At 40.6% G+C, this 72,089-nt stretch overlaps 1 long non-coding RNA gene across 1 annotated transcript; it reads right to left on the bottom strand.

The window, feature by feature from the left end:
* Positions 1-32,601: 32,601 nt before the first annotated feature.
* On the bottom strand, positions 32,602-69,356 carry LOC112948635. The gene is made up of 3 exons (XR_003249673.1): positions 69,205-69,356; positions 45,094-45,219; positions 32,602-32,841 (listed from the first exon to the last, which is right to left on the bottom strand). It is a non-coding gene; the product is annotated as an uncharacterized LOC112948635 (long non-coding RNA).
* Between the last annotated feature and the right edge of the window lie 2,733 nt (positions 69,357-72,089).

Below are 72,089 nucleotides of genomic sequence, written 5' to 3'. Positions count from 1 at the left end.
GAGGGAAACTCCGCAGCGGCTCCGGCAGTAGGGAGAGCCCCACGTGCAAAATTCATATTCCCGTGGGACATAAATGTATCCATGGGGAGCATCTGCCATCATGGGGCTCTGCTAAAGTGTCATTTTAAAAAGTCAAGTTTGGGAGTTTTGGTTGGTTGGTTTTGTTCTTTTCTGGACATCTCTGGATAAAGGTGCTAGAAGACATAATTTTAAGTATAACTTCCCATACTAAAAATGAATCCCTTTTTCAACTCACTTGCATTTGGGGGAAGCATAAAGCTAGAGGGCAGAGGGCAATGAGCAGAAGGGGAAGTCAGAAAAAGAAGAGAACTGTATTAGCTAGCAAACCAAAATACCTCTGATTTGAACAAACTGGAGAATGAAAAGTCTATATTCTGAATTTTTTACCTAATAATTGCGTAAAATTATAATGAGGAACAACAAACGAGACTGAGATCACATCTCCTGATTCACTTAGTCATTTCTCTTGGAAAGCGACAAAAAATCCAGAAAAAAATATAATAAAAATAAGAGCTTGGTGGCAGCTCCACGTGCTGCCATTTACCCTCCAAGGGAACATTAAACACTGCAAAAGAAAGTAGAGAGGAAACTTAGCCAATAATTAGTGGGGTTTATGAGCTCCCTTAGAATGTTATTCCGTAAGTTGATGGAAAAAAACTGTGATTTCTTTCATAAGCAGTTGACATTTGTGAACAACAAGGCACCAGACCATCAGGTGGCTAATTTAAGCATTAACAGCCCTTGGCAGGAAAGGCGGGCAGGCTGCATGCAGGCATTCATGACAGCACTTCTAAATGTAGGTTTTAGTCTGTAATCCTATAAATGAACATTCTTTTGTGCAATATTTTGACAAATCAAGGGAAAAATTGCCAGGAAAAATCCAGCAGATAGTATGAGTCACACCTTTCCTAAGCCATTTTAGGCATCTGTTACTATGGGACCAGATGGATAAAACAGAAGATGCAGGTACCTTTTCCAGTCATAAATAGCTTAAAGATATGCATATGGGTTGAATTTTTTTTTAATATTTCATTTTCTGTTACACATGCTTTTCTCTTACAGTTATTTGGTATTTGCTGTTGCTCTTCACACTATGGCATCAAAGTGTGATCAAAATCAAAAGTCTCGAGTGACACATGATTTCATTTTTTAAGACTTTGGGATGATTTCTCTTTTACTCTGCACCTCATTTCATCCATAATTCAGAACCTTCAGTGYCAACACTTTGGAAAAACAGCTTCTTTCTTGGGCGTTTCAATTATTAACATTTAAAAACTCGATCCTGGGGATAATTTTATTTGTTCAGTAACAGCCAAAGACGAGACCCATCAGCTCTATTTCTGAAGGGCTTGATTCTTGATGAACAGGCTCAACAGAACAGGCTGGAATTGCAGGTAGTTTCCAGATGGAGAAGGTCGCTTAAAGATGAATGTGAAAATAATTCTGACCTATGTGAYAGGATAGAATCCCTAATGGATTCTTAAAGACATTTTCATAAAATAGGCTTGTGATCATCATCGTTCTCTCCTTTGATACCCCAAGGATTCAAGAAATATCACCATTAAGAAAGGAATCAACTCATCATATGTTAAGTGCTATAAATAATAATTGCTTATTCTCATGTATTTCTAAATCTGGGTACAAGGATGCTGGCAGACCAATAAAGAATGAAAACCTTGGAGGCTGAATAGCCCCTGCTGCTGCTACATATGTCCAAAATGCACTTTGCAGAGAGGGGCCACAGCTAAAATAAAACTTTTGAAGACAAATATGTGAATTGAGGCACAAATGTGACAGTTTTGCTCATCTCCCACTTGTGGTTCATAAAGCTAAATGAATCTCTGTGGCTAATGACAATGTATGAACCACTTTACATGATGATTCTTGCATTTAAATCACAATATGATATGGGAGGTTATGTTGCTACTTGTACCTGCCAATTTTACTACCTTTTCCCATTTTAGGAAAGCATTTCAGGAACATACTGGCAGGAATTTTTCAAGCTGTTTTCAAGGTTTGAATGAACTTGAGCAACTTCCAAAACCAAGAGAATAATAATAAAAAAAACCCATACACATGCCATTTGCAGACACCTCAGGAGCTAGAAAAAATGGGAAGCAAAGGCTAAAATGATATGCCTTTTAAAATGAAAAATGACATACAATGCACATAATTCTGTATGACAGAGTTTCACGTTAGCTGGATTAAATTCACTGCAAAAGCTTATATACACAGTAACATTAAAGGATTTTGCCACGGGATTTTTGAGGAATGTCCTAAGCTGATAATTTACTATTTACCTTTTTTTTCCCTGATTTTTTTTTTTTTTTTTAAATCAGGTCTACAATTTTAAAAATTGTTACTTTATTTTGCTTTGAGATGGGCTCCAGGTCTTTCCGTTGCATGTATGTTTTTGACCTTGAGGCTTCCCTGGTGGCCTGAAATTCCCTGGAAACATCATCAGATCTTTCCCATACTTCATTCCTCCCTCTCAGGTTTGGAGATGGAGTATTCCCTCTGCAGCTTCCCTATCAGCAAAGCACGTGCAGTGTCCACCAGGAAAGCTCTATCACCCCCTTAGCTCTCCCCATGACAGGTTTGAGAGAAATGAGCTTCAAATCCATTATGGCATCGATCAGCCTCTGTGCACTTGGAATTCAGCAGGACTGTGTCTTGAAAACAGCTGCTGGAAAGAGGGGCTGAAAAACAGTCACTGACGTCTGTCTTCTTTCCCCTCCGTGTAATGTTTTCCTACCATAACCATAAGCAATGACACTTGAAATAAATTGTTTGAATCTGAATCTTGGTGTTTTGATATATTAAAAAAGAAAAAATTAAAATGTTGCCTGTTTCATGCTAGGTGCTTCTTCCCAAGGAAGCAACTGAAAGTGCAAACCTGCAGAAAACACAAGCAGAAAAAACATCATTGCTCTCCGTGCAGATCTCTTCCTGCCTTGCACTGAAGGTTACCTGATGGTTACTCTGGAATTGTTGAAAAACAAGAAAGGAAGATGCAATAGTTTGATGTAGTTGTAAGCACAGCACAGGGCTCATTATCTTTCACAAGACCATGTGAAGTTCTCTCTGAATTGCTTTTATTCCGTCCTTCACTGAGAATATCTTGTAGGTAGTCAAAAGTACGGAAAAATGTAGATATACTTGAAAATAAATGTTCAGACAGAACATTTCTGACAGAAAAACTGTCAGAAATCTCAATATATGTATGCAGGACTATTTTAAGCTTCATTAAAAGTGGATCTAGACATTTGCAGTTATCAATTAAAATAGGCTTTCTTTTGCTCAAAACAAATAAAAGAGATTATGGATTATGCCTTCTGTTTCCTCATCAAGTCCAATTTTTGAAGCTAAAGGATATTATATCAATAAGGTTTTACTACCTATGAGAAGATAAGTTTATTCCCAAATGTCAGTAAGAGCTATTAAATTACTAGAACATTAATTAGAATAAGAGATATACCTCTAAATAGAGAGATAAGATGCATTACGAGAAAGGACTGCAGGCTGTCTGCTCGTGCAGGATATCAAAAGAGGCTTCAATATTTCACAGAAATAAGCATATATGCCTAAATAAAGTAAATATATATAAATATATATTGCCTCCCAGGAGTGGACAGGGAGAGGCTGTGCCCTCGGGCAGCGCCCAGCTGCACCTGGGGACTTTCCTTCCAGGCTAAAATCAAAGGCAATTCAATACATCACCGGAGAGCAGCAGTTTTCATATTCTATGATCATTTCAATAATCTGATGATGTTGATCATTAGATCAACATAAAACTTAAGATTTAGTTATTTTGTGTTAGAGGTCCACTCTATCAGAGGATAGAGGTCCACTCTATCAGAAGCCCACTCCTATGGCAGTTAGAAACCCCTCAAAAAATAATAGTATGAAATGCGAATGCATTTGAGCTTTAGACCAAATCAGGATGCTGTTCAAAGCCTCCTCAGCTCTTCATTTTACCCACTTCCATCTTCCTGGCTCTTGCTGGGACAATTTTCAGGTATCAAAACATACAGACCAAAAGCCTATTGCCTTGGCACTGTTTCTCCCCTGAGAAGCATTACATCTTCCTGTATTCTTTGGGATAATTTTGGCTTCCAAGAACATTTTGGAGATGGAGATAATTTGAGCAAAACTATGACAAGGATAAATAAATTAAAAAGATATCTTGATCGGCATGTGAATTTAGAATTGAGTTTCACTGAGCTTATTTGATCTACAGTAGTGATGGTGCATAAATCTCAACAAACATTTCAATACTGTTTACAAAGAAAGATAAGCCTCCTACTAACAGTAATATCTTGTCCATATTAATTTTCCAATTTCTGGGATACAGCAGACAAATATTTACTTTTCCTGTTAATGCCTGTTAAGTGATGGCTCGTGTCGGATTTCACTACCAAGTTTCTTGGAAGAAGGAAACCACTGGTTCTTCCTGGAATATGTATTTTATTCAAGCTTATACTTATTTTTCCCTACTTTACAAAGAAACCAGCTTTAACTGTGAGGATTTTGTTCACCTGACAGTATTTCTTGTCAAGATTTTCCACCTTATTTTATTTCYGTGTAAATACATTTTACCTTGCGGTACACGTTCCATATAGGTTATCAGAGGTGGAGGTCAGTGTACTGCAATAAGCAAAAAGCTGTAAATCTTTTACTGATTTATAAGATATTAAAATACCATATAAAGGGTCTGTACCCTTGAGGAAGACCCCATTCACCATTCATTATCCCAGCAATCTTTCCTTCATAATAAGCAATATATTGAGTGATGTAGACTATGCAGGGCCAGCTCAACGCAGCACGAGCCATTGACCCCCAGCTGGCGAAATTCCCACCCAGGAAAATTCACACTCGGGAATTTCTGCCTCAACCTGAGAACTCACACACATTTGGATAATCTGGGCCTCATGTGGCCATGAGCTTTGCTCCAAAGCAAGGTGATTGCCTGCAAAATCCTTAAATCATTTTCCCGCTTGTGAAGCTTTCTTCCTGTTCGGTGTCACAAACCTCTCTCGCAGGAGTTAATAGTTTTGTTCTATTCAAAGCTATTAAAATAAACTCCAGAGACAAGGCAATGCACAGGTGAAAGGAAAGTGTATGAAACATTCTGCACTGATGGCGAATTTGGCATTTTGCCCTTCTCTCTGCAGCGCACACAGGCTCGGGAAGCTGGTTAAACACCTCGTTTCAGTCGCTCAGCTCTGCAAAACCTGAAGCGAAACAGATACGTAACCTGCACCGCACACTGTGCTCCATGCGTGGGGGAGAGSTAATTAGTCTGGATTAGAAAAATAGATTTGCTGCTTTCCACCAAAGACACGGACATTGATGTGATGTTATCCTATTAGTCTGAGTTCGCCCGGGAAGTACCACCCTTGAGAGAAAATACACAGAAGAGAAGGAAAGAGCTGTAAGATCTGGCTTGCAGCTTGGAGCGATACCCCMTATATACAGGAATGTCCTGGTGAAACGCTTCTCAGAACTCCTTATTTTCRTTTTGGGGTCTTTATGTCATTTCCCAGGAGGAAAAGAATCAGAAAATGCTTGTACAGACACAAGAAATCAGACYGTTAGGCCTAAAGTTCATAAATTTGCAAATGCTGCAGTAATTCTGAGTACATTTATCAGACCTGCTCTCCCATTCCTAACTGACCTTTCTATGCTTTTTTTCTTAATAAACCAACAGATCTTAAAAATGAAAAAAGTCAAAGGACTTTGCACTGAGACTATTTATCAGTAGATCACAAAACATGAATAAAATCAACTTCAAGCACAGAACCTCCTAAAGCCACTTGTGCAAAGACAAAGCTGAAATGAGAATCTGAGGTTACTGAAAGCTGGGGATCTGAGGGTGCTGAAAGCTCTAGGGAATTACACATTTGCAAATCCAGGCAGCATTTGAATGCAATTTCATGAGAGTTGGTTTCTGAGAAGCAGTTGTCACCTACAGGGTCTCTGGTACTATCGTCTCAATGGAGTGTTTTGAATCAGAAGCAAGAACATGGTTACAGCACTTTGATCTTATGTATAATAGCCATGTAAGGGCCACAGGGGTGAAGAGTTGCTATTCTCCAGTGAAATTATGTTTTGTATATAGGCAGCAATGTCACAGGAGCTGCAGATTAATCTTTCTCTTTGGTTGCGACAAAAKGGCACGGGTAGGATAGATGAGTTCTTAAAAATGACAACCTGCCTTGATGAGTTGAAGGCTGTTACTATACATATATATAAAATTGGATATATATTAGATATGAGATTGTTATTAAAAAAATACTGCACTGCCACATGTTCATAAACTGGGGATGAGAAATGAGCTAACAACAGCTTGACAATTTGAGCTGCTTTCTGGCCAAACTCTTTGGGTAGGTCCCATCATCACCCTGCACCGAGCAGAGCTCCAACATCAATGTGCAGAACCACCTGCAGGGCCTGGAGATGCTCCGAAGGCCAAGGAGGAGGAGGACGTCAACAGGGTGGCTGATCTTTGAACTGTCAACTAAGAGAAAAACAACCCAGGTTCCTAAAAATAACTGGAAAAGACTAAAAGGAATCTCTAAATWTCTTCTGAGAAAGGTGATGTTAAAGAGAATGAAAAAAAAAGGTGCTGTTCTTGGAACAGCTCATACCCTAAAGCTAACTCGCTTCTATTTCATGCCAAATAAAAGCTGTATGAATCATGTAATAAAATGTTATGGCTGCTAGCACAATTAATTAGAAATGGAGGAGAGCACAACTTTCACCTCAAGAAGAAGTGCCATACTAACAGAGGAAAAGCTGCTAAAATATTGTGAACATTTATAATAAATTCTCCTAAGAAATTAAGAGATTCTCAGAAAATATTAATTTACAGGAATTAAAAGGATTATGTACTACATATTTCCACTRCATGGCAGGGCCTCTAAGACACCTCTTCTAGAGATCACACAGTGATGTGGGTCAGTCAGCACTTACTTTGATGGCAGAGATCTTAAACTCTCTATWGCTAGTTAAGGCAACAAGAGAGCAAGGACTGGTTAAGTTCCCATATACTTTTGGGGAAAGCTCAACAATTTGAACCAATGACAATAAATGTAGCAGGTTTCAAAGAGCACCTGCCTTTCAAGCCACATGCTCCCTATTAAGGGCTAATGCACATGCACAATCCCATTTAATTTGACAGTTACTGCAGTGACTCCTTCACCTGAACAAGCAATTTGCAGTCACTGTGATAAGTTGTCGTAACTTAGGAAAAAGAGAATTGCTTCTCTGAAGTCACGTGGATGGCCAAGCTGGGAGAAACCGAAGAACAACAGTGCTCAGAGAGTCACAGAAGATCAGAAGAAGTTCAAAACGTTATGCTCTGGTCAGTGTGGTCACCATGACTATGACCCATCATTCCTAACAGAAGAGACATTAGTTTTTTGCAAAGCAGGCTGCTAGTAAGTGTGACTCCTCGATTTATATTTGGAGATTATGGTTTATTAAGCCAGAGTTTAATGCTCCACCAACTCGATGCAAATTACAGCACCTGGACAGACCTCGTGCTGCACTTGTGCTTGTTAGCAGCGATGACTGACAAGGAGCCCTGTGATGCCAAATAAAAGATGCCTSTATTTTACTCCATCATGTTTATCCACAGGGAAGGGGGAAAACGTGTATTCTGAGTTGGAATTCTTTCTCCTTGCATGTAAGAGGAACCACGTTTCCCCTAGGTGTGCAGGCTGCTCTGTWTATGAACAGATGTGGGAAGGAAGCGTAGTTTATGCTACACTAAGTCTAAATGGACTCATTTGTGATTTCATTAAAATACAGGATAAATTTGATATCCCTGGGCAATATTTCCACAGAATTCTCTAGGTTGAAATTTTCTATTTCTCTAAAAAGGAGAAGAGATTTCCTAAAGACTTGCTGATTTTATATTTCATTAAGATTGCTGCTGGAAGAGGAGAGGAGAAAGGAATAGATTTTGTTCCTCAGTGTTCTTCATTACTCCATAAAAYGGAACATATTTCATGTTCCCAAGAATCTTAATGAGAAAGTTAGAGACCTTCCACTCACTGAGCTTCTACGCAAAGCCCACATAAAGAAAATGCCTTTACATAAATTGCACTTCTGACTTACCCGCTTTTTTCTTCCTTTCCTATTAAATACATTTATTGGGGATTAGTTTCACCCAATTTGTATGCAACACAATTTTAAAGAGAGCTCTGGTGGTCTAAAGTTTTACAAAGCAAGAAAATAGAAAAGCTTCCTTCTTCTCAGGAGTTTTTAAGATACAAAAACAGAAAGCCTTGGAAATATGGAAAGGAGTGACAACCCATGAAGAGCTGATTTGCTCAAGAGAGTTGAAGTGTTGGACAGASTCACTGCCATGAAGCTCTCTATTTTACTTTGAAAATACTGAGCACCTATGTGGCAAGGAAGAAAAGCTTTCTGTGAAAGAACACATCTGTTTTCTTAAAGCTGAAGGATTTGTGTCTAAAATGGCAGTAAATAATAAAGCTCAAGGAGGCCAACTGCAGATCTTAAGAGATATTTGCAAACCTTTGCAGAAACTCTGATAAACAAAAAACAACCTCTCTATAGACAAGCATGCTATTTGCTATTAAAAATCTTAAAAAAACGCACTGATATACAAGAAAAAGCAATAATGAACTTCTGATCTAATATTCATTAGTCCTAGTTTTTTTATATATCTTTCACATAATTTTTATTTATGCTATTCAAGTGCATTAGTGACCCTACATATTATCCTCAAGGAATTTATGAACCAATGCTTAAATATTTGTCATGCAATGCATACATCTAATGAAAAACTATTTTAAAAGTTTATTTAGCTACAACTGACTCTACTGAGGACTTGCACAAGCTATAAAAGACAATGCCAGACTGATGGGATATTATAGCTTTTTCTTTAGTTGCAGCTATAGTAATTGAAATAGAAAGAGGCAGGCATGTACTCTTGATGGGAGAGTTAAGTCTTAGAGCAGGACAAACAATAAAGTATTTATTCTACTATATTTATGCTAAGATTAGCATAGAAATGTAGTGGTCAAATAAAACTGTGGAATAAGAGATAAGTCGCTTTAGTTTTTCCATCGTATTATCACTTTATAGGTCCATCATTACTACTATTACTCTGTAAACATACCCTGAAATACAGGTTYGAAATTTTAGTTGAAAGTTTTGGGGTTTTCAGGGAAGTCAGCTCAGATCTATTGCTTCAAATAATTCCATTGCTCCCTTAGTGGTTCTGCTGTTAGAATAAAAGGAGTCACATCAAAATGAAAAAAATGTAATAGACTTTCACTGAAAGTAAGCGATTTTAATGGAAATGTCACCTTCCTTGGTTTAACATAGTTCTATAAAAAATGAAAATTATGTAGCTTTTTTTTTGATAGAGTAGGATATTTATCTAAAAAAAAAAAARAAAGAAAATTGAAATTCCTGGCATTTGGATTGCTGCAAACAGTTTTTACTGTGAAGATAACAGTGGGGAAAGAAAAAGACCAAGGGAAAAGGAAGGTCAAGATGCTGAATCAAAGCTCACTCCCCAATTAAGCTGATCCCCTGGGAGTCTTGAACCTTTCTGAAAACCGAAATTCAGGAAGAAACACAGAGCTCAACTTAAAGGTCCACGACCGGCCTGATTTAGATGGCAAGAGCTGCAGGGACCACCAGCTCAATACCTCTTTCCTGTGCAATATAGGACAGGCAGTAAGGTGAAGTGAGGCAGCATTCCCCACACTGTCACRAGAAGGTAGAGCCACGTGCTTCAGCAAATGCTGGATAAGAAACGCTGGATGAGGTCTTCTTCCTTAGCCTTAAGGCTTCTAGAAATGCTGGGTAAGGACTTACTTCCAGAAAGGGATTTGTCCTTCAGAGAGAYGGACACTTCACTGCAAAGTCAGCTAGCGAGTTAAGTGCACTTAAGTGCACTGGGAACCAGAGGTCCTATTTACCACATTAATGGTTTTCTTTCATTTCTTTACTTTTTTATTTTAGTGCTRAAAACTGTACGGGAGAAAAGCCTTAATTTACCAACAGTCTAATGTTCTAACCGGGTAAAAATACGTGTTCTGGGTACTGTCCAAACAGGGCAAAATTGGACCAGAATTGTACAGAGATGTGCAGGGAAGGGGCTATCACTCCTTCAATGCTGGTTTCCAGTTTAAATGCATTTTCAGTATCTTTTCTTCATATGTTTTTGCCTGATAATAAACACAGATCGTGACTAGCTTGTTTACTTACTTTGACAAATGTATGTGAAGCCAGGTATTTCAATATTATGCAAGGTAGAATTTAGGTGAAATTTAGGTTCTGTTTAGGTTCTCTGGACCATTATCCAGAGATCCCCACAGATCCCACTTTCCCTCAGTGCTTACAGATATCCTAATTCTTGTGCAGTCTTTAACTTTTCATACCTTGTGCATTGCTGGCTGTCAAATCAAATGGGCTAATTAAACAACTGCTATTTTTGCTGGGTTCTGTCCCTGACTAGTTGCACCGAAAGGCAGTTACGAAAACCAGGTATCTATAAGCAGAAACCCTGACTAATGCATAGGAACTTGGATGAAGAATCCAGTTCTATGGGGTGACCTTTAATGGGATAAAAGATAAGACAAACCTCAGATTTCCCACTTTCTCTTGCCTGCATCGTATCTTGCATCTCTGCTGCTGAACCATGAAATAACTTCTCTCCCCATGGGCCAGATCACCAGGAAGGATTAAAAGGGACTAGTCTGAGTCAGGGAGACTGTGCTCAGCCGCAAGCAGCCTTGGCTGCTGTGCCCACACCTGCATTTGACAGGAGCAGTGAGAGGGCAAAAATTATTTGGAGAAAATACATTGGCTGTGCCATCATTTGCCTGGGTTTGTGTAACGTGCTCTGTGCAAGCAGCAAAAGGCCGTTACAGAAACTAGATGGCAAACTAACAAAATCTCTAGCAGGCAGATGGGAACTGTAATTAGACAGTTTCTACCTTGGCTAATCACAGATATGAAAATCAAGAAGATTCTGGTGTATTTGAGCGGCAGGGCAGGAATGTAGCAAGGAAACGCTCACCAGCATTTGCAAACTGCTGCTCCAACAACAAGGCTTGTGAATCACTTTGGGAGGAATGAGTGGCTAAAAGAATTTGGGAAGAACTGCTTTGTCTCAAAGCATTCAGCCTCTGGAGCACCACAGCAAAAGGCCGCAACAATTCCATTTTATACTCTGCTAAAATATATTTTCCCTTAATCTTTCTCTTTCTTAAATACTGGCTGTGCTCCCTGAACTGTAAATTCCCAGCATTTTGCTTAGGTCATAGAATTGATGTTGAAAGAGAGTTTGGCAGATGACAAACAACTGAGAACAGGGTTTGATATGGGGAAGTGCTAAACAACTTTAACTGTAATCACTGCTGCAAATGCTTCCAGTAACAGATATGAAGCAGAGTTGTTCCCATAAGTCTCCAGAGATGATATGGTCGATTCTTTTTAAGTCAAAGCAATGGAAGTAGGAGTCTACGACCAAATTATGAACCTCTCTGAATTTATCTTTTCATTTGCTCTATCTTAAAAGGTAGGCCAGGCATTTCTTCAAGAGAGCTCGCAGGAGCTGGGGCAGATAGATCTCTGCCATCTTCAATATTGGCTTAGAAGAATATCAAGAAAATTGGTCTGCCTGTAGAGTATTCATTCCAAAAAGCAATTTGCATAACAAAACAAATACATCATGAATGTGCTCTTAAAACAGAAAGGGCACTCGCAAACAAAGCATTCAGCAACATGTCTCTTTTAATCATAACTATATACRCAAACAGACTCCACAGGCATAGAAATGGGAGGTAATTCACTCTCATTCTCCATTCCTTGACCTAATTTCAGAGCATTAGATAAGATGTCAGGAAACTATCTTGAGAGATGGTGAGTATTTCCACTTCAGGACATATATAATATCACTTTTTTCAATATTTAATCTGCCTGTACTAAGCCTTCTTAGTTGGAATGTTCTTTATTAGCCTCCACATAATGAGACTGAATGCCAAAAATGCAAGCACTCTAAAGGCTCAGGATAGTTCTCTTTTTCAGATGGTAAGTATAATTGAATACCACTTGCCTGTGAAGATTAGAGTTGCAATACGTCTTATATATCCAAGTTGATTGGATAAAATACTTAATGGAACATACCTGAGAAGATGAACTCCTTATCTGGTTGTAACATACATCTCCTGGAAAGATAAGACACTTGCTTTTTTTTTTTTTTTTTTTTCCCCAACTGATAGTCCTTGATAACTGCCATGTTTGTTCATTTGCATGTATAAACTATGTTCTGCACAGTCACTCATCCAGAGGAAAATTGAGAGACAAGCAGCAAGCTCACGACATCTCTAAGCTCCCTCAGTGTCCTTCCTCAAGGTGTCTCCAGGGATAAAGTAGCAAATCGGCCAGCCTTCTGCACATCTCATGCTCAGAAAAAGGGAAAGAAGAACAGGCAAAAATGCACTGAAAAGTGGCAGGTAAGTGTGATTAGGTATCCTGGCGAGAAGTGAAGTGAAACCCCTTGAACCCTGTGATTAAGTACCATGGAAGAAAGAAAGGGAAAGAAAGAGAGGGAGAGAAAGAGAGAAACTATGCCTGTAATGTTTGTTAGCAAGACACTTCATACATATCTTCCAACTAATATTTCTCATTAACCATCACTCAAATTTAGAGTTCATGTTTACAAAAACTAGAAAGGAGACATTTTCCTAGCCTTGAGCTTGGGGTGATTTGGGGGGTGCAATGACATTTGAATTRTAGGTTCACTCATTCCTGCCACATAGCGCCTTAGTCACCAAATACCTATGCATTAGCCACCTAATAACTCTGTCCCTTACTGGATCTATCAGCTCCAAGGAATAACTGCTACTCAGCAGCTCATAACATATAACTTACCCAAAGCATCTGGATCTATACAGAAAGTCCTGTGATTCAATTGTGTTTGCTCTGCTTTGAGAAGTATCATACAGGTCCTAGGGCAATATTTTTATGTGACGTCTTCCAACATGAACAACACTGGAGTGTCACCATAAGCACTGTATTTTAGGACTATTCTTTTCAGCRAACCCACTTCATCAGTGAAGAGAGAGGAGAGCTCCTACACCAGGGAGGGCACAGGCAGCCTCGTCAGCAGCTGCTTTAAGCAATTAACTCTCACTGCTTCACCGAAAAGGCAGCACAAACTTGGCACTGGAAATAGTACAAAGTGGGAAAAGTCTTGGAAAAGCTTTCTTTGAAAAGGGGCTTATGGTCCCCAAGAATCAGAGCGGGCAGAGGCCAGCTGCTGCTGGAAGGGCTGTGGGGAAGCTGGGGTGAGAACAAGGCCTCTCTCCTGTTTTGCTCTGTGGGTCAGACAGGTGGCTACTCAGTAACATCCCAGATGGTAATGGCAGTGTTTGTGGTCAGGATATTGGTGGTGAGCACAGCTGTGGGCAGCTGAGATGGGAAGTTGCAGACACAATAAACGCCACCTTCGAGCCACTCGGCTGAGTCACAGCCAAGCCAGGAAACCAGCCAGATGAAAACAGCACATAAACATCCTCACAGGTGGCTTCTTAGAGGAAAGCAAGGAAAACCTCAAAGAACGTATAACAAAAAATGCTTACTACACCACCTAGATGCTCAGGACAGGCTTGGTAGTGCGAAGGGCAGCCGCGCAAAGCCCCGTGAGGAAAACTGCGGCCACCTGAGCTGAGGCRGGAGGGGAGGCCCCGCTCCGGCCTCCGCTCTCCGGGCCGCCAAGAGGCCTCTGCGCTCAGCACGGGCGGCTGCGGACGGCAGAAAGCTCCACGTGAAAACGCTGACAAGGGACGGGGAAAGAAATTATCATCTGGCAAACTCCTTTTTACTTGCATTACTGAGGAAAGGGAGCAGACCCTTTTTATTGCAAACAATCCTGCTTGCCAGTAGTATGCAGAGAAATGACTTAATAGATGAATCATTTCCTACATTCAGTTAACAATAATTATAAATATAGTTATGACAGCTAGAGCTTCATATTCTTGGTAGAATGTCCTAGGGCCACATGCGTTTTTTAATACCAGCTGGTCCCTCATTTGAGGGTCAGTCTTAAGAGCTCACCAAGCAACCATGGCTCATGGGCATCACACCACTTATGATATCTTCTGCCACTGATTACAGTCACAAAAAATTTAAAAAGGAAAACAGACTGAAAGAAAGGAAAGGTTGTATAAGTGTGTAATCTCACGGGAAATATCACTGTATTCACATCAGGTATGGCACAGGAATCTGACTTACATCTTCTGAAGATTTTCCCGTACTGAAGATGATCATATATGATCAGGGAACACACTCCTGCATCTTACAATATTCTCCTTTAAACATTTCAAATATTTCCTTGCCATTTGCTGCAAGCTATCAAGTACTGTGATCAAAGCAGTTGTGATAAACAATCTAGAAGGTCTAAAGCGTCGTATGCTTCTACTCATACTACACGTCAGGATAGAGCCTATGACAAAACTTTTTCCTTTGTTCTTTTCCTGAACCTCTGAATTGCTCTCCTTTCATTTTAACACTTTTTCATATATATATATATAGATATAGATATTTAAAAAGCATAGAATCTCAGACTAAAAATGCCTTTAACTAGAGTGCTCTCACAGGTGCAGTTACCAGAATGCAGATTTTATCTTCATCAGTGATAAGGAACAAACAAAGAATGGTGTAAAAAAAGAAAGAAAAAGACACTATTATGTGTTAAGACAAACAATTTTGGCACTAAAGCCATGATAATAAAACAGATAAAATTATGTGAGGGAGAGGAATATCTACACTAAAGCAACGTACCTCTTGTTTGGAGTATTCAAAGAATTATTTATTCCAGGAATTCTGAAAATGATTTGACTTTCTTTCCCTGAGAGGATGCTCTTAAAAACATGGAATACTTTACTTTCCTTTAAGCTGCCTGCTCAGAGGCAGCTTTTTCTGAGCTCAGAGGCTCAGAAAAAAGGACAAACAGATTCATAAGAATATTGTGGACTCACTGGAGTCCAGTAGCAAGTAATCAAAAGCTTAATATTAATTCCATTAGTRAACAGAAGATGAAAATGCTTGAAAACCAGTCACCTTGATACACAGAACAAGTAAACATAGCACCTTCAAAGGCCCCCACACACTAACCCATCCTAAAACCTATACTAAAACTCCCCTGGGTAAGTGTAGTCCCTCTCCTCCACCTCATTATAAAGCCTCATAGAAGCCTAACCTTTAAATAAAACATCTAGGTACCATGCTACATAATAAAATATAAATAAAGATGTTTAAAGTAATTTTGACCTGGGTATTTTTTTAAACATGGGATCAGCTGCATATGGAATACAAGAAAATACAGCAGCCAACACCAAGTGCAAAACCTGTGAATATTTTTGGTCCAGACATACATTCTGCCCTGAGAATAAACTACATACGTGATTTACATTTTCACTCCTTTGTTTTCCACAGCAATCCTCAAAAAGTCTTAAGGAGAAGCCTCAAGGTCCAGCTTCTCTTAAAATTACCTTGATCTTCCAAAACACTTAAAACATGAACTGGGATAAAGTGATTACCATGAATTCTGCTGTGCTTGAAGAACAGGCTGTTTCGTGGTATCCCAATTACGTCCGTTTGAATTTTCTTAGGCCGTGCTGTGGTACAAATACCCCATATGTTCTATCCACTTGTATTTTTATAAGAAGAAATACATCAAGTTGGGGGAAAATTTACTTTCAACATGCTTGGAAGGGTAAAACAACCAAAAAACCTTTCAAAATTTCTGCCGCTTTGACTATGAAGCATTTTGCCTGTTTTTCTTTAAGTCTCCCTGAGCTCACCACATACAGGAATATTATGTTTCAGTTCTGATCTTTGTGGGGAGGCAGGCAGACRTGTTACCTAAGCCAAACAGTCTTTGCAGCTGCAGTTTCTAGGTTTATGTTCTCCTTCCAGTTAAAAACAGTGAGCTCACRCAGCCGACAGAACTTTTCAAGTATATTAAACTATCTGGATGAGCTTACTTGATTAACAAAATGTTCAAGCTTCAAAATATCTTATTTTGATGGACAGAAATGATAACATGAAGCTGTGCAAGTGAAGAAGAAGAGCACGTTACTGAGCTGACAAGAAACTTTCCATTCCAGTTGTCTGGATAAACGCACTTGAGATTTAACCTCTGCTTTCCCTGTAGCTGTTTGTCTTTATTCCTCCCTCTCTTCCCTTAATTCAGTGGCATGTAGCAGTGACAACGCTTCCCAACGAGTTGTCAGCAACTCCAGTACTTTTAGCAATGCAAGAAATGTCAGGATTCTTGATAAACATGTAAGGATTCTTGATAGCAGTGGCCTAGTTGTGTCCATGGAACTCAATGGGGAGTGTTATTCGTGACTCCAGTGGAGACCACGATAAGTCAGGCTGCTGAGCCCCCAACCTCACCTGGGTTAGGCCACGAGAGAGCAGCTCCCATATACTGATGGCAATTAAAAATGGGACTTATCCATTAATGGCAATATTTTTAAATCAGTTTTCAAATATTCTTTCAAGTGATTAGCTAATTTGGAGAACTCTGAAAACTCAGAACTGAATAAAGTTATATCCTAACAAGCACTGCATTTTCAAGTTCTTCCGTCAGTTTAGCATTTGCATTCATATATCCTAACATTCATATATAATTTATGAAACGTTCCTGCACATTACAAGCTTAAAAGGCCTGTTTCCTCTTTTGTTTTTCAAACACTGCACAGAGAGATGCCGAAGGACTAGCGGATCTGTAAAGGCTGCATCACAGCGCAGCGTTTGCCACAGTAACTAAAACCTACCTGAGAATCAATCAGCCTGCCGAGGATATTTGTTCTTGGCTGCTAACGTGACAAGATAAATCATAAAGTAATAGGACTCGGCTCTCATCACTTGTCAGCTTCAGACAGAGATTAAAGCTTCGCAGCAGCACATGAAGTTGAGAAGAAACGTTCAGGAGGTGTCTGAAGTTAGAGGCGCTTAGGCAGTAGTGAGTAGAGAAGCGCCGGATGATTTTGGCTGCTGCCCCCTCATCTTTAAGGACACAGGAGTTTGAGTCTTCAGCACCAAGGGGCTTTTGAAACAGTCTCCCCACACTATTATGCACTCGTATGCTCCACTGGGGCTGTAATAACTGTGGTGATTAAATTTGCTTACCAGATTTCCTGAAAGCATTAGCGCCTCTCTCCCGCTTCCAAGCCAAGCCCAAAACCCTGGCGTTGCTGCTGCTGCAGCAAGCGCGGCTGCCGCTTGCAGAACAGAGGTGCATGGGGCAGATGAAAAGGGGGCTTCTCTGAAACAGCCACGGGAGACGTTTCCGTGGGTTGAAAACAGCAAATTGGAAGGTTTGGCTTTTCAAGGAAGCCTGGTTTGCATTTAGTGCAATTTCTGCTGCAGAACTAATGGAGAGGGCTCTTTCTCTGGGTTTGGAATAAATCACAAGAACGAGAACAAACAGCATGAGAATATTTACAGAAGCGTGTGCATTAAAGTCACCTCTTCCTGGCTACATTTCACCCTTTTATGTAATAATTATAGCTCAAAATAAAGGTTAATCTGATTATGCACAGTACAATAAGCAGAACATTATAAGCACTGGTGCCAAAGAACTCCCAGTAAACAGCCCCAGGCAGAGCACGGAGCACATCCATATCTACTGCTAAAGGAAGAAGATGAGTGGAAGCGACATGTGAACTAACCCAAAGTGCAAGATGAAGTGGCCACGATGCTGCAATGAAGTTTTCTGGAGGTTTTACCTTGACTAACAGCAAATTATTGTGAATATTCAATGTCTTTTAGGAGTCTACTTCTATGCATTAACAGAAGATAATCATAGGTAATTCATTCTAACAAAATCAAAAGCTTTCACATGTCCAACTTTCAGCCCAAAGATGATTTGCATTTATGACAATAAGACTACAGATCATGGAGCAGTGCCAGTGCTTTTCTGATTGCCAGACTACTCCTAGCGTCCTATGGGGATTTTACTTTTCTTTTGAAGTCCTTGTGTTCAACTTCCACACTCGAGCAGCATCTCGAGCTTTTGAAATGATGCCCAACAAAATCCACACAAGTAATTTACTGTTTAATCAGGCAGCCCCTATCTGGCATTCAGCAAATACCCCAGGTAGGCTGCGAGCTTCCCAAGACCCTCCAACTTGCCCTGCTGATTTGCAGATGAACTGGTGCTGCTTAGAAAGGCCAGTTGCTGCTCTCAAGATTTCTGGTTAGGCCAGAGAAGCAGCTCAGTAGGAAAAGGCACCACCAGGAAAAGCCACCCAGGTGGCTCCCGGCTGCTCCCAAACTGCCTGGGGTCCAGGTCGGCCCTCAGACCCGCTGCCCTTGGGAAGTGGGGCACTCTCCTGTGTAACCCTGAKATAGCAAACAAAATAAAGCCAAAATGAGGAACGAGAGCTCGTTCCAGAGCACAAAACACAACAAAATTTACAAGTGATAAATGAAAATAATGTTTTTCAATAAATAATTCACTTCTGCAAAGTATAATTAAGACTAGTTGCACAGCAAAATATAGGTTAAATAATTACAKAAAAGACTTTAAAGAATTGATAGCTGTTATCAGGGGTGGGCAATCTAACAGAATAACAGAAAACCTTCCATCTACAAGCAGTAAACACATTTAGTTTCAGTAAATGTACACCTTTTAGTCTATTTATTTTGTTGATGTTTTTAATAGCACACTAATATAGTAAAACAGCAGTTGTTTGTTATGAGAAAGAAAATACTAGAACATTTTATTCCTGCTAATAGAAAATACCTGAGACTTCAGGCACTATAGTGTTCCCCAAGTATGAAAAACAGAAGTTCCATCAAAAAGTGGTGGCTGAGAGAGCTGTCTCTCCGAGCCTACAATTTAGGCAGCGCACGAAGACACAGCTCCAGGTCGGCTGCTGGCTCTGCTACCCATTTTCTGAGCAACGTGTATTTTAGCTCTCTCCAAAGGCAGCAATTGCTCTAAGGTCTATGCTCTGCTGAAGATTGCAATGAGTCAACACTAGACGCCCATTCGTAAGTTTTCCAGAATGAAGTTTTCCAGGATGCTGCTTTTTTCCAGAGCCCTGTGAGTTTGACCAGCCTCAGCAAGTGCAAGGGGCGCTCCTGACTCRTCTGGGAAAAAGAGATAAAAYTTCCAGGAGGAGCCTAAGGGCTGCTAATACATAAGCTGTGAGTCAATCTCCTAAGGGGGAAAAGAAAATAGAAGTGGGAGCCGCTTGTTTGGAAACACTGAAACACAATGTGACCAAATCCATTGCAAATCCATCACCTGGAACATTATTGCCCTGGAGGGCAGCTTAATTTCTCGAGCCGCTCTCCATTGAGCCTAAGCRCAACGAGAACATCCGCAGCACTGAAAGGGTAGGCAACTGCTGGCTGAGAGGCTTTGTGTTTGGTTTTAACAATAGATTTTTTCCTTTTCTTTAAGTGAGACTTCACCTTCCCTTTTCCCTAACGTGAAGATGTGTCCCTTTCATGAAGAAGTGTACAAAACAGCAATGGAAGCTATGGAAACCATTACAGGTGCCACACTACYAACCAAGATTCCAAAAGAAAGAAAGAAAGAAGTAAATAGCTACTTGAAGAAAAATGATTTATAATTTACAACAGGAAAACAATTCTCTGTACAGGTACTGAAGAGCTTCTCCCTTGTTGTAATATTGTTCCGTAACAAAATGTGCCGAAGTTCCAAGTTCTAAAGTCTTTTAGTTTCCTTTACAGCAAATTTTCCTGTACGTGAGTTAAAACCCCCTAACCGAACACATTTTGTAGTATAAACTGCCTGTCATCACGAGCCGTGTTAAATGGCATGGAATGACTGCAACCTGGGGCTCTCCTACTGCAAACTGGTGCTGGCTTCGTGTTTTCATTACAGTTGCGCTCCGGCAAATAAAACCACTCGCTCTCAAACACGGTCGGTTCTGATGAGGTTATTTATAAAATCAATGGGGTCTTCTGAACGCTGTGCTCCCAGCCCACAGCTTCATGCTGTCCAGACACCCTCAGTTAAACCTAGGCAGATTCCTGCCCCCGCAGCCCCCCAGATCCCGTAGCTCCCATGGTGGCTGAATTTCCATCCCACTTTTCTTTCACTTGGCTTTACGTGTTTTGGTGCTTGTGCAGCTCCAAGCAGCATCTCCTCATTTGTACCTGTCTGACCTAATTTGATTTTCTTTTTTCCCCCCTAAACCTCAGAGGTACGATATAAATGTCAATACAAATTAAATTCTGGTCAATGTAAAACTCTTTAGTTTTTTTATTTCTTTCTAAATGAAAAGTCAAGGAAGAAAAAAAGAACTTGGAAGCAGTCTCCTATGACTTCAGTTTGAGAAGAATCAACGAACTTCATATAAATACTGTTCTGGGCTTAAACATTTATTTTGCATTTCTCAAAATAGCAATTGTAAAAATGATCTTTTATGGTCTAACACACAACTGACAGTTCACTATCCTACGGAAAAAAAATCTGCCTATTCCTTGTCCATGTTCTTGTTTGATCTCTATTGCAATATCTTTAAGTTCAGGAAAACTACAGAAGAGATTCATAAAATGGAGATTTTCCAATGGCAGGAGACCTAATTTCCTTACTTAATTTTTRTATGTAATTAAAACAGAAATCTATGGTATTTTCCAGAGCACATGGGGACTTGCATTTCAGCACTCTCACTTTGAAGGAAAACATTAAATCAGAAGAGTTAGGAGTAAACACGGCTAAACTGAGTTTTCCCCTCTAGTTTTGAGCAATAGAGAAATTCATCTACATCTTCCTTCCCAGAGTGGTCCATGGCTCCAATTCATACACACATAAGGCTGTATTAAATGCACATTTCACTACTATTTTTTTTTCCATCTCTTCTTCCTAGTGATTATTCTCTTTGAAGACTACCAAAAAAGCAGCAGATCTGCTGCATTACCCCAGCCCCAYGCCCGGGTCCGTGACGGGAAACCAGACACGCTCCAGCACTTACTGCTGATGCTTTATAAGAGCTTCTAGAAATAACTTTTCTTCTTTTTAAGAATTTAATCACACTTCTGCAGGCATTCACCAAGTGTCGGCTGCCATATACTAGAAGTGAAGGATATATTAGAGGGGTTTTATCTTCATAAAGTCCCATAAAACCTACATTTGAGATTGCTCTCTGCCTTTCCAATCAGCGCTGATAAATACGGGGGTGTAAAGCTGCCTCTTACTGCTTTGCTCTCTGCATTTCCTAATGAATAAAAATGAAAGAGGCACCCAGGAAAGGGACAGGACCTTCTACTCTCACTGCAGATAATTTCAGTTGTTCGGTGGAGCCCTTGGTGTAAACCAGGTAGGGAAGAGGTGCCAAATCCCATCGCGTTGTCCGTGCTCCTGGATGCGCCTCAGGCTCCTGTTTTCCCCTCTCGGATCAGCTCCTTTCCAACGTGGCATAAGGAAAAATGCATTTTCACAAGGATTTGCGCAATGAAGGCCAAGTGCCAGGATAAAAGTTGAGTTTAGATTTATTCAGTACTTTAATTTTTATTTCTTGGCAAGTAGGAGGAAGAAGGAGTGAACATATACTTTAAACAGCAGAGCGAGTGCTGTTTTTGCTACGAAAATGTAAAACACAGAAAGTACATTTTATAGCAAACTGCTGGTAGCTTGAAACAACTTCTGCTAATTGTGCTTATCAGGGAAAAAAGAAACTGTGGTTTAGACAACAAATCAGCTGGGAATAGTATAATCTGGCCAAGAAAGCTGTCAACTGAAGGGGGAATTTTTAGCAGACCTTATTATGGGTCAGAAACAGAACAACTACAGAAGTTTCACATTATTAAGACAAGGCTAGATTTAGCTCAGTATTAAAAAAAATAAAATAAAATAAAAAAACTACCAAACCAGCCTGTTAAAAAAAATATATATATATATATATATAAAAATACATATAGGGCTAAAAATCTTGGCTCTTCCCTCCACTTACTCTCATCTTCACTAGAAGAGTGTTGGGCTACATGGGCTGGCACAGGCAGCTGGGCAGCAACAGTCGGGGAGCTTAGAAACAGCTTGTGAGACAACCCCAGACACAAAAGATGTTGAAGCAATTCCAGCCTTGCCCCAAGGCTCCAAGGAGAGGCAGCGCTTCCAACTCCCAGTCTGATATTGGCAGCCCACAGAGTCTCCATAATGCAGGGTCTAGGGTGACCTGTCCGAGGAAACAGGTACTGAAAAGTTTAGTAAAAACTTCAGCTTATCAGCTCAGTTTTCAAATGATACTTTCTGCAGAAACATCACTATTTGAACATTCTAAATTACAAGTTATTGTATAAATATAGGGTGTGTTGTGATCATGCAGTACTATCTACCAGGGATCACTTAGCAGCACCCTTGGGCTCTTGGAGCTTCCTACTGGAAGAGCATGGAAAAGTCAAGTTACTTGGAGGCATCAGGAGCTAAAGGCTTGAGGGAGACGAGACTTGCCCAGAAAGGCAGTATCTTTTACTAGTCCAGCTGATATATTTTGAGAGAAGGAGAATAAAAATAAATAAATTAATAAGTTTTAGGGCTTTCCTTGGAGAGACTATATGCAGAGTGCTCGCTCATATTCTCCTTCTCTGTCAGTCTACAAGATGCCTACCCTTACAAATGCTGGCAGTCCTGAGCCTTTTAACTGTAAARATCAGTGAAATGATGGCGTGCAAAGGCAGAAACCCTTAATTCTTGCTTTCTGTGAGAAAAATGAGTATAACTGCTTGAATGGCCATGCAGCTTCAAGAGGGAGCTCCACAGGCTCCYGGTTATTGGGTTGGACATCGGGGTACCGGTGCTCACGGCTAATCAGATCCTGGGGGCAACGAAGAACCACCACTGAGTGCAAGTCAGAGCCCACAGTGTCCATCACCGAGGGGCTCGGGCACGTTCAGCAGAGACCACGGYGTGGGAATAGCCAGGGCCTTTGCTTAAAAGTAATAAATAAAGTTAACATGATTAACAAATGATGCATTTGTCTCTATATATTTTGTATGCGGACTTTTTTATTCCGCTTTTTGAATAATCATACAATTTATAGCAAGGCTGAATGAAGCAAAGCTACAGCTTCTCAATTTAAATGAATAAATAAATGAGAGACAACTAATGAACTGTATTAGATAAAAGATTAGCACCGTACAGGCATAAAGCAGAGGACAAATTTTACTTCCATTTACTTTACTTYGATTTATAAACAGTAATGAAGATCCATAACAACAAAAATAACTCAGAGGGGAGTGAGGCCAGTGCTGAGCAGCACTGGTGTAAAAAGGAAGCGCTGATTAGAAGAAGATTATGAAGGTCATGTTCTAATTGAGGCCTAATTGATCCTGGCCCACTTAAAATCGATGAACTCTCTACTTCAGACCTCAGCCACAGCGAGAGGCTCCGCAGCAGCCAAGGGGCTCCGCGGCGCTTCGGATCCAGCGGGAAACGCGGACCCGGAGCAGGACAAGGGCCTCATAACCCCCACATAAGGATGGGCGGGCAGGGAGGGAACAGCAGCACAAGGCATAGGATTCCCTTGGGAAGCTGCAATAGTTTGCTTAGTTTCTCCTGGGAACATGGAATAATCTTCTCAGATTCATAAATTAAAGGGAATCTATATGGAGATATTCTGTTCCTAAGCATAAACGCTATCTCTAATCAATGACCTAAAGGAGATCTTTTATCTCCTCCTCATTTAACCATTAGGTAAATATAAAAAGTGCAATATTTTTATTAATTTTAAAAAATCCTCTAATTAAAATTAATTTGCAGAAAAAATTAAAATCCTAACTGTGATTTCACAAAACATGAGAAAGGTGACTTGTGCAGCTATGTTCAATAATACAGCTGTTTGCTTTGGTTTTAAAGCAAYAGGAATTTTATTTCTATATTATCYGTTTCCTTTTTATTTTTYTCTCTCTCTCTCCCCCCGCCTTTTTGCTATATTTCTTACTACTTCCATTTTCCAGKCATTGTCCTCAGTAGTATCAGTAGGATAATAAAATCCCCTCCAAAATGTAATGATAAAATGAACATACAGATTTCAGTCCTAAGCCAACACGCAAACCAAGCCAGGTAATCCCGAGCTTTCTGACAGACTTCTCAGTTCCATCAGCATTAGGAGCTTTGGAGATGGGAGTCAGACCCTGGAATTCCTGCATTGGTYGTGGAGGGAACATCCACACAGCCACTTAATGCTCTGCTCCCCTGTGGGAGCTCCAGCTCCAGAAAGAGAGCCCCGGTCGCGCGCAGCCATCCCAGCCCATCTGCCYGCGGGCACTGGCACCCACGGGTGCTCGAGCAAACCCGCACCCACCAGCTCCTGTTTCCCTCCTTTCCCCGCCGTGATAAAAGCRGAAGAGATTTTTCTAGGAACAACAGATTTCGAATAAGTCACCAGCAAACTCTGTGACCCCGTCCCATGGCGGATTTCATCACTTTAAAGCAAAGCGCTTCCCCCCTTGCTAAAGGAGGGCTCTGTCCCAGGAGCACAGCAAGTCCACCCACGGTACAGCTTTCCCACAGATTAAATATTCAAACCRTCACTTTGAAGATGGAAGACCCTCACTGCACCATAATACTATGTTTTTTTACTGAATTTAGGGCAATTCCCACTGAAACTGATTTTTCTGAACTAAAAGTCAGCCAATGAATCCTATTCTACTTGCAGGAATTTCCTGAAAGCAGCTCTGCACAAAACGGCATTCCTGCTTCATTAACCCCCACACAGTTACAGAGAATTATAATGTAATTATTAATTTGAACAAAGATATTGTACTACAGAGACCTTATCAGAAGAAGCATAGCATGAATTCTTTCCACTAAATATTTTTCATTTAGTGGGTTTCACTTCCTATTCAAAGATTTCATCTTCATGATGCAGATAGCAAACCGCATAACAGCAAAAACACTAAAAAGATACCAAATACATCGAAAACATACAGCAAAGTGCAAAGGCCAGATGTTGGCAATACTATAAATAAGCCTGCAATTGATGCTCTAACTTCTTATTTTCCTGAATTAGTTTTTCCAAAAAGCTGAGCTTTACTGAACCAAGCCAAGAGCTGCTCTTTTCCCTCCTCATCCCAGARTCAAACCTTGCCCCCCACGAGTCACTAGGGGACAGGACTCAGGAATCTCAGCTGGTGGCACTGAGGAACCATGGATGCCAAGTGCTTAATCCACAACTGCCACCGGGACTTGCTGCCCAGGCGGGTCCATGGTTCTGCTGCCAGCGAGGCGCCTGGTGACAACGGCCAACCTGAGCGGCAGCTGAGCTGCGTTTTGAAGATGTAAAGCTTGGACTTCTGCTCYGTGAGCGACAGAGACGTGTCTTACCTCTGGGATGGAGCTTGTAAGTGTGTTAGCGGCTGGCAGCCCGYGCAGACAGGGCACTTGCTGTAATGTGCTGCTCAGCCTTGGCACAGCCCTGCCAAGCACCAAGTCGCCGATGCCCCCAGCGTTCGGCTCTGTGCAACGGAAGGCGGCGCGCGGACAAAACCTGCATGGGCCCCGTGCTTGGGCAACTCCTTCCTATTTCCAGCTGCCAGGCACAGCTCTAATGAACGGAGGGGTTGGGTTTTCCCACCAAAGCAACTTCCTAGGACACCGTCAGCTCTTCCTGCTCTGCATCCCCCCCGCGCTCCCAAGCGCTGCCCGGCAGCCATGGCAAATTCCAATTAATTACTCTCAAAACCCAAGTTTTCAGATTGTAACTCTCCTTCCCAGTCTTCCCTGATCACGTAGGGAAGTAATTTAGATCACAAATAAAGATGCGTTATTARACTCACTTCTTTGAAAAACACTGAATATTGCTCCTCTTAAGGTTGAGATGTGAGCATATTCTTACAATAAAAGCATATTCTTTCCATCAAAAGCTCTTTGTTTTAATTAGAATATATAGTATTAAAATGAATTGCCAGTTAAAGCATATGTTTGGTCAATGTGCTATTATTTTCCTACCCACTGTCCACRAATCTTCAACAGCTTAGAGCTCACGATGTTGCTATTACCCAGCCACAACATCAGTAAAATCTTTATGCCACGTTATTCCCTGAGCTACACTAGCTGCCAGATAACCCAGGGCTACCTGCACCAGCTCCCATAGACGCTGCAGGTAAATTTGGGGTTCTCGCACCACCTCATCAATACACTGCAAAGCCTGTACTTTTCTCTTTAATAAAGAGCAATCATCTTGGGATAAGAAAGGAATCCTTGGGAGAAAACAGGCTTAAAAGACTGGGAAATGCCAGTTCTCTGAATTAATATCCTGACTTTCATTATGGACTGCAGATTTTCTTCTTCCAACTCCTCAAACCCAGGTCCTCCTTCTACCTCCTGGAACAGCCTCCCATTTCAGTATCCTTCAATTCCTAACTTTATTTTTTTGAAAATAGCCTTTCCCACCCTGGGAATCGTACAGCTATCAAGCACTTGAAGGAAAAGTAACAGTAAAGAAGCTGAAATCTACCAAGATCTTTGGCAGAGACCGAGGGCCGTGGACAGTGAACACCCGGCTCCTCCTTCCCTCCTGGGTGTCCAGTAGCTACAGGGAGCTCCCAAAGGGAAAAACTGGCTCTGCAAGTGAGGTGAGGTTTCTCGTACAACACATCCTTACATAAAAAAAGAAAGCTTTTTAGGGCTATTTTTCTCCAGCTCTTGGAAGGAACTTTATAGATTCCATAAGCAATTCAGAATGGAGCAGTAAGTCCCCACAGTCCTTCCCTAAAATACAGGAGATCAAGAAGACCGAAGCTGGAGATGCTGGAAGAACCTTTCATAAAATGCCACAGGCTGTGGCATGTGCCTGTGCTTACACATTTGCTCAGAGAAGCCTCATTTCTGATACATTTTCCACTGGTGCCACTTCCTTTTTCAACATGACTAGGAGATCAGGTTGGATTCCTAATCCAACTGGCACCACTTCAAAGAACTTAGTTCAAATGCACTCTTGGACAAAATACTGTTGTACCTGCTAGCAGCACCCTGCTCTGCATGATGCAGCATATTGCAAACTAACTACAATTAGCAACCGAATGCCTATGAATATGTTAAAATTCATGTTCATTTAATGTGGCAGTGTAGCAGGAGATAACACACTGCAGTAACTATTGTTACAGAAATGCTGTACTGATCAACTTAAAGCAACCTRGTAAAATCTAGTTGTTCTTTAACATGATTAGCAAATTGAACAAGTGTCAGAGCTTTATAAATTTGTCTCATCATAAATTGGAATTTTACATACAAGAAATTAGTTCTTTAATGTTAAATGAAATGCTTATTTAAGTGTATTTATCAGCTTTCTGAGAGAGGAAGCCAAAACCAGAAACCTAAGGCACTTTCCTAAAACAAGCAGGCTCTTTCCTTGGCTTTGGCTCTGTTTTATCAAGTCTAGAAAGAAGAACATCTAGCTGCTACTTTATCTAACCTGACACATCCCAAACCTGCCAAGTATGATGTGATAAATAGTGTTAACTACTTCCTCTGCATCTGTTTTATCACAGCACATGGCAAAAGGGATTTGCAGATTAGGGCATCACACTTATTTGTGATACTTTGGTATTCTTGTTTTGTGAAGGAAGCTGAAAAGGGCATTTAAAGAAAAACAGTTTAGTGTAAAAAGCATAATTAAAAAGGTAAGCAAATGACACGACTATATTTTATGTTGATAGTATCTATGCCTTTAAAGGAGCCGCTACAGAAAGTTTGATATTGCCGTAATCACCRAGCAACATCATAAATAAGATCTTCCCAATTTCTTTCTGAAATATGGTTTTATAGATTCCATAGGCCTGAGAACATGCAGGCACACTCCTGCCCGAATCTAGCATGCCATGGTTGTTGTCAGATGTGAGAAGAAATTAAGATAAATATAGGAGTGTATCGATAAACTAACTCAACATGCTCTGCACAACCCCATTGCTTAACCATTCTTAATGCTCAACCCCCTCACGACAGTGGTCAGATCAATGGGACACCTCCAAGATCTGGTTTCCTCCTCCCCCTCCTGTTCCTGAGACCAATTCCAGCAAATATTTTTCTTACGTAGCTTTCAGAATGAAAACTCATCTTCACATTTTTCTCTTGCAGCAAATTGCTATGCAAGGAGATGGGTGTCTTTGAATCTGCTTGCCTGCAGGCCACCAGGAACCGCATCTTCTTTTAGTAATTTCTGCTGCTGCTGCGATCAATAAAAGAAATGCATGCTTCTGTATTTGTTACCTTGTACGATAACAGGCTTGCTAAAAAGCTGGGGAAAGCTTAACAGCGTGCCTCCCGGGTCATTAACAATCTATATGCAATAATAATAATCATTACCATTAAACACCCCTCTTGCTGTGTGCAATCCTGCATCATGAAATGAGAGGTTCTTTAGCAATTCTTTTGATATATTTTGCAGAACACATCATACAGGTCAGCTCGCCTTCCTTTTGCAGGAATMAGGAGTAAGGAGCAGTCCAAGTTGGTAGGCAAATTAATTTACTTCTTATCTGCTGCAAACTGCCAGTTTCCCAGCCATTAACGGAGTGGTTCTTAGCTGACAGTTTTAACGATCCTCTATCCCAGGAACTGTCACATGAATCTTGAAGAATATAATGATTACAAGAAAGCAAGAAATATGTTGACTGGAATATTAGTGAATAAAGTTCACTAAATTGTGACTGAATTTCTAATAGGATCGATAGTTTAATTATCATATCATTCTGTCATTGCCATGACAGAAACTTGGCAAATGTTGCAAGGCCATCACGTGGCAAACTGAGCTGATCCAGAGTCAACAAAGACTTGAAAACAGAGGGAAAAAAAAAACAGAAATCCCAGCACTTTTATGTAAATCTGTGAGCAAATACAGATAGGGAAGGTACCTGATAATGATGCAGCCTCTAGGGGATCCATTTCTGCCTACTATTCCAATATACTTTGTAGTGTCCTACATGATTACAACACTAAGCACGGTGTGAAAAATTAACAACTAAAAAGGGTAAAGGAGCAGGTCATTTTACTGCGTAAAAGGCACAAAGTCGCCCACACTCCTCTAGTCACCCGCCAGTTTTCACTGCTGCCCCCTCTCCCTTCCTGCACCCCAACATGCACCAAGGCCCCAGGTGCATGGTGCTGTGCAGGGGCTCTTAGACTGACCTGAACCATGGACTCAACTTGTGCAAGCTCTGGATAAGCCTCTTCAGAATAACACAGCACTACAGACACCACTTCTCTTTTCTGTGAAACAATTTTCATCTGAATTATCATCTTAAGAAAAAAAGGTTAAAAATCTTTATCTTTTGGCTACATCTCTCATGATGTTTACAGCATCTATTATTAGACAGAACTCCACAGAGGCTGTGGAGCTGTTTTTTAAATATAAGAGCTTTTTCATGCATCTAGGTGACTTCCTATAGAGACTGATCAAGTGCTGATAAAGTGATTATACTGCTACTCATCACAGAACTAGTTATATTCTTTACCTCAGCACAYTTAAAAATAAATAATAATTAAAGAAGATTAAACAAATTCTCCCCACTAGTTAGAAAAATAATCCTGGAARTAATAAAACGTATCTTTTCTCTTGAAAGAATATGGATCAATTTTATCCATATTCTTTTTATGGCACTATTCATTTTAAAAGAAAGCACATTTCTTATTTTCTCTTTGTGCTACAACACTTCCAAGACTCAAGCTGACATTCCTAGAGATTAGGCCTTGTCATGGGAGCTTCTGGATGTTTAAAAGTCTCCCATGGGAGTGTGGGGGAAGCTGGTTATYACTCAATGGCTAAGCTAACATTGCACTGCGCCAGCCTCATTTTTAAAGCTTCATCTAATTGACCTCTCTCTGACTCCCAATCTTTGAGTCATCACAGAAAAACACTTRTTACTAGATGTAAATTATTTTAATGGAGTGGTTGAGATAGATCCCATGGCAGGATATAATCTCCTGCAAAATACTGGACTTAAAAAAAACTGTTTAAATATAAGAAAGAAATTTCCATTCAACTCTTGCTGGAAAACGCTAACAATGGAGCTCAATGACCATTGCATTTCACTTCATTATGAAGCCTCATTCCTGCTTTGCCGGAGGGTACATACGAGAGGAGAGAGGGCACATAGGAGAGGAGAGGAGGCAGCTGAATGCCCTGGGGAAGGGATGGGCAGAGGGTAAAGATGAAGAACCTGGAGATCTGGCAGCTCTTCATTAACAGAATGGGTTGATCTCTTGTGACATACTGCAAAAAAGGGTGAAGGTGGCCTTCGGTTTCAAGCTACAATATAGTCAGGCCTTTATAGCATTGCACGAAAAAGCATCTTTGAAGCAGGAAGGTCCCGTTCCAAGAACTGGGTCTGCTCTGACAGACACTTGACACGTGCAGAAGTGATGGAAGAATTAATATTATGTTACCTGGCAAGAGTTTACAAGACACAGCAAATATCCCGGCATCACCTCCTCCTCAGAAGATGGATTCTTCACCGAATGAGCAGGCAGTATTACCGAACAAAATGAATGGACTATTAGCCTTCAGCAAATGGGTATTTATTGTTCTTAAATGGTACATTAGTGCCCAAGCAACACYGATATTTATACAGCACAAACTGCAAGAATGCTAAAGAGCTAAAACTGAGAACTTAAGATTAGTGCTCTTGTATATCCTAAGGAAGCACGAGATCTGAATAGATGAGCACACAAATRAAGATATAAGGTTACGGGAGGAAAAATATCAACTCCATCAGCAGGACAGCAAAGCTACTATTCAGAATCATTCGAAAGACCCAATTCCAACTGCAGCCAACAGTTTGGGACCTGAGCGCATTTAACAAACAGAAGGCACAAACTAGAAATTAGAATAAGCTCAAAGCAAAAGCACTGATCGATCCTATATTGCAATTTTACAGTCAGAAATCAGGACACGTTCCTCCCACGGAGCTGTCAAAATGAGYGGGCATGCGCCAGAACGTTACATAGGGAGTTTACAGTTGTATTTAGCAGCTTTCCTTGGAGAGGACTAGGCTGAAACATCAACAAGTATCAAAAATTCCTTTTTTAAGCTGCAGCTTATAACTTGTAGATATTCATGAAGATGAAACACTCAGCTATGCAAACAGAAAAACAACTTCAACCCTAGCACATTAACGGAGAAACAAAATGTGGTGTTTTACTATTTGCAAGATGTCAGAATTAGCCGCAGCTCACGAGTGGCCTCATCCCAGCACTGCTCCAACAGCCTGGGAAAGCTGCTTGGAAGCAGSAGGAGACCAAGGTCAGCCCCTCCAGACTTCCAGGACAGGCTCTGCAAGCTGAACCTTGCAGCAGTGTCTGACCATGGATGTTGAGCTCTGCAAGCAGAGCAGTGAGGAGACCCAAGCTGGAAGTGCATGCTGCACACATCGGGAGTTTGTCTATAGCATTAAGAAGTGAYATATTGTCTACATATTCTTCTATCTATAGTCTCTGCTATTAAAAAGCTAATAGTAGTGGCCATAGGGTGCCACATAGAGCCATGCCCAATTCCTAGTCTGCCAAGGTGCTTGTCCTGAGGAACAGAGGCACCGGTACCTTTGTCTGTCAAAGCACAAGACAGAAAACTCTCATTCCAGGAGGTTTCAGCCCCCTGGAGCTGCTGCTTCACAAACTGCCCCGCGTGCCCTGCTGAGCATGCAGAGCATCGGCACCGCGCACGGTAACGTGTGAGAGAGGCTGCAGATTTACCTAATATCCGAATAATAAATAATTTCAAACAGGCAGCCACAAACCCACAAGCCCCACAGCACAGACTCCAGGCTGGAGAAGTCTCCAGCAGCAGAGCACTCACACGTGCTTCACATTTTCATTCTGTTAAAACTTCATCAGCTTTTCAGTAGCCTAAGATCCACTACAGCCTTCAAGGGCTCCTTATTTTTATGTTTTCCACTTCTTATTTCAACAATAAAGAACTACGTGACTTTGGCATTATAAATGAGAGAAAAGTGGGCACGCAGAAGTATAATACATTTAATGAAGCCCATGATGTGCTGGTAGAAATTATCTTTGGTACTTAGCATGTTTCCATGAGGTAACAGTTCAGATTTTGCATGTATTTTTATTCTGGTAATTTCAGTTGCTAAAAAAAAAAAAAGAAAAGAAATCTTAAAAGTTGCATGCACATCCTCAGTGRAGCAGCATCTCCCCTGGCCAAGGCCTCAGCGTTTAGGAGCAGGCCCAGGCTGGGCCCAGCGCGGCCACAGAGGCTTCACCTAGAGCCTCAGGTGGACGGTTCTCGCTCGACATTCTAGAGGCACCTACCACCCCTCCTCCTTCATGGCCCTGCTTGCTCTGCTCCAACTAGAAGCTGACCTTGACTTTGAGCATAAATAAACATGGGCCTGACCCGKGTATCTCTGCACAGCCAGGAAAATAAAACAAAACCCAAGCATAAAACACAGCTTCCCGGCAGAAAAAGCCATAAAGTACCTTGACTCCTGCCTTCCCTCTGCTCAGAGTTACTTCTCACCATCAACTCCCAAAACTTTCACAATTTTTTTTTTTTTCTTCAATAAACTCTTGCTGTTCCCATGCCCTACAAAAGGGAGACTTTAGGATATTTATCATTTCTCAGAAATTATGAGTGACCCCTTCCAAAACAGCTTAGATTTGGACTCTTTGAATATATAAGTCAAAAACAGTAGTTTGTGAAGGCCGTGAGCTGCTTCTGTGGAACTGAGCCCTCAGGKCCCATTTCATACGTGTCTTCGCACCCTTCTCTGCACAGGAAAACTCACATTCCCCTTGTCTGGGTAGGAGATTTTCCAGCTTTCTATTTTCTGTCACAACAAAATCAGACAGAGAAAGGAAAATGCCATTAAGATAATCTCGTGCTATTTTCTGTACATTCAAAATTGAGAGTCTGCTTTAGCTAACACAGCAACAAATGCAGCCACAACATGGCAGAGCCACCCATGCCATCATTTAGGGGTTTATTTATGGTTGGCTTTACCACAGAAAACAACTGAGCAGTCTGACCCAATTTGCAATTTTCACTGCCCTTCCAGGCAGTGCCATCCCAGAGGATCGCTCCCAGCTGGAGGGATAAATTTGCAATGAAAAATCTTGCTGGTTATCTGTGATGATGTAAGTTAACTTTTGTTTGTCTGAAATATTTTGAATTAAACGACGTTTTGTTTAATTTGKTATCTGAGGTCCAAATGTGACCCTTCTAAAGCTGTCGCTGCTGTTTCTTCATAGGCTGGTACACTGGAGGCCAACGCAATACTCAAGCTGAACTGCTAAGCCACTAGTACGACTATCGAAGCTGCTCTCCTAAAGGAGCAAAATCACGTAGAGAGGAAAAAAATAAGAAAAAAGTGCTTTTGCATATAATCTAATACAGCTAATTCTACATCAAAGTATAAACTGTCAATAACTTAAAGCCAGAACACGTCTCCTCTTGCCGTACATCTTTGCAGGGTTTYTGCTCCACTCTCTATCGAGTATTCCAGGTGAAGGCAGCACCTTTCACAAAATCACATCCCATGGACAGTCTGGGACAGGTCATTCCTGCACCTTGTTCCTGGAGCCTGTGCTGGGAAAGCGCAGGCAAAACACCAGGGACGAGACCTGCTCCGCATGGACAGCGAAGAAGCCATCCCTGAGCCGGAACGCTCCCTGTGCCCCACGCTGCCGGCAGCCCCTTCGGGACAAGGCCAAGCACGAGAGCTTCGGGCACGGCGCCTGGGTCCTTCTGCTTGCTCCGCTGCAAGGCCAGTCCGTAACAGGCTGCCTGCTGCTTACACATCCAGAAAGGGCTCTAAATGCCTTCAAAGGCAGTATTTTACCTCCTAAAGTGAATACCTTTCCCATAATCTTCAAGCCATTTTTAATCACCAAAAAAAAAAAAAAAAATCCGTTTGACAGTAGTGGTAATAGATTAATTATTTAACTGAAATAATTTCATCTGCTAATGGTTTAATTAAGCATACAAAACAGCTTATTTGATTTTATTTGTATTTAAGACTTCCTGTTCTCCCCAAAGTATTTATTATCCGAGGCAYGATTCTTCTAATCTTAGATATGCTCAGGGACTGAAGTACTATTTTATATCAGCATTTCTCAGCTGCTTTTATCATGAATTGATATATTACAAACTATGTTAATGAGCTGTTTAGTATTCATATATTAGACTTTTCCTCATTTTATATGGAAATAATACTATAAAAATTCTAAGAATACTAGTTTTATGTGCAGGGTAATGATGAGTTGTAAAGCAAATAAAAAAGGGGAAATCTGTGGTGGCAGGGAATATGAAATGGATTAGTACATAGCCAATGTGCTTTACATTAGTATAAAATTATTAAGCATGTAATTAAGTAGGATCAATTGCACTGTTTGTTTTTAGGGTAATGTTATAGTTATTTTAGATGTTTCATCTTTAAGAATTTAATTTCACACTTTAATGATCATGTTGTAATTTCCCCCCCCCCTCCTTGGAGCAACTGCGGCCTTGGCTGGGCTGACTTCGAGAGAGCGCCCGGCAGCCAAGGCTAAAYGAGATGGGGCTTTACAGGAGCCTAACGAGTTAAACCATTGACAGTCAGATCATTTCAATCTGCATGCAGGTCTTAGAAATAAAGAGGAACCCAAAAATCCTATTTGGAAAACTTGAGGACAGAGAAGATGGTTCTCTAGTTTGCATAGAGGGGAAAGAAAAAAAAAGAACAGCAAAAACCCAAAACTGAAAAATACCTCTGTGATTCAAGTGAATTGCATCACTTTGAGCAGGAAATTACAAGGCAACGAAACGCAGCATTGGCCCTTATGGAAAACCCAACGTTGCACTAGTAAGTTTTGCTTACTAGTTCAAAACTTACCCAAAATATCAAATATCAGGCACAAATGTAGAGCAGCACAGCTTACTGTAAGTTAGAAAGCCCCTTCTCAATATCTTCTACAAGCTGAGCATAAAGKCAGCAAGAGACTTTGCTGTTTCAGCATACTGACACATAGGCAGTAATTTTATATATATATGTATATTTTATATATATATAWWRTRTATAYATWAAAWATATGTTTTTACAGAAAAAAATCCAAAGTGAATTCTTTCCCCAACTGTTGGTTCATCACTTCAGTAATGAATAATGAGTTTACCCCCATTTACTTCCCTTTGAAATAATTCACCTTATCACCAATCCATCATTAGCAGCTGTGACTTCAAAGCTGCCATGCTTTTGATGAGGCTGTGAATGTCAGATGATAAAACTCAATTTAGTATTCTCAGAAAACACAAACACAAATGTAGCCCAGTCCTATAAATACTTGTTCAAATGAGTAGAACTAATAGGGGAATATTTTCATATTAGGCACATAAGTTTAACATACAATKTAAGACCTGCTTCTGAGGGCTCAGCAATCAGCTCTACAGAGCTGGATGTACGTGGCTGTTGATGCATCTTTGAATAATACAAGATGAAAGTATTAAGCAATGCAGAGATGTTAAAAATGTTTTATTTGGCACAGTTAAATTTCCCTCACGCGCCAGTACTTCTGAGTAAGAACTGCTAATACAAGTGAGGACTTTCTGGATTAGATGTGTAAATCTCTAAGTAAACAATAAAGAACTAATTCTGAAGGATACTTTTTGAAATAAAATCCTTTCAACCATTTCCTTTTTTGCTTATTAGAAGGCTAAAACATACTGCAGTTGAATCCTGGGCATTATACTTGGTGAAAAGAGTTTTTGTCCTGCATTATTTCTCYGTTCACAGTAAAGTGCCCTCTTTACTGACTAAAACTACTCTGCATTTTACAGCTAATAAGATATCTAAATTCTTGCTTTAAATCACAGCCCTATTTTCAAAAAGAGCAATTTTACTTTTCTTCCAGAAARCCATCTGCTTGCTAATGAGAGTTGTTTTCATCAGTAATTTTGAGGAGAAAAATTATTATTACACTTGGGGATTTTTTAAGTGACAAATAAAGAACACTATGCAGCCTGCTATTTAAATACACRACATCTCTCCCAGGGCAGGGGCTAGGGACCAGATTCATCATTATAATTACAGGTATTTGTAGCGAGTCTCGGTGTGACCGGGGCCCACAGGGAAGCAGCATCACCTCGGATAAAAGTCTTTCAACCTGCAACTCCATACACGAGATTGCTGCATTTTGTAAATCCCTGCATTACCCAAAATTGCCTTTTCAGACCAACAAAGCCAAAAAGGTTTTTGATGGTGCTATGCACTTCTTTTTTTCCCAAATATGTTTTTAAATTTTGTCARTGTCTAATCAATGGACAATGCTTTGCTGCAGCAGTTTCTCTGCCTCTCCTTTCGCAAAGCTGTTTCTGCTAGATGTGATGTGCTCACCACCAGCTCGATGTTAGGATGAATTTTACTGTTCAAGGTACATTCCCCACCTCCCCAAATAATCTCTTTTCTTGCTGCTATCAAACACCTCAGTAGCGTGACAAGAGAGCAGGACACCAAGGACTGGCGAGGGAGAGATGAAATTGAGACACAGAATGAAGGAAGAATCATCAGGAGGTGCCTGAAGAGAACAGGACCAGACATATGAGTGCAGAAAGAGAAGCTGGTTAATATGAGCACAGAGAAGAAAAAGGGACCAATGGAAAGAATTAAAAGTAGTATTTTTTTGTACTGGTTTTGACATTTTCATCCAAATGAATATAAGCAAAACAGGGGAAGCAATGAATTAAGCAACAGTGGGAGAYAGGGCTACAAAGAATCAGGAGGAAATGGAGAATCAGAGGGGGATGGAAGAGCTGAGTAGAGCAGGCACTGACTGAAGACTTGCAAGGAGATTAACATCAAAGGGAGGAACAGAAAAAGAAATAAATAATAGAAGCCATTAAATAATACAGGTTAAGTTTCAACAAAAGGCACGGGGAAATAAGGACAAAAAATATTATGGGACAGAAAAAAAAGTTGAAACTAGAGGGGTTTTAYAAAATCCACCGCAAACTCATGCCTTTCCCCCAGCCACAGGCGCAGCCATCACTCAGACCCTTGCCTTCCCACGGGCCAGCTCCTCACGCTCCCASTGCTACTGAGATCCCCCCGGGATCTCCTGCGTGGCCAGGGAGGGGGGTCAGTCCCTCCCAGGAAAGCCGGAAAGGGGCACGGGCACACGAGAGGCTCAGTACCCAGGTGGGGATCACACTGAGCACGTAGCTCATTCATGACCCGCGCTGGCAAGAAGGCCAAGGAGGCAAAAAGTGCCATGAGCTTCAGCTCACAGCCAAGCAAGCGGGCCAGCCCTGCCATCCCCTCCCCTTGCACGCTTAGTTTTTGGGGGTGTAATTTGGAGCTAGCTGTGAAAATAAAGTTGTTCCTGGTTAAAAACYCAAAAACAAAGCCATGGTCAAATATCATTTGTTTTCATATGTTTTCCAAAAGACTGATCTTTTCTTTTTTTTTTTTTTTGCCTTATGAGTATGTATCCCATTAGAGTTGATTGGGATTGAGTTGTGGGAAGTGCAATTTTAGCAAGCAATTAATCCATAAATGAGCTGTTTCAGAATTGTAGGTAGTGGGCACCATCCTTCAAAGACGCCATCCTGCCCTTGCATTTTACCTACGTGTTTCTACAGACCTTAGAAGAAGCTCATTTTGTTAGCAACCATTTAATTGAATTCCCTCTGAACCACTTCTGGAAGACCATACAGAAGATAATCAGTGCTAAGAGAGAAAAAAAAAGTAGTATTTCTGATGAAATGTCACTGAGAGATGCCATAACCTCCACATCCTTCAGGACCAGCCTGGTTGCTGCAGACTTCATTCCAGAACTGAGATTACAGAGCAAATAGGCAGCTGCTGAGCACACCACTCAGAGCTATTCAAACCTGCACCTCTTGCTAGGGATGCTCTGTCTCTGCACAGCAATAAAGTCACGTTCCCTGTGCAGCTCTTGCACTTCACACACACACACACACACACAGGGCAGCTTGGGCTTTCCCCACACCGCAGACAACTTTTGAGAAGTTCGCCCAATGTGGAAAGAGAGAAAGAAGTGTACTTCATTTTATGCGCTCAAAATAACACAAAAAACCCTAGCACTTCCCTGAGCCCAGGGGAGTGTCTTAGCTAAGGTTCATTTCACTGGATGAGCTTGAACAAGTTCACAAAGAAATTATTCTTTGTCAAACTTTTGATAGAACACACGTCCTGCAATACAGTTGCAAGACATGAATTATTGTTAATAAACCTCAAACAAGGTAACCTTATGAAAATGTATTAGCCTATATTAAAAGTTAATGCARCAATTTATATTGATAAGCTGTAAAGAGATTTCCAGCATCTACATGTATAATAATTACACTAACCAAATAATCATAATCAAAATCTAGTGCAACATTTTCATCTAGTTCTTGAGCTCTAAGGCAGTTACTTTTGGCTGACATGGGACTGGATGTACACAAWACGCAAAGGAAAATGACGTTATATAAGGGAAAGCATTGAAGAGCAGTCAGACTGGACAGCAGCAAAACAGTGAATATACAGAATAGAAAAATAAACTTTACAATTTGACTGCTTTTTGACTTTCAAGTGATGAAATAAGCAGAAAAGGCCATTAATTCTGTTTCCTGCTATMTTATGATGTTTACCTGATTGTAGCTTGTCACTTGAGCATTTAAGAAAAACATTTTTTATTTGCGAAACTGGAATGGCAGCACACTGCAGCCTGAATGCTGATGGCAGAATAACCTGCTTGTTGCTGCAGCCTTTACAAGCAATGCAGCAGYGTCAGACAAGCTGCCAGCATGGGGCTCCTGGTACTTCTGATATCAGTTAGCCAGATTTACACCTTGCTCTTGCAAACTCCGTGTGTTTAGTACAGTATAAACTCCTGTTCCTGCAGCGTTGGCTGGTAACAGGTTATATGATACACACGGTAGGTATTCAGCGTATCAGAGAGCTCTAGCAATGCTCAAGCACCTCGTTACCACCCCTCTGAACACTCCTGCCCGCGGGGCACGCGCTGCTACCCCACTCAAGCTCCCATATCTATCACTTATGACCTTTATTCATCATAAAACACCAGCAGCAAGAAGCAGGCCTGAGCTCGGCCTTTCCAAACCTAAGACTCAAGCAGAATGAGGAAACGGTGCCACGCACAAGTGTCCCCGAAGGGACACCCTCAGTCGGGCAGTGCTGGCGCCCGTTCAGCACAGGGCCCCGAGTAGGGGCTGTATCACAGGAACCTTCACAACGGCCTTCCAAGGCACCCGCACAATCCGTTAACCAGTTTTATATTCAGAGCACAGTGTATGCATCCCGGTAATCTGACAACGTGCCATGTCTCACGCTTACATAGTTTAGCGTCCTCAGGAAAGTATAAAACGGAATTTTCTCTAAATGTTCGCTTGGGCCTCGCCATCATTGCTTTGTGTTGGCTTTGACAGAAGATAAACACAACCCAGCTCAGGTTATTGCCCGGCCTCCGCTACCTGTGATCAAAGCCCTGCTGGCCCAAGCAGAAGAGCAGGATTAGTGGAGAGAAACAAAAGGACATTCCCAGGGCAGGAAACCTCTGAGCAAGGCAATGGAGCCTAAGCAATGGTAGAGCTGAAAGTTGCATGGCAAAACCCTGGGCCCAACGCAGCAGCCCTGTCTTTACCRGTGGCTGCCACAGCTGCAGCTTTGCCAGGAGCAAACGCAGCAGGGAGACTTCATGAGGAGGATGTTTTCTTCCAGATTTGCAAAGCTATTATCAGGAAAATTAGGCTTATTTCAAACATTCATCCTCATCTATCCAAAGTACTTCAATACCAAACAAAAATTGTGACGGTAATGTATTGTTATATTAAGTATTTGACTTTTATATATAWAAAAGTTTATATTTTATATAAACTAGCAGCAGTTTCTTAAAGCTTCCTGACATTTGTCATTTTATTTTGATTCATTTCCTACAAGAGCTGTAGAAGTTGTTTCAGTTCCACACTATTCATAATGAAAGCTCTTAATTCAAAGAGCRAGTATACATTCATCACCTCAAATCAGTTAAAATTAATAACTCCAATATGGRTCTTGCTGGAGAATAGATACAAACAACTATTTTACATAGATTTTTCTTGTTCAGTGTTCACTTTGTATATAGCAAAACTAAAAGGTGAAAACACAAGGTGCACTTTTCCCTTTTGTGAAGGGTTCTCTTCATTTACCTCAGAACAGGTCATCTTGAATATATGCAAAAGTCATTTATCGACCTGGGATTTTCAAAAGCTACTTAAGAACAGTTTGAGAGCCAGAYTTCTACTGAATTGCAATGGACTTATTTATGAAAGATTTAGGAGCTTTACAAAGTTTGATTTTCATTGTTTCAGACCATAAGAGTGACACAGCAGCTGATTATCTCATCATTTACTGGAAAGAGAAGTACAGTTCAGGTACCCAATTAACAATTTTCAAGCTTGTGAAACTAGTTCCACACAATTAACATCCTGCAAATGGGAAAAGCTATTTTAGTGGAGTGAGGCTGAAGCTCCGTCAACTGGAGCTTTCTTCTTGCTGCCTTCTTTTGCTCCTTTAATTGCACTTGGAGCAGCTAGTCMTAGAGCAGGACTGTTATCAGAGCTAACTTCAACATGGTTATGATAAGGTTACAACTACTCATTCTAGAGATAAGTTCAGAATTTAGCCGTTTGGGCTGGAAACTAGGACCAGGGTCATTGCGGGACCATGTGGCTACAAGTAAAACCCTGCGAGTCGCTTGTGCTCAGATGGCTGCTTGGGTGCCCTCTGATGGGGCTCAGATACAGAAACAGCACTGCCAGATAACAAACAGGTAGCTGGGGAAGGTACAAAAGACAGAATTGCAGCAAATTGTTTTAAAAAAAAAATTCATGCTAAAAATAACAGAGCACTGAGGGCCTTTATGCCATGGGAGTAGGAGGGCTGATAGTGCCCAGTGTTGTTTTCTCTTCCAGGGTACTTACTTCTCTCAAGCAATACTTGGCATCAGAGGCTGTTCCCAGGGCACTCATCCATGCTGTGGCAGAGCTCCCCAGCCTGCAATAGGCCGTGATGGTGGAAAAAGAATTCAGACCTCCAGCCTTTCTTCACAGAGCAGATATCAGGCAGAAACACAGCAGCTTCTTCTAGTTCATGGCTAAGAGACAGTAAGTTCCCTTGCTGGGACTGCTGCTGCACTCAGTGTAACGAAAACAAGCACAACGGATGGGCAAAGATCCAAAGGAAGCTGCAGAAAACAACTCATTTTCACGCTCCTCTGTTTTACCTCTCCTTAGCTTGATGTACTTGGATAGAGCGGCATTCGTGAGCGGAGGTTGGAAAAGAATGTGCAACCCAGGCAACTGTTCACRTAAGAAATTCCTCAATACAAATTACTGGAATCATTTCCAAAAACACCTTTTAGATCACAACCCTATTTGATTTTATGTATTTATTAAGAGTTTTATTTATTAGGTTTTATTTCCCCGCAGTTGAAGGGAAAAGCCACATAACAGGACCTCAAGTTATGTTTCTTGGGCAGCTGCTTTACTGGCAGTGAATTATTTCAGTCGGAGCTTCAAGCGTGGAACAGCGCAAACACTAGGACCCCCAAACAACAGTGCTTTAGGTTTGTGCTTTGAGACACATTTAATGAACTTCCCTTCTTAATTCCCTTTAAAATCTGCTGAGAGAGGCAAATGCTTACACTTGTTAAGCACGATGGGTGGCAAGACCCATAAAATTGAAAACAATTGTGTAATGTTGATTTCTACTAACTACCGAGTGTATAAAGCAGGCAATACAAAACTGATATTCAGATATTTTACAAGGTCATTATTTGTCAACAGTATTTTGACCATTCTGTATTTATCCYGCCAAAAGAGGTGGGATTATTTATTTATTTTTTAAAATATAGATAAGTTCTCTAAACTTCTGTAAACTCCAGCCTAAAATCTACCTGTAAGAGTCAGACACATTGGCTCAGATCCTGGAGAACCTGATAGAGCACTATTGATTTCTAGAGAGCTTCAYTTAGCCTACCAGAGAGGCTGGCATCATCCGATTACATTAAATAAATTGATTTTTGAACCCTGAATATTTGCAAAAGCYTCATGAAAAGCCTAGAGACTTTCTGCCCAAGACAGGGTAGAAATTACTTGGTCAAGAGTTTTATTAATATAACTTTTAAAAATCAATTTTCTCATGAACAATTCACTAACGGAAAAGCAACAGAATTTGTTCACTAAAATATTCATTATGAATCACCAAACCAGGTTCTTGGGTACTATAAAAAGCAGCAATTCCACTGAGAGGAGAAAGAATTAGAGCTGCTAGGAAATGGAACGGAGCACAAGGGAAGGTGCAACAGGAATTCACTGCTGCTTTTCCAGAGCTATCTGGAAGATCCCTGGAAGATGGGAAGCAGSAGGGTCGCAGACTGGTGTGGGAAGCTCGGAAGAGCACAAGCAGTGACAGGACACTCCATCAAACTGCTTGGCTGGAGGGAACAGAAGCTGTAGGTGCATAAAGCTGATCCAACCTTCATAGGTTCCGGCACAGAGACAGAATTTAACACCAACTGAAAAGGTCATATTTTTCCTCCTCTCTGCTCTTCCTAGATCTCTTTACTGCAGCTAATATGGGGGCTAGATTGCCTATTTTCATGGGGATTGTAGAGGGTAYGATCTAGAGGGATACAGTTACAGGGTCCATACTTGCATCGCCCAATAACTTTGGGGCTCTATTGAAAATCCGGTCAAAATGCCACCAGTAGAAAGCTCAGAGATATTTAGTTCTYAAAACTTCTGTTCTTAAAAATTCTCTGCAATAGATGGCTGAGTGACAGAACACACCACAACTTTTCATATCCTCACTGTGGGAAAAGCTGCAGCATAAGAACTTACCTCCTTTTAGACACCTTGAAATCCACCTGCAAAAGAAGCTAAGAACCACTTGCAGGAAAAGCTTTGATCAATCCTTACACATTATTAGAATCCAGAAAACCCTTTCACTAGGCACAAATCCACAGAAAAATCAATCAAACTTCATTTGTTTATGGCTAAAGGAACAACTAGTAATATCTGTCAGGCTACATCAAATAACTCACCCTATATAAGTCAACAAAGAGCTGACAAATAGAAGCTGCATTCATCTATAAACAAGCAGACAGGCCACCTGATGCTCTGAAACTGAAGGTTTGGAGTCTCCGGCATTAATGCCAAGATAATTCATAAAAATATGCTCGGATAGCTGGACAAAAATAAGGTACATTAGTCACCTCTAACATGTAGAAACAGCTCCCTTCATGAGGCACACACATATTGCAGGAGCTACCTGAACCATTAGTATCAACATATAACTGAGAACAAATACTTAAATTTCCTCTCAGCATCACAGAGCTGATTGTTAAGCAGAGGCCTTAGCCAGCACAGAATCCCAGAATGGCTGAGGTGGAATGGGACCTCTACACATCATCTAGTCYAACCCCTTGCTCCAGCAGGGAATGAGACACCAGTCATGTCACAAATTCCAATTTCACCTTGCACAGTCAAATGCCGCCCAGGTACCTGATCAACCAGCAAACAAGCTGGCAACAAGCTGGCTTGGGTCTAAGAATTTAGCCAGAAAAGCTGCAAATCTACCACCTACCTTTGACTTAGGACAACATAAGCAATGGATATGATGGCAATTGCTACTTGCAAAAGAGGAGTTATTTCTCCAAGGAGCTGAGGTTAGGAAGAAGAGCTTCCTTCCTGCCCACCCTTCCTTTTCCTTCTTCAAAATTTGTGTTTCTRAGATTTTAAATGGCATTACTGACTGCAGATCATACAGAATACAGACCCAGTGCAATCAAATATGTACGGCTAACTATCTAGATACCTGGCAAGTTGCTGGATTTGGAACTGCATTTTGGAACTAGGAAATAAAGATTAGGAGTCAAAACTAAAATCTGTGAGTGTGGCTTTTGTGTATTTATCACAACATTCATTAACTAGGAAAAAAACACAAAACAAAAACCCCTTTCATCTGCAGATGCTGACACTGTGCTTCARAATAATTATTGCATTGGGAGCAATCACATCAGTGCAGTAATAAAAACTCTAAACGTATCTGATGTTTCCAAACAGAATGTTTTGTTTCTTGAGGACTCTGAAGTGTTTCACAAAYGGTTAATCAGAGGATCCTCGTCACCATCTCAGAAGCAATTTTCCATCCATCTCAAAGAGCAAACTGTGGAGCAGGAGGGTTGAAGTCATTTGTGCAATGCTTGCCCAGCCAGAAATGGTTTCCAGACACAGCAACTTTCTGCCCTCCCCTTACCTTACAGCAAAGGCTCCTAAGTACTGTCTGATACATGATATTTTTCCCTTTAGCGGAAAAGCAAACCCATKCCTATTTCTAGCCTTCTTGATGACGAGAATTCCTTGGGAAAGGCATAGTTTCTCTCTCACATTAACTGCTTATCCTGGGGATACAACCAGGAAATTCCCTTGTTTTCCTCCTCAGAACACAGGAAACAAGAGAACATTAAGATTTAATATCACTTCATCAGTAAGCTACAAGGCTGATAAAAAAAAATCTGTATGGTTGCTATTCTCATCTTCAGCAGCATGAAAAACAAGCTCTCCTATTATAATTAACCATGTTTTATTAAAGCTTTCCCTCATTTTCCTTTCTTTGCCTCTTTTCCATTGCAGTTTTTCSTTTTCTTTCATTTCTCCCTTTGATGTCTGCACACTCCCGTTACTTTTATTGAAAACATTTGTGCACTACTCACTTTCAACCCRCCTCTCTCCTTCTCAGAGAAGCATTTTTTTCCTGCGTCTGACTTTGCCTCTGCCCTCTATAGCTAATCTATCAGCTCAGCCTGAGCATAAGGAACATATGCTCTGGTGAGAGCGTTCATTGCAAGGTGGCACATGAATAAAACACCTCCCATTTCTTTTGCCTCTCACCTAGACAGTGAATGAAACCTATTCTCCTTGATAGGAAGATTTATTTGGGGAGATTTAAAAAGCAAAATTCATCCTTGCAATTTTATGCTGAGTGCAGCTCCAAATGTTACAGCTACGTGGGAAACAAAATCATATTGGTGCCTTCYTTACTTACATGTGTCTAAAGACTCATCTGAATCGTCAGGACAGTCGGGTTCTCCGTCACACAGCCAGTGTTGAGAGACACAAGTGACGCGATCGCGACAGAGAAACTCTCCTACGTCACAAAGTCGATGAGCTTCTGAAAACAACAACAGTTTGAAATGGAATGATTTGAAAAAAGTGAACAAAAATAAAGCAACACAATGAAAAACAAAAGCGAAAACAATGCAAATTTTAAATGAGAAATCAAAGTAAAGAATAAAAATAATGTGAAAYACTAACTTAATGGGATGGCTAAAGACAGTGCCCTCGCTGCGGCTGGACAGCCCTGCAGCCYGCAGGGTTGCAGTGGGACTCCCTCTTCCAACCAGCCATAAAGAAGCAGAAAGCACCTCTACAAGGGAGAGTTTTAAGAAATTCTGTTCTTTTCAACTGCTTCACAATCAAGTAAGTTTCTCTGCTGCGTGGAGTTCAACAAGGTTTAATTTCACAGCATTTGCATGTCTGCTCTCCCGTCCCCAGAAAATACTGCCACATTGCTGCTGTAACCAGATTTTCCCAGGACGTATTTTTGTATTTGTACATTTTTGAATATGTATGTTTTTGACTAGTGCTTTAAATAACTATTTTAACAACTAAATCTTAGCTGAAGTTTTACATATAACAATATTCTAGATTTCATGTGACAAAGTTGGAGGCAAAGAACCTGTTATTTGAAGTCAGAAAGAGGCACCTCAAACACAAGGGTCTASGGAGGGCAGTTTTGGCCATATGGCACATCCAGCCTAGCTCCCAGCTCCAAAGAAAGTCTGCTGACCTTGAGAACTGGGGGAGTTAACGCAACACGACTCCATCATTAATTACCATCAAATTATCCCAATAAGCTGCTAACTAAAGCTCAGAGTTTCTGTGCAATACCTTTGCATCCACTTTGTGGAAATACCAACTGCAGCACTGCCTTCCACACTGTCACATTGCAAGTCTCAGGGAAAAACTTTTTGGATAGTTCTCTCCCTTATACTAATATGAGTAGAGAATAACTTCACTGGAGTCGATATTTGTTACAGAGATATAAAAGTGTATAAATAAGGAGAGAATTAAGCCCAACTCCATTTCTAGATCAGTCCATCAGTTTGGTTCATGCTGAAAACAAATGACTTATAATATCTTTTCTAATCATTATTAGGCTGCTGCAATTCACGTCGTCCTACGTGGCTACTTTCAGTGTTTGATGAACTGCTCCCAAACATGAGCTGTTTGGCTACAGCTCGTGGCCAAACACCTGCAATTACCAGGAAGTCTCGTGGTGTTCATTTCCGAGTCAGATATGTAAACTGCCAATTAGCATCATAATAAAAAATGTTCCTCAGAATAACTTAGACTCCTAAACAAAACAGGTATTTCAAAAAAAAATTACAGTAATATGTAGTAGCTATGTTGCTCCTTCTGTTACTCTGCAGAAGTCTTAGGCATTTGTGTTATACTTTAATTTCTTGCATTTACTAAAACCACAGAGTGATGAGGCACTTCACCTCGGTCATGTTTTGTAAAAGGTGACTGTTTAAAAGCAAAGATCTACGTTCTTGCAGAGGAAATTTTGCAGTTTTTGAAGGAGGGAGTTGGGTGAGTTTCAGCATTTCAAAGTATGCATTAACACAAACTAAGCATGTATCTAGATCCAACATAAAGAAACAATTGATCATGGATTTTGAGAACACAGAGCTTACAGAAACCTACAGTGCATTATATAGTATCTGTCATTCTCCATGCAATCCATGGTTGTTCATTATAGGCATGTAAGCACTAAAAAAACCACCCAGTTATCTACTGTGCCTCTGTATTATACCATGGAAAAATGTGTGCATTTAATTGACAGTAGTATCTTCAGTATCAAAACATTTACATAGCTAGGCTTACACATGTGACGGGCTCTACAAACCCACTCAATCACCTACATGTAAAATACCTAGGAAAAAAATCATTGTTTCCTTCCTGCAAGTCCTAACTAGCAATAATTAGGCGAGGGGAAAAAAATCAATATTGTCATTTATGTCAAAACATAACACTGCAAGTCTGCTTATTTACTGCAGCAAGCAGCACCAGCATCGAGAGGAAAAATTATATATATGAGAGTGATGAAAAAATCCAGTATAGTTATTTAAACCTGTGGTGCTGCCAGTGAGATCAATGGGAAGTTTCAGAGCTCCTCTTCCACATGTACGTGGTTTTGGTGCAGTGACTATGAAGACAACTTAACAGAAAGGTATGAAATTGGTTTGGGCTTTCTTTTTTTTTTTTGGGGGGGGGGAGGAGAAGAACAGGGAGGAGAATAAAAGAACAGAAAAATAAAAGGTCTTTTTAAATTTCAGTAGATTGAAATTATTTTGTCATTTCCACATAATTAAACACCTACTATTCAACAGTACCAAAAAAAAGTTGAGTTTTTTACATTCTTTACCTTCAGAAAAACCTAGAGTGAAGAAATACATTTTAACTTAAAAAATATTTTTTTAAAATAGAACTTGTTTAGAGTAAAGGAGCTTACTACGAGCTCAGGGTTTATTGGCTCTGAAACAGTGTTTTTCCAAACTGCTTTATCTTGCATATCTTCACAAAATTAACTGGCTCCATTACTTGTAAAGATTCATTAACTGGTGTTTTAAAAGAAAAAAAAACAAACAAAAAGATAAGGGATGTTTTTTATTTAAGTGGACAGCTAGGTCATGTTTGCTACCTGGAGAAAAGAGTTATTTTCTGAGCCCCTCTCCGAGGACACCGTTTCCTTCTGCACTCTAGCACTGCACAGAGAGGCTCCCGGAGGATGAGAAAATTCACATATTTTTAACATATTGATTCTCGGCGCTGCAGAGCAGATGGTTAGAAATCATCTCTCCCCGGGTCACTGAAAGCTTCACCTCCCTGAGGAGCCACCTCCTACCCTGTGCCGCAAACACCTGGCACTGCCTCCAAGGAGGAAAGTTGCACAAAAACGCTGGTGCTTTTGCTTTAAAGTAAATATGTTGCTTGAGACAAAAATTTATTTTGTCAAAAGACTGGCAGGTTTTTAAGAGGACAAAGCTTGAAATCTCTTCTCGCATAAGAGAAAAAAAGATACCATTACAACTTACGCAACTGCACTAAAGCACAAAACCAAAATTCCAGTTAATCTGCATTTGCTGTTTTCAAATATGACGACGCTCAGAGTTGGGATGCGCTGCTAACACTCAGCAAGCAGAACAACCAACACCAGTAACTCCGAATCGAGGCGGTGACGGGTACCTGCACGGGCAGGAGCGCTGCAGCAGCGCCAGGGACGCTGCCTCCACAGCCAGGCACCCGGCTCCTGCGTGACCGGGGAGGAAGGTCCCTGCCTGTGACCACAGCGAGGAGCAGAGGTCAAAGGGATCTGGATTCTTCTTAGTTGAATGAGAGCAATTATRGAAAGCAGGTCAAGAGAGCTCAAAAAAAAAAAAAAAAAAGAACTCTACAGAAGATATGTTTATATAATTGAGTGCTTCTTCAATTCCAGCACAAGAACGTAAATGATTTGTTGTGAATCTATTATCTGCCTTGGTCAAAAAGCCAGGCACACAAGGAAGCAGCAGCTCTGTTTCCAGAGCTATTTTCCCTGCAGGCATCAGGACCAGCTCCACTTCCAGAGTTCTCCTTCCCTGCCAGTGATCCCTCACCCGCATGCTCCCTGGATCTGCCCCAACTGAGGCAATTCCAGCACCCTGCTCGGCTTGGAGCTGCTCGGGATGCGCTGTCCGCAGAGCCCTTCTGCTCTCCATCTGCGCAGAGCACCCGAGACCCCCGGAACAGCCTCCCAGATGGCAGCACTCTTCAAAGCAGGGAAGGCTTAAATAACCTGATGAATTCTTGATTCGTCATAGCAGGGAGGGTGCTCATTAGGCTTCCCTAAATATTCATATAAAACACCCCACACATGCAAACTAATCCAAAAACGCATTCAAACCTAATCTCTCCATCTATGGCGATCTGGCATTACATGAATGAATGTTTAGGAATAAAAATCCTAATTGCAAACTTTTACATATGTCATTTAGGTGTGAATGTTTCATTCAATTTCATGCTTTAATTCAAAAAAAAAAAAAAAAAGAAGTTTATTATGGTTCCAAAACGCTCCCAAGTCGCCCCAGAAAGGCTCCAGGTTTGTTATCTACACGAGCAACAAAGCCAGAACGGAGCAGTGAGGGTCCCATCCCAATCTACTGGTGACTGCACRACCTGCCCACCCTACATGAACCTCCATTGATAATGAAGTGGCTTGGCCACCTTCGGAAGATATTATGCAACCATTAACTTGCACTTTTAAGTTCCTAATTAGTTTTGCTTTGATTTTAATTAAGTCATCTTCATTACAAGAGTATGAGAACTAGGAACTTCCCCCCCACACCTCAAAAGCATGTTTTCCATTTGGGATTTTCTTTGATCTCTCACTCTGAAACATGGAAGAGTTTGTAGATTAAATCCTGCAAAATTTACTCCTGAGTTGAAAAGTATATTTCTCTAGCAATTGAAGATAAAATTCATCACTTGCTAAAACTTAAAATTACCCTGASAGGGACACGTGGAGACAGGTGGTCCATTTGTGACTTTTCAACTYCTACTTGTGATCCTTCCCTGACCTTTTACACCGTTTGAGTTGAATCTACTTCCAGAACCCACCACTGCAGCACAATATTTAGGTTTTGGCAGTACTGAACTGCAGCAAAACAAAAAACAAAACAAAAAAAACTTGTAAAGCAGTGAACGACTTGTCCTCTTGGAGTGCTGCAGCCGCTGGTTCCTGGTGCACTCAGCCCAGCACAACGCTGCGGGTCAGTGAGGGAAACTTCTGCTCAACGGTGCCCAGGCTTTCTTGTAGGATCTGTCATGACCCAGTCTGTAGCTCGTGGCRGTAAGTGGCCTAACCGGTCACCTGCACTGAACCTCCTTGCCCCAAGGATCTACACAAAGCCCCATCCTCTGCTCGGGCCCGAGGTCTCTACCTCATGCAGAGCACAGGTAGAGTCACTCTCTGCACCACACATTCAGCTGATGCTCTACCCATCTCCACACCACACTCAAGTGTTTCTCAGTCTGCACATCCTCTTCCAGCAAGATCTCAAACATCTTGTCTCCACTTCGGTCGCTCACCTCCTCGACACCAAGCGTCCTGCTTCCCAACCCCATCCTTAAATACACACCCCCAAAAGCCTTGGTATTTACATTATACAGCTACAGTGCTACCGTATATTTTTCAGACCTATACGGTATTGCTCCAGCTTATAGATTAAGCTGAGCAAACAATGTCAGAGATCAATACGGAGAGGAGAGCAGCAGGCCTTGCAGCTCCATACGAATGCCCTTTGGGGAACGGGAGGTCATAGGCCTGGGGGCAGCCCCGCTCCTCGTTCTGTGGCAATGAAGTAATTCCAACGAGGAGCTGACCCTGAACTCCATCCTGGGGATCCCAGCCAGAAATCGCCAGAAAAGATCATTATTCAGCCTTAATTTGGTGCACTTTGCAGGACTGAGAAACCTAACATTCAGATAATGAGAAAGACCCAAATATTCCTGAGAAGTTTTTGCCTGATCAAAGGGCCACACAGTAATACATATCTCAGCAAACGATGAAATGATCTTCTCTAATGACACAAAAATACCACAGAACAGCAGGATACCTTCTTTAATACAATAGAGATACACTAATAGAAAAAAATATTACCCATAATCTTGCTATTTGCCAATCTGTACTAGACACAGCCTTATGCAGAAAAAGAAGCTGAAGTGCCAACAATCTCCTTACAAACTAATATTTTATTACAATCTTTTTTCTCCTGGAAAAATGAAGGAATCATGAAACCAAGTTCCCCAGTATGAGACTATCCCTCTTCCCAGGCAGTCAGTATGAGCATAAGGATGGAGAGTTAAAGCGACCACGATATCTCCCCTTATCGCTGAGGGACGGGAAGCCCCTTAACTATTTTATGTTTAAGGGGTCTATCTTACGCCCTCACAGATGCTCCCAAGAGCCCAGCAGCATCAGACAGATGAAAGGACAAATCCTTGTTTGCAGGACAGTTCTCAGAGCTCTCAGRGAAACAAGTCCTGCCTCTCTTCCCCTCTCATAGAAGAATATGTCTGTGGAAGTCTAAATATATTTCATATAAATGTCTTCCTTGACAAGTTGAGAAGTTTTGAGTCCTTTCACCTTGGCTTGTATCATAATACGTTTATTTTCATTTTATTTGCTTTGGTTTAAGCTCAGTACCAACTTCTCTGTTCTGAAATTACAGCTATAATAGAGCATCTAAATGCTTTTTTCAGTGMAATTAATCTTTATAGAATGGTGAGGATGTGTAGAACATGCAGCCGACTACATGCTTTCTAGTTCCGAGTACGTACCCTGATAGGCAAATAAACTTTCATATGCAAAAACAAATAGGAAACTATTCACTCCAGGAAACTCAATGGAGAAATAATGTAATCCTGGGAGTAACTAGAAACCTTTTGAAAAGGTCTGAGGACACAGACCCCTGAAAATCACAAGAAACRGGCAGAAGGATTGGGACCAAAAACAAGTCACTCTGGTGAGAYTTTAAATACAGTTTGGTGCCTTACTGTGCCTGAGCAAGGCTTGCAATAAGTCTTCATYGCCCACTATCTTCATTAACTTTTTTAACTTATGCTTTTAGTTTAGCAGTTATGATTCTAAGTTGAATTGTAATGTACCTCTATCAGAAATGCTTCTTTCTCTCAGGAGCTGGATGGAAAACCCGATTTGAGACAAGTTACTCAACTGTCAGGCACAATATTTTCTCTTTCGAAAGTTGAAAATATTCATTAGATAGCTTAGTTATACTACCTTTGATAAGTCCTCCTCTGAGCCGATGTTATTTCACTGTGATTTTTCACAATAGCATTTTTAGCAAATACCCATAGATAATTTAGGCAAGCTTCATATATCAAAGGATAACAAAAAGGCACCATTGTTCTCATTCAGCAGCTTTCTCACTATGTAAAAACATTATAAAGCCATTTCCTTTCATTTTTCAAACTTTTGAAACAGAACTATATGTATCCAATCAAACAGAAAAGCACATACTAAAACTGTTTTAGTATTTAGAGATACCAGGAACACGGTGAGACTATAAAATTTTGCTCCATTTATAATCAGCTTGAAGACAATTATAGTTTTACTTCCTCTTAAAAAAATACAGATAATTTGTAGCTTCTTTTCATGCAGCTAAGATGTATATAATTTGTGAATTTCCATATAAACCTAAAGAGAAACTGTTCTGAAATGGAAAAACAAGGTGACAGTAAAAAGAGCTAAAAACATCCAAAGCCAGAACACCTGTAACTGGTGAAGTRTCTTAAAGGGAGAAAAGGGAGGCAAAGCAGGATGCAAGAGCTAGTGAGTATCTGGACTGAGTTGAATTGTCTCCTCTTTCCTCGCAGGTCAAGTCTGAGGTTGGCTTTGCATGGCTGGCTGGTTTGTCTTGTTTCGGGGCTCAAGTGCGCGTTTTGGTGCTACTGCCCAAACGTGCAGTTCTTCCAATGCTGGACTTTAATCCCCAACCCACTACAGTCTTCCAGCATTTAGCTGCTGGAAGACAAGACAGCACTTCACATACTCCTGTTAGCTYTGGAGTAAGTTAGCCCTTCTCTCTTGCCCTTCACATGCAGGTTTCAAACAACCAGAAGTCATCAGACTCTGACTTTATTCAGAGAACCCTGGAAAAGGTGGGATTAGCAGGGACTCACATACAGTCTAAGTACTCAGGTATTGAGCCTAATCACATGGGAGAGGACTAGATGGGAAAAACCTAAAAATTAATTCTTAAAATTAATATTAAAGTGTTTTKGCAGATACTATATTTTCATAATCAGAAGCATGGCAAGTGCTTCTGCTAGAAAACAAAGCTCAGAACAACCTCACTTAAAGTGACACGGAATAATGATGAACAGGTTTGGATAGCAGATGGCAGCCTATTACATAATTCAGTTTTAATGACAAGAGAAATCTTAAATATGAAGGTTTTGTTTTGTGTAGCAGAAGATTTATCTAAAATGAAACAGCCAAATCTGCTACTGTAAGCAGCCACATATGTCTAATGCATGTTAATTTTGTACTGGAATAACTAATCTATAGGGGAACAGGGTTAAAGGCTAAGATAATCTAATACTAAATTTAGTCATTACAAAGATGAAGGAACTAGGAGAAAACTAAACTAAAATTCCCTTAGAAATACTATTCACACACACAGTTAAAAGCAGAGCTATAGCAGTTCTGCATGCCTTTTATACCAAAAGGTTAGATTATTTAAAAGTAGTAGTAACATTGGAAAMTTAAAACAACCAAAAATGTATTTATATTGATTTTTTTTTCTAAAATTTTATTCCAATCCTGCTATTTGTTCCATTTGGACTGAGCCCTACCTTTAAAAGTCCACACTTTTAAATAATGCTAATCCAAACTTCTATTTCCATTTTAAGAATTATGTCAATAGTACACTAAAGGATACCCCCTAAACCAGACCTAATTGCAATTTAAGCTTCAGAAATGCATCCCAAGCTGGGCTCTTATAGCTCAGACCTGCCTTGCTGACCATACGATCCAGAGTGATGATTTAAGGTGTAATTTTGAAGTGTATTAGCTGAACAGTAATTTTCACACCACTAGCAAACGATGCATTGTAATTTCAGCTGCCGCTGTCGGTACCCCCTGAATGCGAGTATCTGAGTAGGAAGAGGGGTATTATTTAGAGGTAGCAAGATATAATGCTTAGGAAAAAACACATCAGAATTATGGAAGAGACATGGTAACAGGCACACAGTGAAGTAGCATGTATCAACCCCTCTTTATGGGCATAGCACTAGGGACAGTGTGTTATCAAACCTGCCTTTCAGGGGATGGAATTAACAGGCATCCTAGCTACACATGCTGTGTGCCCTACACCCCTGCCCAGGTAGCACTGAGGGCAAAGGCAACGCTCCTTTTCAAAGGTTTAAACCCACTACTGCTTTTTCTCAGACCACTTGTTCCCCACAGTCCCTTGTGCATTTGAGTCACCCTGGGTGGTCACRGGGATGGGAACAATTAGAAAACAGGAGGTGACATCGCTATAGGATCAATACGGCCACATAGGGGACTCTGCACAAGCGCTGAAGGCTGCAGCTGTAAGGCAGAACAGAATTATTTTTCACAAAACTGCTTTCTTAAAAGGGCCTTGTATCTACACTGCTAACGCAATTTTTTTTATTATTATTTTTTTTTTAAATTAGGGGAGTCACAAGACCACAGGCCTGAGATGCCGGATATGGAGTTAGCAAAAACTGCAAAGAATAGCAGGAGCCTGTGCAAGGGAAGCCAGGGGCTTGGAGCTCAGGAAAACACTGGCCAATTTGAATCCAAACTGGGAAAAGGCATCCTCAGAAGCTCAGAATAACCCCCACCACCCTTCTAGCAGGTCAAGAAGTTGATCGATATTTAACCTGCATGAGCAATAAGCAGCGCCGCAGCAGCAGAAGGGGTGCTGGGGATTTTATTACCTGCCTTGTTAGTTACAGAGGTTGCRCTAAGAAAACTGTTTTACTGCACGAGGAGAAGCAAAGAGCCTCTTTGCAGAACACATTTGAGCTCTTTGGCTCTGACTGCCTAGTGCTGGCTACCTTTAAGTGAGTTCATGCATATCAAAGGRGAGCAGTGCACTATACGCTAAAATATGTAAAACCTTGTAAACTGTCATTGCCTTGACAGTGTTGCCACAGTCATCCCCAGCTACCTTCAGGTGATGGGAAAACATATGCTGGAACAGTCTCCGCTGGGATTTATTAAACAAACAGTATGTTCTGTAGATTAAACCATAATTAGGGATGATGTCAGGATTGTAAAAGCTCAATAATTATGCCCCCGTTTGTTCTACTAATTTCCTCAGCATTGGAAACATGAATTCTCACCGGCTCGCATGAAACCAGTTCACAGTTTAAACGGCTTCTCTCAGCTGAGATGTGAAACTCCTTCCGCAAGACTAAAACTCAGCAGGTTCCTCTGCATATTTCTTATTTACAGACTTGGATCAGRCCATAAACAAGTTGCTCTCCTATCTTTATGTAGTAGGGACCACTTAATAGAGCTATGTAGCACTCCTTGCTTGACCATTATCTCCCTGATAGCAGAATAATAGTTACAGCAATAGCATGTTTGCACCAAAAAAGCAGTATTAGGAAGCATGTATTTTTAGCAACTTTAATTATATCTTCACAGCAGGAAAGGAAGAAAAGCAACACCACATGAGCAGGCAGCTCTCCCCAGAACGCAGGGGTTTGCAAGTCAGGCCTGGGAGGATGTCACTAGTGATCTGGCACCAGGGATGAGCRAGGGGGCCCTTTCTGTGCCATCCTATCAGGGGTGGCAGCTGCTGCCCCACAGCACAACCTGGCCCAGGCTAAGGCCCCAAAGCAGGCTGAATGCTTCAGGGTAAAGTATCTACTTATAATATATACATATATCTCACCATATAAGCACCCATAGCTCCCCAGAAGGCACTGATCTGGCCTGCTCCATGACAGTGCTTTTTAGTCTTTTCAAAGACTAGTCATTTCTTTTTTTCCCCCCCGAATACTTATGACACCAGTTTAAGGCATCCCCACATACAGTACTTCAGAGCAGAAGCAAAAGCAGCATCAGCTTGCAATGCTGAATGCCAGGCTAGGCTGCACTATGTGTTGTTAATATCCATTGAAAATCACCAAAGATCTTCCAGGCATATCTCCATGAGCAAAATAAAGTGGAGAGACCCTGGGAGTTTGGGATTTGGAATCTCTCAGCTGAAGAGCTCCTCGCTTCTTTCAACACACTCAAATTGTTCTAGGCAATGAGCTGAAGGAGGAGGGATGGGCAACACACACAAATCACTGCTACTATAGGTTACATATTTGTTACTTTTTATATATATAAAAAACTTATGCAATATGCAAAGCATGATGCATAATTTAGATCTAGTTTGAGATGCAAGCGAATAAAAACAAAAAACTGCTATTCACAATTGACAGATTTTCCCACCGGATAGGCTGCAGTTTACAACAAACTGTGTAAATAAATGCATCAATTGATAGTTCAGCTTAGAAAATATTTACACCACAAAGGTAAATGTTTGACTTGGTGGTTCAGTATCTTATTAGTTTAGGGAGAAATAAAGCCTCATATGTTGGCTGTAAGGGGAAATGGGGGAAAACACTGGCCTGACTTGGGAAAGGGCTGCCCCATGTGCAGAATCCAGCTACAGCCTGGACCAGCCTCCCCCAAAACCTCAGCCCACGCAACAGCCATAACCACCTTTTAAAAAAGGAAATAATATCCTTTCTAAATTCAAAATAGGACAATGCTACTCTATTAAACAATATTAAACAATACAGTACCATGTATATGCTGTGCATTAGTGTTGGATGTTACTTGTATAGACAMAATGAAACCTAGATGGTGAGTTTGTAAGTAAAGATAATTAACTGGTTAAAGAAAGCCTCCTTCAGACTACCCCTTTTTAAGGGGGCATTTGAATTTATGCTTTTTACAGCCCTAACAGAATAAGCATTAGTAAAAACACACTTAAAGCAAGCAGACATGCTGCCTTGTAGGTGCCTCCATCACAGGTTCTAGAACCAGGGCTAGAGGGAAACACTCCCTATGCGTACGTCATACTAAGAGACAAGTAAAATAGAAAAAGTTGCAGGAGGAGGTGCTTGGTGCCTTGTGGCTTTTGAGCCTTGTTCCCTTTGGATGCAGTGGTGGGCAGCATCCCAATCCCTTCAGGGGGTGGTACAAYTGTGAAGGGATCTTTTAGCAATGCATCCACAAGGTTCTCTCAATTTSAGTTTGGATATTGTTCTAAGTTAGCAATGCTCAAGGCTGACAAGCAGTGATGCCCACAAGTCTGGCAGGATGGGGCTCCACATTTCACAGTGCAATTTAAATACTTTTGGTGAAACTGAGGGGCAGGGAACAAGACCGAAATTTCAGGACAATTCGTACTGCTGACTACAGTTTATTATTAAATAAATTTGGGTTCACATAGGTAGTTTAGCCTTAAATCCCAACTGCCCTTGTCCAGAACTGTATGCTCTATAACACTGAATATTATGACCTTTGCACATTCCCGGTGGGTCCACTAGGATTACTAGCTCCACTAAAGCACTTAAGAAGCATTATGTTTCTAAATCAAAATACTATTTTGTCTATGTTAAAGAATCCACATAAAGTATTTACTGTTCAAGTTATCATTTGAAGGCTGATTTAATGAACATTTTAAATCCATACTTTTTAAAATAATTGTAATACCWCTTGTTGTGACAAACTAACACTGAAAAAATACTAAGCTTTAGCTTCGCTTATTGTATCTGCRGAACAAACACAAGGCTGAGTTAGGGCTTAGGGAATGGAATATTTAGATTATACAATCTAAATACATCTCCCAGGGAAAAACAATTAATTATCGTTGTTATTGCCACTACTGCTGAGAACAGCTGCAATTTCTGGCTTGCCAAGTTTGTGTCATTGAGGGTTATTCCTATTAATATCAATTAAGATCTAAATTGTTTGAGTCTCTTCAATAACGATACTCACATAGATTTCAAGTGGCATTTCATGGAAAGCACACCTGTAGCAGAATGGGGGTGATTTTTTTTTTAAAAAGACAAAAAATCAGAAATGTGTCTGACTAGTACTACTCAAGGTGCACTAATTCCAAAGCTTGACATATTTACTTCCATTTAAGCAGCATGGTAAAAATTCTGGCTTCCCCAGTAAACTGGAGCTCCCGTTACCCCATCATTAAGTCAGCCCACGAAGCTGAGGAACCCRGCAGTTCTGCACATTGCACGACTTCCCCGTTAGGTATATTTGCAAATCATTATGGCTGTTCTCAATTTTTGTGCGTATGAATATTTTAAGTTATTTGAATATGTCCCTCATTAAGCTATTGTTGACYGATTAGTATAAAGAACAATTATAACCTTGTAACTAGTTTCTTGTAATTAAAAGCAAACAAGTTGGGAGACAAGATAGATGATATTCACTTAACTAACTCTAAACTGAGGGTTTGGGGTTTATTCAATAAATTTGTTTTCAATGCTCTCCTTCCACTTTATTTACAAAGAGACTTCAAGAGATTTTAATGATAACTTGACAAGAAAAATAAATATGTTTTGCTGAAGAAATGCATGTGCTTTCACTGAACTGAAGGACACTATTCCACGCAGTAGGCAACAATACTGAAGAACACTGAAGGTCACAAATACAGTGGAATATGCAAAGAAACACTAACTTTTGCTCAGATGAGCAATAAGAAATTTCAATGATCCCTCAAGAGACACATTAGAATGACAGGTTWTCTGAAAGCATTTAGGAAACAGGTCTTTTGAAGAAGTGGAAAGAAAATGATGTAATAATATCACAATAAGYGATCAAAGCATTTAGAGTGATAATGTCCAAATATAGTGAACTGCCCTAATCATGTAATATCTTAGACCTTGTTTTCTAACTATAACTTGGAGGACTTTCATAACACTATTATTATAACTGGAGAAGCAAGCATGTTAGGTCACAGAGATGGTGMCTTCCCTCCTCTAATGCCTCCCAGGTCTCTGGGCTTTTCTATCAGTCATCAGAAGGGGCTGAGCAGAGAGGCCTCCTAAGGACATATTATTTGCATCTACCTTATGGCCCAAGCAGTTGAAAACCCACACTTTGGTTCAGATCCCTCATCACTGCTGCCATCCACATGGGCTGAGGCACAAACAGGCCCACTATCGATACTGTGCTTTACAGAATTGTGTAAAGTGCTTTGGCCACTGGATTGTATTTTCCTGTGTGATCACTTTCCCCTCTTTTAATCCCCTGCTGCGCAGAGGAAGATGTGGGTCAGAATAGCACTCTACCCCACTTTGGGCTCAAGGCAGCATTTTCTCCTTCCCTTTGTTCAGCCCAAGATATCACACTGTGAAGCCATTTCAGCTAAAAGGGGTAAAACATAATGCAGCCTAAGGATGGAGGAAGTATAGGTGAGTTCTTAGTTGCCCCTCTTTTGGTAGATATGTGACCAGTTTAGCCTCCCACTGAGATTTATCCACAGTTCTAAGAGAACTTGACGTTCTGCAGCAGAAACTTGCACATTTGTGAATGCTGGCAAGAGAGATAAAGAAAAGAAAGTCTGATGTTTTACAAACATCAAAGAGTTGCAAATCCATGTTTCCAGAGTACTCCTCCACAGCCCACTGATTTTTCCCGGATAATTCAGGCCTTTAAGGCTTTTMCTGGACACTTCCAATATCCCAACTGACTCACTGGCCCGTTGCGCCTGACCTCAGCATGAGAGACAAGAGGTTGTTTGGCCTCCTGCTGTTCTGCATTTGCCCAAAACAGCCCAACCCACAGCCCTTCCCCTCTCCTTTCTCCTGGGTGACACCTCACAGCSAGCACCGAGAAGTGCTGCTGGGAGCAAAGGAGTCTCTCTGCCTTTTGAAGGGGGAAAGGGGCAGCAGTACCATGGGACTGTTGTTAAAGAAGCAAAAAGAGATCAAATGAGGTTGGAGAAGAGAAGCAGAAGAAAGATGAAGACAGGGCAACTAAGCAAGTCATCAGCAAGTTGGAGATGAGAAAAAGTAGCAACTCATGGAGCTCCTGGCTTGCACGACATGTCTTTTATGCACTTGGAAACCTGGAGCTTGGGCTATCCAGAATAGACAGAACCACCAGGTGCATCAGAGGCTGCTTTCATCAGCACGCACCACATCTGCAGCAAACGGGCAGACCAAATATCCTTTAAAACTGAACTCCCATTCATCATGAAAAACTGAACGCAGTATCTTTTTTCCCCGTTTAACTGGATGCCTTCTAATACACTTCTAATAAAGTGGTTAAGAGTCACGTTATTGGCTTACAAGTTCATTTTTATTCTGATCAGATTCACAGATAGACTCCATCCTGCTTCCTGGTCTTGGCAAAAGAACACAGGATTAAGATGATCGCAAGGCTGACATTTTAGTACATAATAGTACATTTATCATTCAAAGCAAACACTTCATTAAAAAATTGTCACTGGCATCCTATAGCAGGTAAAATTTCTACTATGTTTTTCTAATCATGGTTTGGTCAAACAACTATTGAAAGGAAACCTTGTGATGAAAATTTCCTATTTTCTCTACATCCTGCTTAAGTTTTAAGCAGTGCATAAATTAAAACTCAGCAGCTCTGAACTTAACCTAGATACTCTAGGTAACTTGGAAGTGATGAATAAGTCTGAGATGCACAGATTACAGAAAGCCACTCAGTGTTCCAAGAGAACAGATCTTGTCTTTCAAGAAACTCAAGTTGGCCATTATTTCATATGACCAAGATTTCCATAGTCAGTGCTAATTATCATGTTTACACTTCAGAGCAGTGTTTCCTTGGAGCTGTTCACTGCCACACGTTTTCCACTGCATTTTGAAGACCAGAAGTTGGCTTTAGTCAACTTGCCTTGAAAATCAGCAGCCAAAACAGAAGTCTAACCTTCTCTTATTCATTGCAATGAAGTACTAAGTACTATAGCATTTCCTAAACTACTAGGCATTTAGGCATTTTTTTTTTTTGAGGGCTAAATATTTGTTTCCCATGTCAGGAGGATGCCTACAGATGTTGGCATTAAGTGTTCAAATGGGAATCACAAGTCATCTGTCAGAAAAACACATAAATCCTTTGGGACCTGTAGCAAGTGGACAACATTCATCTGAAACATTAACCAGGCACAAARCAGACATTGACATTTAACTGTCTCCAGTGACTATTGTGCATCTCATTGCCCCTTTCCAGTTCTCAGGCCTCTCATCATACAGATGCAAAGGGCAGTTGGCCCTCCTCACACTGGGGCCATAGAGCTGGACAAGCCTCCTGTGAGGCAGCAAGTGCCCCGTTAACGATGGGCAAATCCCACAGGGAAATGGGCATTTCCATTGTCACCCGCAGGAGAAGCGTGACACTGGCCTGCCCTTAGTGGAACATGGGTCCTTCTGCTGCTCTACAGAAGACACCAAGAACCCGTGTGAAGCCCCCTAAGCTTCTGCACTGTGCAAGGAGGAGTTGGTCTTYCCGTGCCCTTTTCATCATTTATGGATGTTTTATGAAGTTACAAGGGGAAGGGGCAAAGTGCTTCTTGCTCAAAAGAAGCTGTTTTGAATTAATTATTTTTTCTTGTCAAGAATGCCTTTGTGAACCCAATAACCCTTTGCTGAATTAATAGTTTCACTGAGCTTGCTTCCACATATACAGAAAAGGCTTCTTACTTCAAAGAACAGGCCTTTGCTGTTTATATCCACTTAATTTAAAAAAACAAAACACACTCCCAACTCCATCCAGGAAGTTCTGATACTTAATACATTAATTTCATCTCAGAACTATAAGAACAGAAGAAAATAACTGCAATCAATATAATAAGGGAAACCCCCTGCCTCAGCTGCCCCTTTCATCCCCCAGACTCCAAGGCTTTGAGCAACTGCCTTCCCTTGTACAGTTCAGATCTGCCACTACTGCACAGGAGAAATCCTCTCATTGGGACCATGCTTTTAGCTTTACTTGCGTTTAAAAATATTCTTTCACACTAAACTAGGAAATGCTTCATTTTCTTCAAATGCCACAAAAAGCATACAAATTCTAACTCTTTCATGGAACAAAATTTGTCTGTTGCAGTATTCTAATCAGAATATTAAAGTATTTTAAAATCATCCTATGATKATTGTTTTTTAGACCATTTCCTTTCTTAAATCCTGGCTCTGCTTCTGTTGAAATTACAGAATCAACAAAAACTTATACTCCCTTAAAAACATAATTGGTCTAACTTCATATAGAGGTACACAAGCTCTTGGATGCAAAAAGCAAAGCCTGATTACAGCAGCAGAGAAAGCTACCCTGATTATCCTAATTAAAAATTTGCCAAGTTATTTATAGTATAATACAAGAAAATGACATTCATTATCCTATAAACTATTCAACAAACCATTAAGCACAGTAATAAAATCAATTGGCAAAAAGAGGTGCAATTACATTAATACTCATGTAAACTCCTTAGTGAACCAACACCAGAGCATCACTCAGCTCCAGGATTCCTTAGACGCATTGCAGAGGTGTTAGGCAGATTTTAAAATAGAGGAAATACCACTTAATTAACACACTAATATTGTTTAATTAGTTAACTTGCAATTTAGTCACCAATCACTAGCCATACATATCAGCTTAGTGGACTATTGAGTTCAAAGGAGCTGCCTCCTCCCTCAAAATATGAAGATTTTAGAAAGATGTTACCATTCAACAAAACATAAATCAAAGTCTAAAACTACTTTACCGCATTTTAAAATGTGTTGATTTATTCTTAATTAACTGATGAAGCAGCATACTGAAGCCTTTCTGTCAGTACACACAATTAACTCATAAGCAATCAAGGAAATTAGAGGAAAATTAGAAATAGAATTGTCATAAAGCACGGATCAGCTACACCTGCAATACACATCTGCTAAAATTTAATTTGTATTATGAAGCAACTGGACCATTCTACCATTAAAAAATGCAAATTTTATTGAGCATAATATTGTCCACAGCCTGGAGCACTGAACTTAAGAACAACAGYGCTCTAGGTCACATTTCTATGTTAAGAAGGAAGTGTTAAAAAACAGTTTAGATGACCTGGAGTAAGTTTCAGAAAGGTACGTATGAATACCCACTAGTTTAGTAGCACCTTTCCAGTTCAAATCAGCTATTTGGAAAGGCATTTCATTACTATTCTCTCAGTTCTATACTTATTTTTAAGTTAGAGGAGTTCATCACCCTTGTCTGCATCAACAGGAGCTCTCCAACCTCAACAAGGTCTAGCCTTGGACTGCTCAAGCTGCCAGGAGGAAACCTCTGCCTACTTTGATGTCARCTAACCTGCAGAAAAATCTCTCAGCAATTCATTTAGCATAAACTGCAATAAAAAAATATTTCTTTTCAGCCCACAGGCACCTGCAAAAACAAGACTAACTTCTGTGGGTCTGACTCTCAGCACATCCTTCAGGGATATGTAGAAAAGCAATTACTGCCTTTGAAGCGCTGCAGTCGTGCGAGTTTAACGCCCTGCCTTGGGCTCACTTCAGGCACAGGATGGTGACTGGAATCCACCACGAGCCCAAACTCACATTTCTCTCTGCCACTGTAGAACGATAGCAGAGAAGTCATTTTTCTTCTCCTATTACCTGCATCACTCCATCCCTTCAATTTTATATATCTTTGAGTTACTATCTATTTATTATTAGATATGCACTATATCTCAAGTCTGCTTGGCTCTTAGAAAAAAACTAGTTTGTACATATTAAGCTAAAACCTCCAAGACCCTTACATGCATTTGCAGGATGCTTCAAGAGGAGCCCTACCTGAARTTTAAGTTCAGCTTCCAAAACATTTAAGTTCCACAAATAAAACTAATCTCCTAGACCGGGCTAATAAGTTACCCAGAAATGCCAGGTCTCCGTAGCTTCTGCTGCGTTCTTCACTTCCCCCATTTACCACATACTGTACCAACAGTCATACGCTGGCAGCAATAAAGATTTAGAAGTACTAAGCAAAAAGATTACTGAAAATATGCAGATGAAGCTTGCAGAACCAGCTGTTTTCTCTCTGGTAATGCACAGCCCAAGTCCCACATCCCTCTTTCCTCTCACGAGGAATGCAAGCAATGAAAATSCCTGCTCACCAGCCTGGCTGCAGTCTCAGGTTGAGGAAGCCGACATCTGGCAGGGCTGGAACACCCTGCTACCAGCTGACAACCCTAAAAATATTCAGTGGAACAAACCCCAGCTAGCAACTACTCATGCTTAATTTCCTTCATAATCATATTTTTCCCCCCCATCTCTCAAGGAATTTTTTCTCCAGTGTATGCTGAGAAGAGGCAACATGAACCTGCACCTATATGGGGAAGCATGGAAGGAAAGGGGGAAAAAAAAGGAAAAAAAGAGAAACCTTAAGAGCTGCATTTGCTCTTGCAAATTTACATTTATTACTTTGCCTTTATAACAATGAATATTTATACTAACAGAGAAATAAGTAGAAGGACAGAAAGCACTATTTCAGTAACGGAGGCATCATGTTCTCACGCTACCAGTGGTGTCGCAAGGGTTAGCGCTCATGAGCTTCCAGGTGAACCAGATTTTCTTAGAGATGACTGTAGATCTGCCGGACTTTGGGTCTCATACTTCTATGGATATTGGGTACGTGTCATAATACCTTTAGATATAAACCCTCCAAGTTTCTGCAAAACTGTCACATATGTAATATACATATGTACATATATATTACATATGTTGTTACATCATACAGCTAGCCTCAAATCTTAGCAACAGAGTAACCAACAKACTTATCAGAATAGAATTTGCCCCTACATAATAAATCAGTGATGCCTTTATTTCTTGCAACACATTTCRCTGTGTAATGCAGCTTCTTATCGCCCAAAGTACTGACAGCGCTATTAATCTCAGCTGCAGAAATACAAGGCAATTAAAATATTAGTTTCTTTCTTAAGCCTTTTGCAAATTTTGAATCATGTCATTTCAAAAAGCAAAGCAATTTAACCATTCTAGCTCTTACTCTCTCTAGGTGTGATTGGTTATACTTGCAGAATCTGCAACAGCACTTTCAGAACAGAATTTAATGGCTTTATTGGGCCACATTTTACATGGTGGGTAGCATGCTGAACGAGATGGGGAAATAATGGACAAAGTGAAGCTCACAGACAGAAAACAACAACAAACTTGAAGAAGAAACTACTAGAAACCTCACAGGAAAGGCAGGTGCTGCAGTGAAGGCATCCATTTCAAAGATACAAGAAAAGCCTGCACTGTTTTATGTTGCTTTGAAACCTGAGAGGAATATAAGATGTGAGACTTGCACTGGTTCTAATATGTGACCATTCCTTTGGCTGAAACAACCCACAGTCCTCGAGACAGGACTCCCACTGCCTTCAAATGAGGCACTGAAGGAAACTGAGGTTTSTCTTTGTAAAGGGAACAAGTGGGCCAGCAGCAAGCACTGCATCAGAATTAAGGCCCTTTATTGTGCTCCTTTCTTGAAATCAACACAGCCAAATTTACACAGCATTACTCTGTATGGGGCTTGCAAAAACATTTTGACACTGGTAAGTCAGAAGAGTCACTTGGTTGTGAGCTCTGAGATCGGTAAAAATCAATTAGCCGGGACTAGCAACCAACTGCACAGCGCTGAGCGCGTCCAGGGCAAGGCTGGCAGGGAACAAAAYCTAGCAAATAGACCTATGAAAACCCAGGTCACCTTTTAAAGGCTTAACTTTTTAAAACAGGCTTTTAATAATATAGGTGAATTTAAATATCCATGTGCAACAAAAGTATTTTCCAACTTCCTGAAATAAAGTTACATTAAGTAAAAGGCTACGGATTTTTAAGAGGGCAGATTTTTTTCTACACAGTTTCTTAGCATCACCAAGAGAAAAGATGAAGGGGAGGATGAACAAGAGTAATAAGGTATGTGAATTAAATTCAGTGTGAAGACACTTTTAGAGTGAAAAACCTYACTCCTCTCATTCCAGCTTTCACAAGCTAGCAGAGATTTGCTATTTTTGCCTCCCAAAAAGCTTCATATTGTGTTTAAAAACAACTGGTGAGCTGCTCGCAACTGCAGCTATTTGTCATGAGCCATTGGAGAACAGCACAATATTTTGTCTAACGAGGCTCATGAAAGCACTTCTGTAAGTTCTCAAAGCAGGAATAAGTGCCCTTGGTGCCAGCAGCCTATGTTCCCTGTATGTAACATGGGCAAATCCCAAACCCACCATCCCCTTCTTAATTACTCAAGTACCAAGTATGTAGCTGGGCCAAAAGTTATTTCCTTCTTTTACTTCACAATCCTGCTGAAGCAGCTATGATACATATTCCATGTTTGCTGAATATTACTCCTTCTCTTTGCTTTTTTCTCTTCATAGATTATTTCTATTTTCCTCAAAAGGAGCTACAAATGCGCACCTTTCTCCCTTAAGAGGCAGCTCTTGTTAGGCATCCTCAGGAGTGACTAAATTTTTTCTGAAGGCTTAAGTTAGTAAAATAGGAGCTCTTCAGTAATGTAGACCCCAAACTACCTGCTGCTGTCTCTAAGCCTTCTAGAAAGAAAGAAAAGACAGGAAAAACATTTGATCTTTCATGATTTCTCCCCGTGGAAATCCCTTCCAATCTTTTAACCACAGCTAATGGCGGTGAAAACATTTACTTGAGTGAAAATAATTGCATGATACTGGAAAAGCCTTGCTTTGAAGAAAATTAGAATTCTTCAACACATAAACAGTACATGTTTTGCCTCTTTCTGTTTTCAGTGTGCTGTAAAACTTCTAGTGTGTAATGAGATTTAGTCAAGTTGTAGAAAAAGGTTATGTACTTACACAGGCTTGTTGATACCCGGTAGATTTAAAGGCTGAACTAAGCAGCTAGCATTTTAGCACAACTTCAAAAGGATCAGGATCTCCCCCTTAGCAAAATTACTTATAAAAGAATGACAGGTTTTTGTAAAACTCTTACAAAAATAACATAAGCAGAGCTTTGCTCAAGTTCATGTTAGGTTTGCCAGTGTTCAGTGTACAAACAGCAGTGTCCTGCTCCCAGTCAGGTTAGCTGAAAAGGCAGGTGAGAATTTGCCTGAGGAAAGGGACAAAACCAGTGCATCTGGGGGGAAGCAAACACAGCCTTCATTACTGAAGCTTTCTGAGTTTGTTATCACCATGGTCTTCATTAGCAAAATGGCACTTTGTCAGTGATGTCAAAAAAGGCAGATCACCTTTCTTTCTTTTCTTTCAATAGGTACTTCTGATTTAATACAGCAAGAGACACCTGCATCCACTTAAGACCCAGTGACTAGAACCTTCTCTTGGAGTCTTGGAGGATGGTACCAATATCCACTAGGTAAGAAATCATTTGACCTAAGCCTTTTCAGTCATTAAAAGGAATTTTTTTTTTTTTAAAAAAGAACACATTAGTTGCAAATAAATACAACAATGCAGACCTCATCTTATGCAGCTCTTTTTGTGCCCGTCACATCTTCTCTTACTGGTGTTTTGAAAAGTGAGGCGATTATAAGTTACCCACCCTTCAGCAGCATCGCTGTCAAGTCACCACTCATCCTATGACTCCTTAATACTTAYTCTGCAACTTGTTTAAACCCTGCATAACACACTACACTGTCCTGGGCAATTAAGCTCTCAGCAAACACRCTTTGCAGTCACGTGCAACACGTACACTGCAGAACAACATCTAGATCATGTAGTACTATCAGAGCTACTGTAATCAGCAAACAGCAACATGGCACCTCGCTCTACATTACATTCCCCAAGGGCTGGAAAATGAAAGATGTTGGCAGCTGCTAAAAGAAGAAAAGCTCCCCGAATTAGACAAGCTAGTGCATTAAAACAGCCTTCCCATAGATAAGAGACAAAGGTTGTTGGGCTGAAAACAGAATTTTAAAATAAAGTTACCATAGAGTATTGGGAGGTCTGAATTATTCACCAATGTCACCTCTTTTTACATTCACTCTTTAACTGCAACCCCTAATTTTCTATATTGGAAGCCTGGGTATTTGTCATTTACTGAAATGCTTGCACCTGACACATAACCTTGTTAGCTACATAAAAGAAAAGAAGAACTGCAAGTGAAGCAGAGAAAAATGAAGACTATTACACTGGTCCAATCCCCTTGTGGCTATTCTATCCATTCAGTTTATGTTGGTCATGTTTTTTAAACATATGTTAAGTCGGCCTTTTCGCAAACAAAATTTCCCACTTGGTCTGTTCAAAAACTCCAAACCAAAAGTTATTTGTTATGTGTGTGATAATTTTACAGGTAAGCAACCTAAAAGTAATTCTGTTATCCTAGGTACTAGAAACACCATGTTATTATCTTGCTTGCTAGATGCCAAGGGATACAGGCCAGATAATCAGCATTTTAATTAGTAGCTAATTAAAGACAGGAGCCTTCTCTCCAAGATTCCCAATAAACTCCAGATATATCTGAGGTTGTTATCACATCCTTTAAAACAATTGCTTGGCACAAATGGAAGTGATCCTTTTTCATTTTTAAGACCCCACTTTGGCTTTTGTAGATAAGCCACTTGTACCAGGCCATTATTTGCAACAAACAAGCAAGTTCAGAAATATTCCAAGAAGTCGATTTCTTTAGTTCTAGGGAAGAAAAAAATATTACAAATATTTATATTTGAAAATTAGTATTTTGAAAACTTGGTMAACTTCCATTTTGAAGTTAGAATCATCAGTTTTTGAAAAAAATCCCTTTACAAACAAGGTACAAAATCATGGAAATTTTCACATTTTCATGAAGGAATTCCTCTCTTGCTTTTCTTATTATGTCGTAGAAGGTGAAGTTAAGTAGCCACAGCACCCCAGAAGGCAGGAGCTATTATACCACAAATTGTCTGATGAGGTAGGTATGTGTATATATCACTTCCTTAAGAGGAAGGAAATGCTCAATACAAAACTCACCTTTCTCCTTTGGGCAAACATATTTTTGATTAGCCTTAACCCCCACAGCTCAGTGCTGAATAGCACAGAGAGGGAGAAAATCTATTTAGAGTCTTCCAGACCTCAAGGGAACACTAAATCACCCAGAGACATAAATAAATTGTTATGCAACAGACAACCTAGCTCTGCAGGAATAGATTTAGAAGTACATAGAAATAAGAGCAGCTCACCAATTAACCAGAATATTGGGTCAGAATAACACAGAGCCTATTTCCACTGCAGTCAAGAAAATTCAGGATGGGGTCCAYATACCCTTTAGTCTCACTAAATGGTATTAGTTCTGCAAGCAACCAGTTTCCATGTGAAGAGCAATTGCCAAGCAAGGAACAGGCACCAGAAGAACCAGGGAAGCGGCCATAAGATTAGCAGCAAGACCAAGAAAAGCAAGTGCACAGCTGGCCACTTTGTTCTTCTTAAGCTTTTTATTTTTCTGCAGCACTACCTCTATCACAAGTGCTCAGCAAAGGGGACCTTTCCTCACTTCACCTCCCAGACCCATCCAGACTCACCTTCATTAAGCTTAAAATACCACTTCTTTGCTGGACTCCAAGTTCACCAGTTCAAGGCTCTTGCCTTTTATCTCCAAAGCTCTGCATCTTCACCTCACTGTGATGAGGCTTCCACAAATCTGCTCATCCATATAAATATAAACTTCTCTTTAACCATACTTACTACAACATATCCCAACCAGAACAGACTAACCTTTAAGCTGCAGCTCTTCTTTTTCTACCCTTAACCGTTGCCTCTTTATGGGGTCCAGGTGTTTTCCATCAAGTCCAGTGAGGAGGCACTAATGAATCACAGGTGACCTGACTTCTTAGTCTCTTAAAGACAGAAATAACTTTTAAGATCTTGCCCATTGCTGTGTTAACTTTTACCTTTTAAAAATCTTCATGTGATTATACCATTATGCATGAACTAGGAAAACAGTCTACTTTGCTCATTACAATTGTACCTGTATTGAGACTACAGGGACGTTAAAAGAGATTGCTCCTTTTCTCTGTGCTAGTGCTCAGGATACTCTGTACTTTGCACCACGTTGGCCTGTGTTCCCAGGTAAATTCTGCTTGTCAGCACAGAGGCAAATCCAGGAAACATGAAGCACCTGAAGCATCAAACCACAGTACACAAAAGTCCAAACAAAACATTTCAAGTGCTGCAGCTCCTGAGCCCCTTTTGGGTTGCTGTTTAATTATGTATTGTAAGYCCTCTTCTGAGATGTAGTAAGATTTTTCAAAATTTCATTTTAGTAACCCTGAACATTTTTTTCTTTTTTCATCACTGAGAAACCCTACACAATTTTGCTGCTTATAGAAAATGAAACATCATGGTGATATTTTGTATTGTCACTTAAGTAGAGATGACCTATAGCGCTGTGTTGTGAAAATTAGAGAGAAAAAAAAAAATCTGGGAAATATATATTCCAAAAATCCTGAAAGTTAGTATTAACTTTCTACACATACAAGGAAGGAAACTGGATATGCAAGCATTGCACAAGGAAGCCGAGACATCTGGGTCCAAGTGGTGTGGCAGCGGTCAAGGAAACAAAACACATATSAAAACACAATGCTAAGATAAATAACTGCTAAAACAAAATAAAATAAATCCAAGTGCTGTGGTGAAACAGGAGGTGTTAAGCAGGGCATAGGCAGCCCATATCTGCCTACACAGTCCTGGCCTGCAGTCTCTGCTTCCCCTGTCACCATGAAATGGCGGAGCTGCAGAGCGGGCAAGCGCAGCACAGGGGAGGATGTTAAATGGCGGCCACCCCCCTGGGCCGGCATCGCCACGTTGGCACCGCRCCGAGGCGGGATCCGCTGGCAGGAAGACATGGGTCACTGTGCGGGGAGATGATTATTCTAGTATCTATTAATTTGGGTTTATTTGGGTAGTTATTCGAGCCTCTTTTTGTGATCTGCTGTATTATAAGCAGTGTCTTTGGGGACGAGTGACAGCACTTGTTGCCACGTCACAACCGCCATGGCTCCGCTGCGATCGGCACGGTTTAGGCCATGATCTCAGGACACAGGCTGCTTCTTTTTAACATGTTTATTTTGGTGAAGAGCTGACGTAACCATGCGGTTGTGCCCGTGGGGAGCCRATCCCACCAGGAAAGGGATAGCCCTGGAGTTAATGTGAACACAAGGGAGTGACCAAGGTGCCATCAGGCTCCATTTTAGGATGACTGAGATACACTTGGGTAGCCGGAATTCAAAATACGAGCAGATCTCCTGATAAAAATGACCTGATCCACATAAATCTCACACCGATGTGTGGGCTTTGCAGGGAGAGTCTGGTGATAGGTTTATGCAGTTACAACATCCATTTAGAGAGAAAATGCCAAAATGTTCAGGGTCTCTTGCCAGTAGGTTAAAAGTTTTAAAAATAACAAAATAAAGCTTATTAACCAGCTGTTTATGAAATGAGATGAGATGAAGTCTAAGCTCAGGTAACTTTCCTGTGGTACTACTTAAAAACAGTTGCCTCTCTCGCACTGCTTTTCTTCTGCTAAGAAAACCTTTTTTTTTTTTTTCTTTTTTTTCTTTTTTTTCTTTTTTTTCAAGCAACGAGTTGAAGGTGCCCATGATCAGGGTGGTGGACCTTGCTTTAGAAAATTTAAAAAGCAGCAGGTCACAAGAACCTGTGGTTAAAGACTAGTTTTGTGGGTACTGTTTCTGACATTACTTTTCCTACTGCCTATTGATATTTCCTTTGAGAACAAGTTATTTTTGAACTACAGTCTGCAGACTGCAGACTGGTAGCAACTAGGGTTGGACACCTCAAATTAGCAGTTGGAAATACTGCTTTCTGTTTCTTATGTTTTTCTGCTATCATACACACTAATTTTGTGCATTATCTATGCATACTGGGTTGTGTTCTGTTGCTTTTTTTTCTTTTTTTTTAATTGATTTAGGATGGATATTAAATTAGCATTTATTGGAATGCTTTAAAAGATTCATGTTTCCTGAGAAGGTAAAGTTTTCAAAAATACAAATATGATAATCCATTTAACTCTGTATTCGTGCTACAGCTGAACTGTCAGGGTTATTAAAAGCAATTTATAAGTAAATATATTGCAAATCAGACAAAATTACAAATTCAAGTGTCAATATGATCTTCTAAGTCACGAAATTGAAAATCAATATATCATAAACTAATACTTTCCAGGGACATTGATATAGATCTGTTCTCCAAAAAGGGTGTCTTTCAGCAGCTAGCCCATAGGTCTAATTTTTTTCAAATATTTCCTTCTCTACCTTCCTTTTGTCATGTCTATGATACACACAGAAACGGGAGATCATTATTTTTTTCCATATGATTTGTACTTTTCCCAAGAATAGTAAAAATCATACACAAAGTAGAAAGCAGTGAGMATGTCTATAATGTGACATCA

This window comes from Nothoprocta perdicaria, unplaced genomic scaffold, assembly GCF_003342845.1.
Source record: "Nothoprocta perdicaria isolate Ctin4 unplaced genomic scaffold, notPer1 scaffold_27, whole genome shotgun sequence".
NCBI classification, from domain to species: Eukaryota; Metazoa; Chordata; class Aves; order Tinamiformes; family Tinamidae; genus Nothoprocta; species Nothoprocta perdicaria.
This window is presented reverse-complemented; position numbering and strand designations above follow the sequence as displayed.